Raw genomic sequence first — 70334 nt, 5'->3', positions numbered from 1 at the left:
GTGGCTTCTTCTGCAGGTCTCCTTGTGTCTCAGATCTCCCTCTGCCTGGCCCTCTGTTTGCTAGCTGGGGTGCTGCTCAATTCATGGATTGTTTAATAAAGCCAGTTAGATCTTTGAAATTAAAAAAAAAAAAACCTCCTTCTGTTCTTTTCTTGTAAGGACACCTGTCGTAGGATATAGGACCCACTGAATAACCCAGGATGCTCTCACCTCGAGATCCTTGATTAATTACACCTACAGACACTCCCCCACACACACCCCCACAAAAGGTCATATTCACAGGTTCTGATGATTAGGACTTGGACATATCTTTTCAGAGACCACGTTCATCCCACTATGGACACCCTCGGCCAACTGCCCTCCATGGAGAACCTCCCACCCTTTACACGCTAACAGCATGTACCAGAATGCCCGTGTCTGTCACCTCTTACCAACAGCCTTGGGGAAACCCTTTGCTACCCGAAGCCTCAGTTTCCCCTCAATCAACCAGGAATAATAACTCCTGGTTCTCAGAAGCTCAAAGAAGATTGGGGGCTTCGTGGCTACGCAGGGGCCCACTGTGGAGTCTGCAGGTAACCCTTCAGGGGCGACTTGGGGCTCCGTCCCTGAAGCACATCGGGCGGGCTGTGAGTGCAGCCAGAGAAGATAGCCCAGTAGGAAGTGGGGCATCTGGGGGAACTCCCCGGCAGGCAGCCACTGCTGGGAAGCAGGTGGGGGTCACAGGAGGTCTTGGCCTTGGGAAACAGGTGCAGAGGGCCTGGTCTCAGCTTAAGGGGGGGAGCAGGTGAGAGGCAGGTGCAGCCCTCTCTGGGTGGAGATTCCCCAAAGCAGGATACCCAGAGTGGGGAGGAAGCCAGGACAACCCGCCTGGTGGTCTAGAGATTCTTCGTGTGGCAGCCTTGCTCTAGGGCCCAATTCTGTGACTCGTAGCACCTCTGCTTGCAAGTAAAATGCAAACACTCCTTCCAATGCGTGCCAGGCCAGCCTCCAGGGCAACAAGGCATCAGTGGGGTTTGGAAACTGCTGTAGCACCTGGAAGGGGGTCACCCCAGGGGTGCCATCAGGGGGCTGAGTGCGTGCCCTGAGGTCACAAGCCTACCCCCCAGATCTGCCCAAAACCAAGGCTACTTGACCAGACTCACAGAATTCCCACAGAATTCCCAGAGGTGGAGAAACGTTACAGAGCCATATGAACTAGAGACAAGGAAAGACAACAGATGCACCTTGTTTGTCCTACCTATAGAGGAGATAGGTAGGACAGTTGCAAACTCCCCTTGCTTGTCCTCGGTGTTATAGACAAGATATTTACCAAGGTCCCTGGTCACTTTTCTATAAAAGACCAACCATAAAAGCCCCCAGTGGCAACCCACTGGGGAACCCCGGCTCTCTAGAGAGCTTTCTTTCCTTTCAGTTCTCACCTTCCCTTAATAAACTTTCATTGCACTTCATGTTTTTGTGTCCACAAGATTCATTCTTTGACTCTGAGAGACAAGAAGCCTGCAAATTTGTGACTGTTGGATCCCCTCTCTCCAGGGGACACAGAGCACATTAGTGGAGGATGATGAGGCCGGGGATCCACGCAGCTGAGGAGCAACTGGGGAGGTAGAGGCAGGAGCGGATGCAGCAGAAGTAGGAGAAGCTGAGTCGGCTCCAAGGCGGGGACAGGCCTCCCTCCTCGGAGCGTGGCAGCTGGCCAGTTCCTCTCAAGGCTGTCCCAGTTCTGTGTGGGAGCTGGTGGTGTGGCCGCCAGGCTCCTCCCTCCCTCCCCGACTTCCCTGGGGGCCCTGACAATAAACCTCCTTATCGGAGGTGTCCGTGTGTCTTTCTTCTTCACCAGTCCCCTACCATCAGAGTTTTGGAAAGCCAGCCCCGGAGTTCCTGCCTTCCAGTGATAGAGCAAGGGTGAAATGAGGTGACAGCTGAGAAAGGGGCTTCGCTCGAGGCAACCCCCACGTACAGACCACAACACCAGCCGATATGGCAAACACAAAATTGTTCTGTGGAATCAGTCCCACTACCCTCAGAGCTTCATACTGCTGGCATCATGTCCATTTCCTACAAGAGGAGACTGAGGTTTCCAGAAGTCCACTGACTTTCCCCCATCCGCCCAGTGAGAAAAGGCCAGAGTCAGCATTCAAGCTCAGTCTAATTCCAGATTCACAGCTTCGCCCCCCTCAACAGCCCCCAGGGAGCCACTGGCTTGTCCGTTCAGCACAGGGCTGGGGCGTCGGGAATCATCGTGTAAATGCCTGCTGCTGGTGGACTGCTCGCTTCAGCACGAGGGAAACCGACCCTTCTGGCCAGATTATAAGCAGGCCTGCTCTTGCTCTATTCCCTTCTGATCCCACTACTACGAACTATTCCGGACTCATTTTCTATAAGTTCTGGGCCATTCCCGAAGGTTCCGCAGGTGTGTGTTAGAGTGTCTATCTGGGCACCGAGACCCAGGGCCTGTCCCATGAGGCAAGGAGCTCTTCGCTTCGAGCGGAATTGCTCAGCTCGACACTATTGATGCTTGGGGCTAGATCATTCCCTGTTGGTAGGCTGGAGGGGGAAGGGGTGCTGTCCCATGCACTGTAGGATTTTTTAGCAACATCCTGGGTCTCTACTCCCTAGGGGTCAGTAGTGCCCACTCAGTTGTAACTACTCCCAAATCCCTCCAGACGTTGCCAAATATTCTTGGGGAAGCAAAACTGTCCCCATTTGGGACAAGCGGATGTAGAGAAGCCTGCAGTTTTCCCAGCCAGGACCCCACTAGCTTTGGTTTCTGTCCAAACTTGTGAACCTTCTACAAAGCACATACATGAGCCTTTCTCTCTTAGCCCTCCCAGCCATTTCCCCAGGCTGAGCTGAACTGAGCCTCTGAGCTCCATTTTCCAGGTATGTTTGCCTCCCACATGGAGGGGCAGACACCAGGCTTGGAGAAGACAAGGCATGGGGGGCTGTCAGCAGATGGCCCAGAAATGCATCCGGGGCCTTTGACGACCCAGATTTTTTCTGTGTCCTGATGAAACACCAAGAACCAGATCATGTTGGGGCTGAGGGGAGCTTTAGTGCCCTGGTTCTCAATCTGGGGTGAGTTTGTCGCCCCCCCCACCACCATGGGGGCCATTTGGTAATGCCTTTGAGACATTCTGGGCTGTCACAATTGGGGGATTGTGTACTACTGGCATCCGGTGGGTAGAGACCAGAAAGGCTGCTGAACACCCTGCAGATGCACAGGAGAGCACCAGCCACGAGGAATGTCAGCTGTGCCCTGGGCGGGGGTTGGGGGGGAATCCCTGCTTTCTGATGTTATGATGGGTGAACAGAGAGACGGCTTGACTGCAGGGTGGTGTCCTACCATGGTCTGGAGATAGAATAAAAACTCTCTGTGATGAAGATTTGTAAGTCCAGAGGGAGTGCTCTGGGAAAGCTGGCTGAACTGGACTGAGTCAGCCCCTCCGTGCCTGAAGACAGGCTACAGGTACATTTTGGCCCTGCTTGTGGCTGCTTGGAGCTCTGGACTAAGAAGCACAGGACTCAGTCGGCAAGAGCCCTAGGATCGATTAGTCATGTCTGCCATGGGTACAGAACTAAATGATCAGAAAATCAGCCTTTTTGCTGATCCTAGGAGAGATACCAGAATACAGATTGGGAAGGAAAAGATTCCGTTAGAGAGGATTTTTGTTAGAAACCATAAGTCCTCTGAATTGATTCATGGAAAACAGATAAACATCAAGATGTGTGTAGAGGGTCACAGACAACAGTGCAAACGGTACACAGGAGGGCTTTGGGTTCATTTTCCACCCTCTAGTCATGTTTTTGCAAACCAGTTTGGTATGTTACATTGTTGCAGGATGGAGAACACATCCCCCACCAGAATTACCCTTCTAGGGATTTCTGTCCTTGAGGAAGCCCTGAGCAAACTCTCTGGGCTCTTGCTCAGGTTGGTCTGTCTGGCTGCTCGGGAGCCACCTCCCTTGCTCCCCCCTCCACCTGTGGCATATTTGAAGCCACCCCTCCAATATATTCTGACTTCAGTCTCCACCTCCGTTGGGGTTGGCCAAGTGCTGTCACCCATGCTAGCTTCAGGTTGCTTGCCTGCAAAATGGGAGTGACAATATGCCCCTTTGCAGCTCCGTTGGATGTATTTCTTGAGATAAGGGGTGGGGAGGTGTTTCCTACATTTTGAAGAGCAGAACGGCTGCTTGGAATCGTCCATGAACCGGGCAGCAAATTCCCTGCTGTTTCATGTTCTTGTAACGAGCACGGAGGTGAGGGATTTGTTTTGTCTTTGTTCCCTCATCCCCCAAGGCCTTGAGGCTGATAACCCTCTGGAACTTTCAGCCTCAGCCCCCTGCTGCTGTCATTTTATCGGCTCTGTTATGTTTTTACCAGATAAAGATGGCCTTGGCTGGATTAACTTTTCCAGGCAATGCTGTTGCCAACAGTTGACCTGGGTTTTCAAAGCTTTCCGCCTTCCCTCCTCAGTCTGATCTGCACCCTCACCCCACCCCCACTCCTGGAGCATCTGTGGGTCTGACTCCCTGAGCTGGCAGGCCCTCCCATGGCAGCTCCCATGGCCCACAGGGGTACTTTTCATTGTGCCTTGATCCAGAGTGGGAACTTTAACCCAAACCACATTCCCGAGGGCATGCGAAGCCCCACTTGGGGATGGGTTGACTGATTCCAACGCTTTGGGGAAACTGAGGCACAGAGAAGTTTGTGAGGATTCACAAGTGAAACGGGGTTAGAGCCCGTTCCCTCTGCTCTCTCTCTGCCAAGGGGTTCCAGGGCCACATCGCTGTCCTTTGATGGGATGGGGCTGCAGTGAGGGAGTTGGGGGTAGCAGGGGCGGGAGGTGAAGGGTGAGCGATGGAGCTCATCCAGGAACAAGAGAATGGACGACTGCCCAGCAGGAGCAGCGCCGACGAGCCTGTCAGGGGCTCAGTGTGGGTCCCTCCAGGGAGCAGGTGTCTGAACAGAGGCCTCGGAGACCAGCCAGTATCTGGGTCCAGCCTGGGCTTCTGGGAGTGGTGCGGTATGCAAAGCTTACAGAGCTCAGCTCTGTTTCCAAACAATGAGGGACAGTTTAAACCTCTGGCTGCCTGAGTCTCAGGGTCCTCCTTACATAAGTGGAGGCACTGCCCCCATTGGGTTACTGGGAGTAGATTCAATCATGTGCGTATCTTCTTGGCACGTCATAGGCGCTTGGTGCATGTCACTGTCCTTGTGTCACAACCATAAGTTGCATTAAAAGAATAGCGTGTAGGATAAGGGAGATGAAGTCCCCCATCTTCTGCCTGTTTCCAACCTTGCCTGGAGCCAAGGTTCCCATGGAAGGCAGCCCCCTCCTGCATGCACAGACAGGGGACCATGGCTGGAGGATAGGACAGGGGTTATGAGAGCTCTCAAGTGGGTGTCTTGAAGCCTGGGTAAAGAGAAGGTAGCATTGACACTGGACGAGAGAGGATGTAGGCGCTGTGCTGAGGGGCACCATGAAATGTTTGAAGGCCAGCCAGCCCTGTACTCACCCAATACTTAGCAAGCATGTCTCCCCGCCAGCAGCATGTACGCTGTGGGGACACAATGTCAGTCCTATCTCCCAAGGAACTTGCAGACTCTGCAGACTTCTCAGAGTTTAGGAAGTAGTAGTCTTTGCCACTCCAATGCCCAATGGCCTCTTGTTTCACTTAAGATGCCACCCAGAGTCCTTACAATGCCCAGGAAGGCATAGAATGACTAGGCTTCTACCGACTTTCCTGCTTCGCCTCCTACTGCCCTTCGCTCTACTTCATTCCTCCAGCCTCACTACTCTTCTCTCTGTTCCTCCAAAAATGCTAAGCTTAGTCACACCTCAGGACCTTTGCACAACCATCTTATTCCTCCTGACAGAAGCACACTTCCAAAGTGGATTTTTCTTGTCATGCAGGTCTCTGCTCAGATGCAATGTCCTTTCTTTTCCTGCCACCGCTGTGACCAGCAGTGTCTAGGAAGGACTCTGGGTCTCAGAGTGAAGACAGTGTGCAGCTAAACCAGCAGCCAGCCAGAGGTCCACATGGGAGATGGTGGAGCCTGGCCAGTGAGGGAAGGAAGGGATAGTGATCTGGTTTGACAGAGCCACTGGGGAGAAATGGCAGAAAATTGAGAGATGAGACTAGAACAACAGGTTGGGAAGGCATGGAAAGGGACGGTCATGGCGGGGGGGAGAATGGTGCACTAGGAGTGGGGTCCCTGAAGAATCCCAGCAGGGCTGTGAGCCTGGGAGGCCAGCCCAGAGCTCCACCCAGAGAGTGGTTAGCACATCACCCCCATCGACGCAGTGGAGAACCGAGGCACGTCGGATGGGACTGTGGCAGTGTGTGGAGGGGTGCTTACATCCGGGAGCCGGACAGAAGTGGAAATCTGTGATCTGTGATGTCCTGCAGCAGTCTGTCTGTGGCAGTAAACACAGTAGCTTCAACCCCCTTTACCACGTCCCGGGCTCTGTAAACTACTTCCCATGGATGGCAAGGATCATGATGCCAGGTAACATAAGCCCCTTCTCCAGGATCGGTGCCATTCGTCCTCCATTCACAGAGGTCCACGGCTCAGTGAAGCATCTGCGGGACCGACTGCAAACATAGCCCCTGTTCCACACCACCCCCACCCCACTGTGTGCACACCCTCAGCACATAGATTTGCCGTGTCCTCACACCCGATCCCGATTCCAGGTTTGGCCAACAGATCGAGGCAGAAGAGATGGTGTGCAAGTTCTCAGCCCAGACTTTCCATGTTCCCACTGGGGTTCCCGGGGGAGGAGTGCAAGAGGCCAGCTCTGGGCGGCTCGCAGAACATGTGGCGAGTAGCATCCCCAGGCTCAGCTGCCTGCATCCTTGCCCTCCTCCCATCGTGCCCTCTCCCCCGTCTTCCTCCTTCCCTCCTCCTCCTTCTCCCCACCTCCTTTTCCTCCTTCCAGTGTTTCTCTCTTACCGCCAACAGGTTTATCCCCCTCTTTGTCCACAGAGCGGAGCAAAGCCACCAGGAGCTCCAGGCTCTTTATTCCAGAATGCATCAGACTGAGCAGGAATCAGTTTGGACTCCACATCCCAGGGGAAGGAGGCTGAGGGGCCCAGCTTGCATCGGGGGCTCCCCTGGGACCAGCCAAGTACACATTGAGTTTGGGGACATGCTGTGTCACGTAACAGCTGCCAGGGTACTGACAGAGACCCAGAGATGGGTATTGGGAAGTTTCTGGAACAGGGGGTTTCTCAGCAGACAGAAACCATAGACGTCAATGATGGCTATCTAATTATTTTAAAGTTAATGAGGCTGCAGCATTTAATTAAATAACAACTTTTCATATCTATGCATAAGTTTTCCACTTATATATATTCTTCCATTTCTTTTTATAACACCTAGATTTTCTCACAAAAGAAAAGAAAAATATGACCTACAAAAAACCTCCCCGTTCGTGTTTGTCTCACAGTCTAAATTTTCTCTTTTCTACGCACTAATCCGTGTAATTAATTGTTATGCCGGTAACAAGAAGGTTCTTTTTCTTTCTTGTGTCATTCAGAGGAAGACACCCCGTGATAATGCCCCGTGGAGTTTCCCCAGCCTCCATGAATATGCTGGAAGCTACGGGATGGTGCACACTGAGTGTCGAAGTTGCATAGAATGTCAATGATTTCTCTATAAGGCCATTAAAAGAAAAAGTCATGCATCCACCCATCCAATAACTATCTGTGGGGCGTCTACGACCCACCCAGCAGCATGGTTCCAACCCTGGAGGACTGGCACGGAGATGCCTGTCCTTGCAGACGGTGAGGGGAGGGGAGACAGACAGCAAAGGAAGAAATAGGGTAGCAGGTGCCAGGGAGGAAAGAAAAGCAGGAACAGAGGGTGAAAGTAGGGCATTAAGATTTGTTACTAGGTCAACAGGGGACACAGCGCTAAAGCTGGTATTTGGGCAGAAGTTCAAGGAAGGAGGACACAGATCCTAGGGTTCCACTCAGCCAAGGCCCAGGCTCATCCCCTAGGGTCTCGCTGTACAGCTAGTGTTTCTCCAGAATGTTCCATGGCTCCCCAAACTTCCTCAGGGGCCAGACAGTGAAGGTGCCGTGGCAGGGGCTGTCACCTCCAATTTTCACCCCCATCCCTTTGAATCAGAGAGCACCTCCGTTCTGTGTTTGTGATGTCAGAGGAGCGTACAAATTACCTTGTAAAAAATAAGTGTGTTACAAAAGTCAAGAAAGTTGAAGACCACCAACCTGGGCTTCAGAATGGGGACAGGGAGGGGAGTGGTCCCAGGGGAAGGATATTTTGCCAAGGTGTGAGTTAGACTAAGGTAGGGGTGTGACAGGTGTCCTGGGTTGGAAAAGATACATCCTGGCATCTCAGGATGTGATCTTATTTGGAAATGAGATCTTTATGGAGGTAATCATGTTGAAAAAACATGATCAGAGTGGGTCGAGTGTAACTGGTGTCCTTCCAAAATGGGGAAAATTGGAACACAGAGGCAGACAGGCACGGAGGGGAGCTGACATGAGCAGACATGGGGGAAGCATCACCGGACGACAGAGGCAGCGGCTGGCGTGTCGAAGCCGCAAGCCAAGGGACGCCCCCTCCCCCCAAGGACTTCCTGGGGCTGGGAAGCTGGGAAGAGGAACAAAGGAGATCTCTCCAGAGTCTCAAAGGGAGCCCGGCCCCACTGACATCTTGATTTCAGACCTCCAGCTTCCAGAACTGTGAGGAAACCCGTTTCTGTTGTATGATGGCCCAGTCTGTGGTTCTGTTACAGTGACCCCAGCACATGGACATACCAGGTGCTGTGTGCTCCAGGAGTCGGGGGGACTTCAGTCACGGGGCTGGATAGACAGGCACACTGGATCTGGATCCCGAGAGTGAGGACAGCGCTTCCCGATGGAGAAGGGCGATCTGTCAGGTGAGTGTCTACAGCTGACGGCCGTGCCAAGCACCTGCCAGAATGTGCCAGAATGTGGCACAGAAGCCCTTCGGCTTCAGGGTGTGGTCAGCACAGGAGATTGGTGGCATTGGGACCTGGCGATGTGGGAGCAGGAGGGAGCGGTGTGACTGTAGGCTTCTGGGATGGGTGGCTGATGGACAGGGGTGGGGATCCCTGGGATCGTGCACACAAGCAGAAGAGAGCAGTAGGGACTGGGGGTGGGGGAGGCCCCCTGGGCCACCCGGGGCCTGGGAATGTTTGGTAAGCTATCCAGAGGCTGTCGGACAAAAAGAACCCGCTTCCCCATGGCTGGCTTCCTCCCCTCCTTCAGCACTCCACGCCAACATCTTCTCCCTAGAGAAGCTTTCCCACAGCACCCCTCTTTGTCTGGGACGGTTACTCCCAGGTTACTCTCTGACTCCCCCCTTGTGCATTCACATGGCATTCGCATGTGCTCATTTCTGGTCTGGGTCCCTGTGCTGTTTGCTGCCAAATTTCAATTGCCCAGGACAGTGTCTGCACACAGCCAGGGCTCAGTCCAGATCTGCGGACTGGAAGGCTGAATGAGGGAGTCCGGGAGAAGGCCTGGTATTGCCAGCTGGCCTCCAAAGCAGACACCGAGGGCAAGTTTGGGGTACAAGAGGCTTGGTAGGGATCAGCACCTGGGAATGGAAGTGGGAGGAGACAGGACGAGCAGAGGGGAATGTGGACCAGCAATGCTGGCCGACGAGGCTTTGGCCAGTTCGCAAGCTCGAGAAGGAACACTGACCAATGGGCTTGGCCCCTCTTGGGTTGAAACAGCCGGGCTTTTCAATCCCACCTCACTCAGTCACAGGATACTGCCTGCCTGAGGAACAGTGGTCCCTGAAGGAGTCAACAGCTGGACGCCGTCTGCTGTCCACATTCCCCCGGGCTGAAGGCAGTGCATCTCCGCATCCACCAGACCCGGGCTGGACACACACATTCATAGGGTGAAGATGGTGCTGAAACCTGGAGGAAATGCTGAGCCCCAGACAGCCTGTGATCTGTGCCCAGAGACCTGCAGGCCAAACACTGCAGGGAAGAGGAGGGTGCAGCCTCTTCCAATCAAGGAGTGGGGGAGCCTTCCAGGAGGAGGCACAATTTGACTTGAAGGGCTCATTTGTGGGGAGGCTGGAGTGGAGGGGCTTCCAAGTGGGGGCTTGGAGTGGGGAGTGTGGGTGTTCGTGGGGCCGGAATGCTTGTAGAGATGTGGGTGAAGGCCCCACACGGGGTGGAGGGGTGCTGGCTGGGGGGCTGCGGGCTGGGAGGTGAGCATTTACCCCGCAGTGGAAGCTATTTTTGCTTCTCTTTTGGGAAGGGAACCAGCGTGCCGAGGGGCTGCGAGGGGAACAGGACCAGGTCGCGAGGCAGGTGTGTGGGTGGCGGGACAGGTGTGCAGGTGGTGGGCTCCACCCAGCAGAACGGGACATTATGCAACACTCCAGCACCCAAACCCCTTTGGAAGAAAAGAGAAGTTCAAGTACATGTCGGCACAGGGCATTGTTCTAAAAACTGCCAGGAAGGACAGAATAGAAACAGGATCACAAGTGGCCCAAAAAGTGACAGAAAAAAAATGCTTTCGATCACAATCCCCCAGAGGCCGATGGTTGTTTTCATCTTCTGAAAAAGTGCTGATGGCTGTCGCTGTCACCCTCCAGGGTAGCAGATAAGAGCTGCTGACACATTTTATCCCTTCTGAGAGAGAGAGAGAGAGAGAGAAAGTCGGGGAGGCTGGAGACCCAGCGGCCATGCCTCACACCTCCAAACGCTGCCAAACACTGCAGGGAAGAGGAAGGTGCCTGTGCCAAGCCTTGGGGCCTGCCTGTGCCAAGCTTTGGGGTCCTGCTAGCAGGGGCGCTCCAGCCCCCCTGGGCCGCTGTCCTCTTGGACCCCTGGCTACACCCAACTGGTCTCTCCTCCCTCACTCCTTATCCCAGGCCCACATCTGAAGCCCGAAAGTGTCCCAAGACTTGGGCACCCTGGACGGATGTCTCCATTCCTTCGCCAGGCTCCAGCAGCATGCAGTGGAGGAATCACGGGACTCTTTTCCTTTTGTTAAGTTTCTGGAGTGGGGGCTTAGTTATCTAGATCAGCAGACTGGCAGAGCGGAACTACAGATGCCTTACAGGCATTTCTCTGAAGTCCAGATGTAAGCAGGTGGTGCCACTGTCCCTCCCCTAGGGGGAACCGGATCGGTGGCAGCCTGTGGGAATTTTCTGAGCCTAACACAGGGCCAGGCACACAGACACTGTCAGTAAAAACTTGCAGGTGGATGAATGAATGAATGAATGAATGGTAGTGGAGGGCAGGCCAAGGGAGGGAATTCCATCTTCGCACCCAGAGCCCCGTTTTCTGCCCTTGTCCCACTCCAGGACCCCTCTGCTATTTACCCCGCCTATCCCCAAAGGCCACCAGCTACCTCTAGGGCCTTATTCCCACTCAGGAATGGGTGACCAGAACAGGTTGAGCAGAGGACCCTGAAGGTTTAAGTGTGTTTTAATGTTAAGATGAAGAAAGGGAAGGGGCACCTGTGAGCTGAGTGTCTGACTCTTGGTTTCAGTTCAGGTTGTTATCTCAGGGTCGTGAGATAGAGTCCTGCATTGGGCTGTGCACTCGGTGTGGTGTCTGCTGGAGATTCTCTCTCTCTCCCTCTCCACTTCTGCCCCACCCCTCTCAAATAAATAAGTGTTTAAAAAAAAAAAGATGAAGAAAGGAAAAATAACAAGTTTTTCTTTTTAGTCACATGACAATTGTACTTAAATAATTATTAGGGTAAGGATTTATTTACTGTCGGCACCATCATCACCACTGCCATCTCTACCATCACTGCCATCATCATCATCACCACCACCATCACTATCTCCACCGTCATCACCACCACCACCAACACCACCATCACCATCTCTACCATCATCACCATCTCCACCAATCATCAACACCACCATCAACACCACCATCACATCTCCACCATCATCACTGCTGCCATCATCATCACCATCACCATCTTTAACATTATCACCACCACCATCACCTTCTCCACCATCATCACTGCTACCATCATCATCACCATCACCACCTTTAACATTATCACCACCACCATCACCATCTCCACCATCATCACTGCCACCACCATCACCACCTCCACCACCTCCACCACCTCCACCACCATCGTCATCACTACCATCATCATCACCACCATCACCATCTCCACCACTACCAAGTTACAACCTATGTGAAGGTCAGGACTCTGGTGTTCTTGTGAACTATTCTATTCTTAATGCCAAGTAGGGATTAAAAGCTTGGATTATAGTCACTGAGTGGAAATGAGAGAATAAGGAAGGGAAGGATGAAGGAAGAGAGGGAGGGAAGGAGGAGGAAAAAAAGAAAAGGGGAGGGAGAAAGGGAGGCAGAAACAGAGAACAAGTGATGTCTCATAGGCTCAATGTGGATACAGACCTGGATATCAGTAACTTTTCAATGCAGAGAGAAGCACAGTGGTAAGAGCAAGCCCCAGGGCCACAGACCAGCTCAGGGAAGCCCAGTGCCAGGAATGATGAGCTGTTTGAGGAAGGAAGTCCAGAAAAGCCTGGAGGAGGTCATATCTATACTGAATGGTGAAGATGGATCAGCATTTCCAGATGGACAAGAAGCAGGTATGGCAAGCCCAGGGTCCAGAGTATAAGGACAGGAAGGGCTTGTGAGAAGGGAGGAGCCTTATACTCTGGGCCCTGGCAGGGTATAAAGACAGGCCCAGAGTATAAAGACAGAAGAGGCTGAGCTGGTGGGTGGTTAGAGGGCATGGAGAGTGGTAGGTGCTGACATTACAGCAACATTTCATAACCATTGCTATTTTTAAAAACTTGGATTTTCAGGGTGCCTGGGTGGCTCAGTGGATTAGGGCCTCTGCCTTCTGCTCGGGTCGTGGTCTCGGGGTCCTGGGATCGAGCCCCGCATCGGGCTCTCTGTGTAGCAGGGAGACTGCTTCTTCCCTCTATCTCTGCCCGCCTCTCTGCCTACTTGTGATCTCTCTCTGTCAAATAAATAAATAAAATATTTTTTTAAAAAAGCTTGGATTTTTCTTTCATAGGTAAAGGGGTTTTGATGAAAAAAGGGGCATTTGCTCATTCACTGTTTTATTCATTAATTTATCCAGTGGTTATTTATTGGGTGCCTTTTATGTACAAGGTCCAAGGGCTTATAGCAAGGAATAAAGCCACAGAACCTATTTAAATGATCTCATTGACTCTCACAATAAACCCAGCAGGTCCTGACTGTTTATGCACTTGGTAATTGTGGATAAAAATAGCTTCCAAGCCCTACAGCCAGTATTTCCATCATTTTTCTTCATGAGACACTCTGTGTGGGGAGCATATAGTCCATTTTCAGCTAATAAAGACTGTAGCCAGAATTCGAAGCTGAGCTGATCTGCCATCAAAACATGATCTTTCCCTTTCAAAGTGTCTCTGCAACAGACAGATGAGCTATAAAGCTGATGCTTTTGACATCTCAGTCATTAGATGGGTTAAGAGCACCAAAAATTTTTTTGTGTGTGATTTTTAAAGTTTTTTGAAGTTTTTATTTAAATTCCAGTTACTTAACATCCAGTGTAATATTAGTTTCAGGTGTACAAATAGTGATTCAACACTTCCATACAATATCCCATGCTCCTTACAACAAATGTCCTCCTTAGTCTCCATCACTTAACTCGCCCATCCTCCCCTCCCCCTCTCTCCTAATCATCAGTTTGTTCTCCAGAGCTGAGTCTGTTTCTTGCTTTGCCTCTCTCTCTCTCTTTCTCCTTTTTAGCTCTTTTGTTTTATTTCTTAAATTTCACATATGAGAGAAAACCTATGGTATTTTTGCATAACGTAATACTCTCTAGTTCCATCCATATCATTGCAGATGGTAAAAGTTCATTCTTTTCTATGATTGGGTAATAATCCATTGTCTATATACCATTATTCTATTGTATATACACCCCACTTTCTTTATCCAGTCATCAGTCAAGGGACACTTGGGTTGTGTCCATTATTTGGCTATTGTAGATGGATGCATGTATCCCTTTAAATTAATATTTGTGTATTCTTTGGGTAAATACTTAACAGTGTGATTGCTGGATCATAGGGTAGTTCTTTTTTTTTTTTTTTACTTACATTCAATTAGTCAACATATAGTACATCATTAGTTTCAGATGTAATGTTCATTGATTTATCAGTTGCATATAACACCCAGTGCTCATCACAGCATGTCCCCTCCTTAATGCCCATCACCCAGTTACCCGATCCCCGCACCTACCTCCCCCTCTGCGACCCTTAGTTTGTTTCCCAGAGTACAGAGTTTCTCATGGTTTGTCTCCCTCTCTGATATTTTTAACTTTTTGAGGAACCTCCATACTGTTCTCCTGAGTAGCTGCAGGAGTTTGCATTCCCACCAAAACTGCAAGAAGGTTCCCCTTTCTCCACATCCTCGCTGACACCTGTTGTTTTTTGTTTTGCTGATTTTAGCCATTCTGATAGGTGTGAGATGATATCTCATTGTAGTTCTGATTTGCATTTCCCTGATGACCAGTGATGTTGAACATCTTTTTATGTGTCTGTTAGCCATCTGGATGTCTTCTTTGGAAAAATGTCTATTCATGCTTCTGCCCACTTTTGATTGGATTATTCATTTTGTGGGTGATGAGTTTTAGAAGTTCTTTATATATATTGAATACTCTTTACCAAATACGTCTTTAGCAAGTATCTTCTCCCATTCAGTAGGTTACCTTTCGGATTTGTTAATGGTTTCCTTCAGTATGTAGAAGCCTTTTATTTTGATGTAGTCCCAATAGTTTATTTTTGCTTTTATTCCCCTTGCTTCAGGAGATGTACCTAGAAAAAAGTTGCTAGGGCTGATGTCAGAGAAACTACTGCCTGTGCTTTCTTCAAGGACTTTTACTGTTTTAGGTCTCAAATTTAGGTCTTTAATCCATTTTGAGTCTATTTTTGTGTATGGTAAAAGAGAAAGGTCCAATTTCATTCTTTTGCATGGAGCTGTCCAATTTTCCCAACACCACTTGTTGAAAAGACTGTCTTTTTCCCATTGCATATTCTTTCCTGCTTTGTGGAAGATTAATTGGCTATATAACTGTGGGTTCATTTCTGGGTTTTCCGTTGTTTTCTGTTGATCTATGTGTCTATTTTTGTGCCAGTACCAGACTTTTGATGACTACAGCTTTGTAGTATAACTTGAAGTCTGGAATTGTGATGCCTCCATCTTTGCTTGTCTTTTTCAAGATTTCTTTGGCTATTCAGGGTCTTTTGTGGTTCCACACAAATTTTAGGATTGCTTGTTCTAGTTCTGTGAAGGAATGCGGATAGCATTTTGATAAGGATTGCATTAAATGTGTAGATTGGTTTGGGTAGTATAGACATTTTAGCAATATTCGATCTTCCAATCCATGAACATGGAATGTCTTTCCATTTCTTTGTGTCATCTTCAATTTCTTTCATCATATATTTTATACTTTTCAGAGTACAGGTTGTTTGCTTCCTTGGTTGGGTGTATTCCCAGGTACGTTATGGTGGAATTGTAAGTAGGATTGATTCCTTAATTTCTCTTTCTGCTTCTTTGTTATCAGTGTATAGAAATGCAACAGATTTCTGTACATGGATTTTGTAATCCTGCAACTTTACTGAATTCGTTTATCCATTCTAATAATTTTCGGTGGAGTCCTTTGGGTTTTCTACATAGAGCATCATGTCACCAGTAAATAGTGAAATTTTTACTTCTTCCTTGCTGATTTGGACCCCTTTTATTTCTACTTGTTGTCTGATTGCTGTGGCTAGGACTTCCAGTGCTACGTTCAATAAAAGTAGTGAGAGTGGACATCCCTGTCTTGTTCCTTAGTTTTCCCCATTTAGGATGAGAGCACTGGGATATTTTTAACATTAACTTGGATGTACTTCCTGCAGACAATGCTTTTAGGCTCCCTTCTTTTTCCCATGCTTAATGCAATGGCAGCATTAGTTCTTGCCAGTATGTTCCTGTTTCCCTGGAGAACACCAGAGGGTCTGGGCCTGAGACACTGAGGCTCAGAACGCACTCGTGGGCTTTTATTCCCTCCCAGTCCAATGCTGCCTTTCAGCTGGAACTGTCATGGGAGATGAGGGGTATCACAAGCTGGGAGGCGCCCTGGAAAATTAGGGAGGCCCCAGGCACCTGGGAAGACAGTCCTTACCTCCTCCCAGCTGGTGGCATGCTGACATCTGAGAGCACCATATCCCATGGGCCCAGTCTGTCGGACATTTTTCTTAAGTCTGGGAAATCACTCATCCCCAGGAGAAAAGAAACAATGCTTCCAGTACTGGGATGGGGAAGGGCCATGTCAATCTGACTTGTTGAAAAAGAAGACAATCAACTCACACACACATGCTGGGCATCCAAACACACAGAGGCACTGGGGCGGTGGTCGTCACGTCTCTCCCTGACCCCACAAGGATGTGGCTCATGTTGGCCTTGCTTGTTGCTGTGTCCCAGAGTCTGGTATACAGTCAGTGTCAAATACACATTTGTGAATGGATGGAGGATTAAGCGAAGAAGGATTAACCAGAACACAGGAGATGCCCTCTTGGAGGAAAGGGACCCAGGAAAGCTGCCTCGTTGGCTTTGAGGAGGCAGATGCTGAGTTTTGAGACACGAGCCTCCCAAAGATGCACTGAAATCCTCCGCTGTGCTTCCTTCTATGACAGGTGCTGCCTGTGGCACTGGGTGTGTTCCAGACTGCCCCCGGCCCTGATCCCCCAGCACAGTGAGGGGCTGAGCCTCACCAGGACATTTGCACCAAGACCTGTGGAGCTACAGCTGGCCACGGGTCTTTCGTCATTGGGTCCTTGGCCCCGGGATCCAGACAGCCTGTGTTAGGCCCAAAGGGCAAGTTTACCGACATGTGGCCAGCACACCAGCTGCCAACCTCCTAATGCTGTTTCTTCCTCAACATTGTTCTATCGCATTACTTTAACCAGTGTGTGTGTGTGTGTGTGTGTGTGTGTGCAGATGTGTATGTGCACGTGCATGCTTGTGTGTGTGCATACAGGGGGCATGTGGGTACATGCATGTGTTATGTGTGTATATGTGTCTGTGCATGCATGTGGGTACATGTGTGTGTGTGTGCATTCAGGTGTGTGTGTGCGTGTGGGTGTATGTGTGTGTGCATGCTTGCTTATGTGTGGGTGTGTGTATGTGCATGCATGGGGTACATGTGTGCATGCGTGCATTCTTATGTGTGTGTGCACATGCTAGTGGGTGTGCATGCATGTGGGTGTATGTGTGTGTGGGTGCTTGTATGTGCGCATTTGTGCATGTGTGGGTGGGTGTGCATGCATGTGGGTGCACATGTGCATGCATGCATGCTTATATGTTGCATGTGTGTGTGCATGTAGGTGGTGTATGTGTGTGTACACAGGTGGGCATGTATGTATGTGTGTGTGTGCATGTGTAAATGTGTGTAAGTGTGCATGTATGCTTGTGAATATGGGCAATAACAGAGGCGCCATCTATAGTTTCACTCTCCCTGTCCTTCTTATGGACACTACTCCCTCCGGGTGGTGGCAAGAACTGTCAATTTATCCTCTGTCCTGCCTCAACCGGTCCCATCATCCAGGCAGGGAGGGACTGGGCCCTGGGATCACTGAGTGGGACCCAGGAACACTAAGGCAGTGAGTCTTGGTGGCAGAAGATAAGATGTAAAGTTTGGAAGCTGTTGGGCATGATGGTTCCAACAGGTGTGTCCACTTAGCTGAAAAGGGAACCCCGAGGTGACGAAGGAGCAGAGAACCCCAGGACAGAGAGAACGGCAAGGACAGAAACCCCTGGGCCAGAGTGACAATGGAAGAGCTTGGAATGGAAGTCTTTGTGGCGGAAGATGGGCTATGGGGTGGCATGTTGGTGGCCAGAGCGGTCCTCGAGGTCCTGATTCATTGTTTCTTCTCCCTGTCCCGACACCCAGCCTCACTCTTGTCCACCTGCTCAGCCCCTATGCCCAGAAGCCCCTGAGGCCTTGACTTAAATGATCATGGCCTCAAAGCTCTACCACCTGCCTATCTCCAACCACCAGCTGCCACTGCCTCAGAAGCCCGAAAGCTCTGCACTTCCCAAAGGCCCCCTTGATGCCTATGGTGGCCCAGAGAACACCCGGCCCCACCAGCATACCCCCTGTCTGGTCACTCACATGGACATCATCCTGTGCCCCAGCCCCTTGGTTAGCCACCATGCCCACACTGAACCTTTAGAGCCAGCTTCATGCTCGTACCCAATCCCTACCTTCCCCAGTCCTGACCTGCTTGCCCCTCACCCCACCCTGCCTGGAGTGCTGAACATTGTCCTTCCACCTCCGCCAACCGTAACTGACAGGTGACTCACAGCAGCCACGGGCCGGCTCTGTGTGCCTGCCCAGTGGCTCTGGCATCCGGTTCTCCCCACATGCCTGTGGCGTACGCCTCCCGCCCAGCCCGGCATGCCCAAGGCTGCCGGAGTGTGCCAGGTGGGACGCAGCTGTGACTGGGGGGTGGGGTGGGTGTGGCGCGGTGGTGTGGACATGTCTGTGGCAACGTTCCACCCTCTGTGGCTCATCTCCATTACTAGTGTCATCATGAAACAGTCACAATTGCATAGAATAATGACAACGCTGATAACAAAACAATAAGACCAGCTCCCATGGAGTGCCTCTGGGTGCCAGGCACCATGCGGGGGCTTTGCATGTGGACGTGGAGGGCACGAGCGTGCCCATCTTCCAGGCGAACAAGCTGAGGCACAGAGACATGATGAGATTTGAGGTGGCACTGGGAGCCTGGCCCTGCTTAGACGCATTTCCCTGCTCGGGCTGTGAGTCCTCTGAGAAGCCACCAGAATGGCGTGGCTGCTCATCTGGGGGAGGAGACGTCCTTTCTGACCCGGGGAAGAGACACAGAGGTGCTGGCGAGCCCGCGCCGGTCGGGAGCCGCTGGCCTTGGGAAGCTTGACTGCAGGACGTTGGTGGTTGGGTGGTGTTGGGGTGTGAATCCTGGCACCACACGGATCTCAAGCACAGCACACCAAATTTGTTTTAAGTTTATACCAGAAGGGAATTCTATGAAAGCCCTCAGGCACCTCTTCCCGTCCAGGGTCATGGGTCCTCCCCATGGGTTCCTCTAGCATTCCCTGCTGTTAGGGTGAGGAAACGAAGATCCTTCAGGTGAAGTATAACTTGAACAGGGTAGTCCGGCAGGAGGGGGTCGCTGGGGAGCCTGGACCCAGACTTGCTGACTTCGGATTGAATGCTCTGGTCCCCACCGTTCCGGGTCCCTGTTCTGTAAACTGTCTGCCACTCTGAGGATTTTCCTCCCTGCTTCAGATCCCTGGGAGGCTACTGTTTCTTTCATTGCCCCAGTTAAAGGCACTGGGTATCAGTCATTCACACCTTAGTACGAGTAAGTTTCAGTCAATATATTCTCTCTCCAAGAGTAATGTCCTTCATTTTGTCTCGGATGGCAGAGACAGTCTTCTGTAAAAGGTCTGTCTGGTATCAAACAACTCAGATTATAACCTTGGGGTTAAAGGGGATCTGCTTACCAACCCACATGTGGTTTTGTTGTTGTTGTTGAAGATTATTCACTTATTTATTTAAGAGAGAGAGAGAGGGAGAAAATGCAAGCAGGGGGAGCAGCAGAGGGAGAGAGAGAGAGGGACAAGCAGACTCCTCACTGAGCGGGGACCCTGACATGGGGCTCGATCCCAGGACCCAGAGATCATGACCTGAGCTGAAGGCAGACACTTCACTGACTGAGCCATCTAGGAGCCCCGACATGTGTTTTTCCCCATCCTGCTTTCTCTTGTTCAGGGAGGAGTGCTAGAAACATGGATGAACGAGGGAACCCCCTTCCCCATTTCTGAGCTGCCTCGTGCCTCTGGTCACCTGCAGCGTGAGCCCCGTGCGGCCGGGATCCAGAGCTGTATTTCTCCTCATTCCTGCACCAGTGCCTTGCAGCCAGTCCTCGGTGGAGATCTGGGGGATGGCATGGACCATTCCTGGAGAGCGGATGTACAGTCTTGACTGTTTTCTCACCACTTCCACACCCACAGGGCTCAGGTCCCCCAGTCCCATGGCTCGGGGTCTTAGGTTGACAGCCTTTCTGTTTCCCCAAATGTCTAAATACCAGAAATGGGTGTTTCTCATACCTAACTGCACTGTAGCACATAAAACATCTAGTAGTTTCCCCAAAAGAGACATCTTTCCCTGTCTTTACACTGGTAAATAGCTAAACTATTTACAGATCTCAGCCTTCCTTCAGATTCTGCCCTTGCTGTCTGATCTGTTATTTACGGCACATTTTCCCCGGAATGAGAAGAATAACCGGCCACTGGGCCTCCTGTGGCATTAAGCACCCAACGCTCCCTCTCCAGATGCCAAAGGATGGACGCGATGAGCGCCGTGTGACATGGGTAAGCGGAATCAGGTGTTCCCCGGTGCTCACTATTACTATTATTATTAATTATGCTGTTGCTATTAATTATTATTCATCTACCACCTTCACATTGATTATTGCGTTTCAGAGGATTGCCACCAACTCGAAGTGGGCAAAGGAGGGAGTTCTAAGACCCCACCGAACAGATAGAAACGGGGGCCCAGAGAGGTGAGGTGGGCTGAGTGAGGTGGCCCAGCCCCCATGTGATTGACCAGGACCAGAACCCAGGCCTCTCTGACCCCAGGACCTGTGCTCTACGTCGGCATCATGCCTCCTCGACAGTGAAGTGTTGCTTTTTTTTGGAGGCTTTGCCTTGATTCGATGTGCATCCCTGGCGGTGACAGGTAATGGTGAACCTGCCCCACCCCAGCATCTTGGGCTGTTCTGTCTACCCTCCTTCCCTTGTCCTAGGCTGGGGCAAGTCCGTGCCCTCTCTCCTCCGGCTGTCCCCAAGCCCGGAGTGATAAGAGTATGACAAGAATGCAGGTGGTGGGTATTAGGGAGGGCATGGATTGCATGGAGCACTGGGTGTGGTGAAATGAATACTGTTACGCTGTAAAGAAATAAAAAATTTAAAAAAAAAAGAATGCAGGAGAGGGGGACGGTCAGGTCAGGTGAGGTCACTCTGCTTTTCCCTCTTGCTCACCGTCCCGCCACCAAGGAAGCCTCTGGAACTTGGAAGGCTCCGCCTTACTCCTGGGCCTGGTTTCTAGGCAGGCGCAAAACGAATAAAGCATTTTGCAGAAGAGCCCGCAGAAGCTCGGTGGGAAGAAGTAGATAGGATCCAGCTACGTGCCTGGTACGCATAGGCGGAAATTCTCCCTCAGCTCGCTCTGGGGGACCTGGGGGAGGGAGCCCTCCCCGAGGCCAGCCTTCACCTGGGCACCTTCCATACGTTCCTGTGGCTTTGTTATGGCCACACTTTCTTCAGCTGCCACTGTGCCGGGGTTGCTGGAGCAAAGCCTCAGACCTCCTTTTAGAAAGACAGGCATCGCCGACTCCAGGAAGACTTCCTTGCTCTCCCGGCTGGCTAGGAAGTTTCTCTCCACTGGAAATTAGCAAGGGTTTGCTCAGGCCTCGGTCGCAGAGCTCCCTCGGGGGGCCATCCCCCTCATGGCCTGTGAGCTCCCAAGCGAGGATGTGGGTTCTTTGTCCCTGCACGGGACCTGACACCTTGTAGACACTCGATCGGTGTTTCAACCCAAGCTCGGGCAGTCAGCCACAGACAGGAGGCTGCTTTGGAAGAGGGCAAGAAAGGGGGTAAGAGGTGGAGCCAAATGACTGGCTCGGAAGTGCAGTCCGGGGGGGCGGGACGGGGGGGGGCAGTGAGGTCTCCTGGGAGTACGGGGGGGGGGGGGCGGGGGGTCAATGAGGTCTCCTGTGGCTGCCGGGTCACATGGAAGCAGAAGGGCCACTGGGGCAAATTCTGCAAACATTCAAGCGATGACTTTACACGCGGCTGCGGACGGCCCCTGCTTTTTCTCAATCTCTCCCAAACTCGCTCCACTAACGGTATCCCCAGTAATCTTTTTCTTTTATATTAAGATAGTCTGATGAGGTCGTCCTTCTACTTAATAACAATGTGATACTCAACACATGCATGATCTCTAACCTCAATTCTTAAATCTACATAATGGGCATTCTGACAGTCATAAACTAATAAGAAATGTGTGTGTGTGTGCATATGTGTGTGCAGTGGAACATTAAAACTAGGGACCTCTCTTTCTTTTTTCTTTTTTTTTCCTTGCAATTTGCAATTATCCTTCCATAAAGATTTTTCTGAAACATTCTGTTTCTATACCTTCTGTTGTTCTGCTGTTACATCAGACTCTAGTCCTGGCTAGAACGTTACTTCTTTTTTTAAAGATTTTATTTATTTACTTATTTATTTAGAGTACACGTCAGTGGGGGGAGGGGCAAAGGGAGAGGGAGAAAGAGAATCTCAAACGGACTCCCCAGTTGAGCATGGAGCCTGGGGCAGGGCTCAATCCCATGGCCCTGACATCATGACCTCAGTTGAAAAGAAGAGTGGGATGTCTAACCCACTGAGCCACCCCGGCACCCCTAGGACATCATTAAGCACAGACTTAAGGTCTGTTTAAATGCAACTGACTCAAGGATAACTGCTAAGAGATTGGCCTCAGGCAACCAGAGATCCAGTGTACCCCCTGCTCCCCCACTGGACAGGTGGGTAAACTGAGATCGAGAGCCAGGTATGGCTTCCCCAGTCACCTGTGCATGACAGGTCAGCAATGTCTGGAGCCTGGAGCACAGACCCAGGCCTGTGGGTTCCAGACCTCCTAGAGCTTGGGGGAGGCCAGGGTGCGGGAACCGCACCCAGCCTCCATCCGGGAATTGGGGCAGCAGCCAAGTAGGTGTGTGTGCGGGGCAGCTGGTGATCCACAGCTGTGCCAGGCCCCTCCTGCCCCAGGGAAGGAGGAATCTGGGCAGGATGGTTCTGTTCAGAGACCTTACAGAGATCAGGGCCGTGGAACTAGGGCCTGGAATGGAATGCATGATCCTGATTTCTGGGCAGAGTACCCTCGCGGTGCTCTGTGAGTTCACCTGGGTGCCAAACACTCAGGTCCTAGCTAGCTGGGCCTCTCTTGGTGGACCTACAGAGCTCCCACGATAGACCTCGCGAAGTGCTAGGTGCTGTGTGGGATGGTGGCAGAAAAGCAGGCCTGGGGTATTCTAGGCAGGGAGGAAGGGAACTCCCAGGCAGTTTACTCTCGGGATGAGGACCCAAGAGGGGCCTCCTGGCCAGGTTGGGTCAGTGGGTGGGGGAGGGAGGAGGGGACAGACACAGGTGTGGCAGGTCCTGAGCGGAAGCCCACCCAGGTTACAGATGAGGCTGTGGGAACAGGGAGTCTAGAGAAGCCTGCTTGAAAACCTGGGACTGTAGGACCAGGACACGAAGAGGGCTCACAGCCTGGGAGGAGCAAGAAATGTGTGTGTGCTTGTGTGTGCACGTGTGTGTGCATGTGTGTGCACATGTGTGTGCGTTGCCTGTGTGTCTTAGAGGAAAGAACCAAGGGCCAAGGTGACCATTCAAATAGACAGATGTTTTGTTCCCTCCTCTGTGCCTGGCCTCACGGCCTGGAACACCTTGCCTGGACAGGGACCGCAGGGGTCAGGGCTAGTTGTACAGATACTGTGGCCACTGATCTCATTTATGTTCTTCCAGACCTGTGGCTAGAACAAGGGATTAGGAACCAGAAGGTCTGAGTTTTTAGTCTTGGGTCTGCTACTAATCTGGCTAAGTGAACCTCAGTTTTCTCACATGGGGAATGGGTCTAACAGCACCCAACTTACAAAGGCCACGTGAAAAATACGTATCAGCAAATGTATTTTGTAATAATGCATTCTGGTAAGCCTTCGCTGAGCTTGGCTCTATCTCTGTGCCCGCCCGTGTTCCAGCAGACCTGTGATGCGGGAGTCACGGCCTGGCATGGTCACTGCTGGCTCCTAGGTCCCTCACAGGCCTGGCGTCTGGGACAGCCGGAGAGCAAGGGGGCATCTGGAAGCTCCCTGCTCCCCCCTCCTCCGGACACACGGCTGTTGCACAAAAACACTCTCGGGCCACGTTCCAGCCGCACGCCACTGCCTCTCATCTGTCTGCTCGCTGCAGTGTCCCCAGACCTGACAATCACCTTTACCCACCTAGCCCTCGATGGACGCCAGGCCCAAATCCGTGGGTGTCCCCAGCTAAGGGTGGTCAGGACAGCCCCGAGTCTAGGCTGTGGCCCCTTGATGGGTGCTGAGACTGGGCTGTGCTCTCCACCAGCACCCACCTCCGAAAGGCTCGCCGGCAGCTGATCAGGACCCGGCTGACATGGGCAGCTGGTCACTAAGATTCAGGGCCTGGCCTCCCTTGGGGGTTCCCCTCCACTGTGGCCTACTGGTCTGAACTGAGGCCTTCCCAGCGTAGTCCCATATTGTTCAGCAACCAACCCGTCTGGCCCCACCTGTGGTCCCTCCCCGGCCTCACCCGTGCGTCTCCCATGGGAGTCTGGCCTGGGGCAGAGTGGGTCTGTGGCAGGCCAGTGGGTGTGAGCCGCAGACTCACACGGGTGTCGCCCTGTCATTACCAAGCAGGGTTCTTCCCTCCCAAACCAGGGCACAGCCCCAGATTCTAGGTCAGCGTCTGCCCGGCTGCGTCGCAGCCTCCACCGTGATGAGACCACGGCCCTCGACTCCGCCCCTCCTGCCCCCATGGCCACATTCCCACACCCCTCCCCGCTCCCCTCAGTGAACAGAGCCCGACAGTGAGGCCTCCCGCCTTGGCCAGTCACTCAGGGGATCTGGCCCAAATGCAGGCCTCCCTGGCAGAGGGAAGGTGGAGCTCCCGGCCTCCTGCAGGGCCTCTTCCTAATCCTGGCAGCTCGGGATCCCCCACATCTCCATGGCCTGTGGGGTCTGCTCTGTGAGTGGATCAGGATGTGGCTGACCCAGGCCTGGGACAGAGCCAGGGCCCCCTCTTTTCCTGAAGGCTTCGCTGGGCCATCTTCTCTGTACGGCTTTGGGGATGCGAGTCATGTCTCTTCTAAAAGTCGCATCCCGAAGAAAGAGAAACACTGTCCACCCCTCCTGGTATTGTGGTCATGTGGGACCTATTAGGGAGTGTCACCAAGCGGGGAAGGAATATTTGCATGATTTTTCTGCTCATTAGAATTAGAGAATACCAGGTGTGGGGGTGCCTGGGCAGCTCAGTCGGCTGAGCGTCTGACTCTTGATTTCGGCTCAAGTCGCGATCTCAGGGTTGTGAGATCGAGCCCTGTGTTGGGCTCCGTGCTCAGTGTGGAGAGTATTTGAGATTCTTCTTCGCCCTCTGCCCCTGCTTGCATGATCTCGATCTTTGTCTCTCTCTTCCTCTCTCCCTCCCTCTCTCTCTCTCTCTCTCTCTTTCTCTCTCTTAAAATAAAAAAAAATAAAATAAAATCCTTAAAAAAAATAAGCAGGTGCATTGGGCTTTTCACTCTTCCCTCCTGGGATCAGAGGGGTTGAAGGATAAGAATTTCAGTTTATTTTAAATCTTTTAAAAGTTCATTCTTAGGGAATACCTGTTCCTTAAAGCCAAACTGGAAAACACGGAAGAGTCAGGAGGGGAAAACCAACCATCCTCTCATTACTCCAGTGCAACAAGCAGGCAGAAAGCAATTTGTCATTTTCTTGAATGATTGCAAACTTTGATGTGAGTGTTGGATTCTTGCTTATCCCCAACAGAAACTATTTCATTGTTTCTCTTCCCCCCGAAAGGACCCCATGCCAGCTGAAGTAATGGAACTGATTGTTGTAGAGGTCAGGAAAAATAGCAAAAGAAAGAAATGGGGGAGAATGGGAATGACCCCCAAGAACCCCAGCTATCAACCTCTTCCCATCAATGACAGCGGCGGTGTTTGGGTTGGCTGTTTAATAGTAATCTACCTGTGGAACAGTCCAGGTTCCAGACCCACAGTGATTGGGAAATGCACTCGTTGCAAAAGATGTAAATAGACTTCATTAGAAAAGCCACAGCCCAGCAGGCGTGGTCTAAATATCACGGGGCTGCCTCCGGGGATGAGGAGAAGCCCCCGAGGAAGTGGTGTGGCCATTGCTCCCAGAGTCCCCATCACCTGCCCACTCAGGCCGGCTCATTTTATTGGCCTTTGGTCTACTTTACCAAGAGGCTATGGAAGTATAAATAATAAAGCAAGAAAAACAGATCCATTTGGCTGGCTCAGTGGATTTCTCCTGAATGTACTGTGAGTATCCGGTCTTGTCGGTCGGTTGGTTGGTTTTCTTGTCTAACCCATGCAAAGCTGCGGGAGGGTAACCCGTAGTGCCAGGGTGGGTGTCTTGCAGGAAATTCTGGAGGCTCTCCAAATCAGGGAAACCCCTCTCTTGAAGAGTATGCTGGGCATTTTGGTGAGCCCTGATTCATTTTCACAGATGTTGCCCCCCTAGTGCTTTTCTAAAGGAAAATCCTTAGTGGGAGTGAAATGGGGGTTGCCCCAGGAGAAAAAGGAGGTCCTTCCCATTCAGGTCTGCCCCTGCCCTGGGGCTCAAGCTATGCTCAGCCTTGTCTATGAGCTGTTTGTTTGTCTTTATTTCTCACCAAGGACAGAAGCTATAGCTACCAACTCATGATTTGGGGGGAGAAAGGAAGGCGGAGAAGCCAGTCCCACATGCTGTTGTAGAATTGCCTTAATTGAGCTGGTTTCCACTCTGATCCATCACAATGTGCACTGTGACCTCAGAGAGCTCCCTTGTCTGCTGGGTCTTCCTTTCCCCCTTTATGGCATGAGTGGCCCCAAATTTGACAATGGCTCAGCCTTCCCAAACCATGCACTCCCTCATCCTGGAATGAGGTCACTGAAGGCAGGAGGAATGGGCCATATAAAGACCTGGAAAGTGCTCGAGGATTTGGAGAAGTCTGTGGGTCTGGCTGGGGACATTGCCTCTCAGGAGAGAGAGCTCCAGATGTGGGTTCCAGGAAAGGCTGTGGGCGGGCCCCTCGTGAAGGCTTCAAATATTTCTTAAAAGAATGAAGGCAGAAATCTCCAGGGCAAATGTAGGGATAAGACGATGGACTCATGCCCCACCCTCTTTGTTTCCCAGAAAGGAAGACGAAGTCTATTGCAATCCCCATTGGAATTTGTTCCCAGGTCTTCTGCTCTCATGTCCTGTAGGGGAGGGAGGATATGTCTTACCACCACTTTGTTCTAAACCTGTTTCAAAAAAATAACGTCTAATATGTCTAGCGCGATCTCCCCTTAAAACAATATCCATGCCTTAAAATAGGCGGACCCCAATGCATAGCTGGGATGCGTCCACAAGCCCAGGGCTTCGGTGCTAGTCTTTTGGGGGTGCCGAGGTACATCTTTAGGAAGAGGCCTCAGACCCTACAGTCCAAGGGTGGGCACTGGGTTTATGCAAGGGCTGTGCCCTCCGTGGAGAGCTCTGGAAAGGACTGGAGGGAAACTGAGTTCTCAGAGGGCCTGGGGCTTCTCAGGGCAGGGCACCGCTGTCCAGCCTGTGCAGGGAGAGACCCCTCACTGAGCAGGGGGCACTGTGTCTGGCAGTCACTCATTAAGGATCCAGCCACGAGGGAGGGGAGCTTGTCCAGGGCACCTAAGCTTTTTAGTCTTACTGACTTGAGGGCGGACACTGCATAAGCTTTTCCCTGCCCAGCAGGAGCGTCGAGCCCCAAACGCCATGCACGGAGTGATTCTGATTCCCGCGTGTGCCCCGTTTGCTGCTCTTGTTTCTCCAAACTACGAGGGAGAGTAAGGGCGAACGGACTCCTGGCATTCTTGTTGAAAGCGCTATCCTATCCCTCTCTCCCCACGCCTCCGTCTCTTCAATCTCCCATTACAAAGCCCATTGGGACTGCATGGGAGGTGAAAGCAGAGCTCCTCCCCGGGGACCCCCTCCGAGGGCAGACGCAGGGCACCTGGGCTGCTCGCTCAGAGGGCTCCTCGCCCGGCTTGGATCTGTCTTCAGGAGGACCCATGCTACTTCATCTGTTTGTAAGAGAAAGGAATTGATACCCCAAATGGAAAGGGAATGTGGGAGCAGGAGAGTCAGAAAGGAGTGGTAAGGCAGGTGGTAGCTTTACCGCCCCATGTGGCCCCCACCAGGCTCAGGTTCTATCTTGTTCTTTTTCTTCCTGACTGTGTTTATTTATCTTATTAAGGTCACAACCACACACACACACACAACCACACACACGTGTGCACGTGTGCCCTCCAAACTAAAAACCAACAAAGAATTGCTCAACGTGGGCAGCCTATCAATTTATTGGGAAATAACCAGTTGCTCAGCTATTTTAATGAGCAGAATAAAAGTTAGCCTCCTCAGGCATCTGGGGCTGGTACACATCTGACAAGTTTGAATTGAGTTTAGAGCCTGTGATGATGGGTGGAGAGGCCCAGAAATGGGGCCAGTGTGGGCTGCTTGGGGGAAGAAAGGCTAGACCATTGGAACTCCGTGGGGCAGATGAAGACACTGAGGCTGGGAAGGCTTAATAGACTTCTTCTGGGCCACCTCACAGACACACAAGCAGGAGAGAACCAATATCCAGACTTTTAATTCCATAATCAGTTCTTGTTCCAAAAACTTGGAGAAGTGGAAAACACTTACTGACGGGGCATCACTATAAAATGTGTGTGTGTGTGTGTGTGTGTGTGTGTGTGCCAGCCAAAAGCTTCTAGCAGCTTCCCTCCTCTGCTCCAAGTTCTGGCCCTGTGCCCAGACCCACACACCGCTCCCAGAAGGTTGTCCAAAGGCTTTGCGTCTCACCTAGCTGGTGGGGAACCCACTGCTGGGAATGTTCTCTCTGCTCCTCGACGGAGGTAGCTAACTTCTCCACTCCCGGGTGTTGGGAATTAGCTCCCGTGCAGGTAGCAATCTACTCTGAATACAAGAAGCTTCTACTTTTCTTTCTTTTTTTCCAAATTTTTATTTAAATTCCAGCTATTTATGATAGAGTGTTGTATTGGTTTCAGGAGTAAGATTTAGTGATTCATCGCTTCCATACAACACCCAGGGCTCATCCCAACAAGTGGCGTTTCTATTTTTAAACCAGGCCGACTCTGTAAACAGTCCAGCCCGGTAACCTGTGAGAGCGAATCCTTTCCATTTTTAATTTTCTTCCTTTACCTGAAACATCCTCAGAGGCTTCACAAACCTCGTCTTCTATAACCTATCTTCACACAGCCCCCAGAGCTCTTGTCCATCACCAGCTATGTTTAGTTTTTGCTAGAATCTATGTCATTAGGAGTGGAAGGTGCTGAGAGATCACCTGAGCTCAGAGAGGGGGCGTCCTTTTCCAGTGTGACACAGCAGAGAGGTGTGTGGGATCAGAGCCCAGAGTCCTCCCTGCCTGATAGTCCTGGGATTTTTTTTATGTGCACATGTATTTGTTAGGATGATTTTGGCCTCCAGTAGCTGACTGTGTAATTCACACTAGCACCGCCGGAAGTCTAGGGGCCGCGTGTGCTCTGGGTTCGCATAATCTGTGGCCCCAGATCCAGTTCCTCTGCAAAACCCTGCCTGTACCCACACCTTCCTGCCTGGGACATCCAGAGAAATAGAGAGGGAAGCACCCCAATATGCCAGCAAAGAGCCCCGAAATTCACCTTCCTTGGAACACTGAAGTCATGTGCCCCTCCCTGAATAGCTCTCAGGGCTGAACCTCACTATGACCTAGTTGGACTGGGCCCAGCTCTTGGACCACCCTCTGGGAGCTGGGGCGGGGGTCCTGGCCCTGAGCCACATGGGCTGTTTGAGAAGATCGAGGCCCCTAGAGAAATAAAGGTCCATTAGGAAGATGGAAGCAACAGGTAGGATCCACGAGAATTCTCAGACCCTGGGTCAGAGTCTCTGCAGACCCTGTCCGCTGTGCTGAGGGCTGTGTCCACAGGACCTGGCATAAAGGGTTTGAGGGCACAAAGAACTTGGGGATTTGGGGCAAGCCAGGCGTAGGTCCCATGCTGGTATTCGTTCATCCTCTCATTCAGTCAACTGGAAAGAGCCTCCTCCATGTCGGGCCCCAGGGATTTAGCTACGTGGACCCTGTTGGTGGTGGGCCCATTTCCCCCAAGCTGGCGGGGTTGTGAGGGTTAGTTGCTAAAAGCTCACAGCTTCCCTCCCCAATCCAGAAAACTGCCTTTGCTGGGTAGGAGCTAATTGACCCCAGAAGTTCTACCCCAGCCCTGGACTCTTGGGCGGCTGACCATAGCGCCTGAGCCCTGTCCAACAGGCCTGCGCCCTTGTCTCACAGGGTCAATGCTGCTCTGTGGCTGATGCTCCAGGGCCCTCTCCTGCAGATCAGGCCAACTCTCCACATTATGTGGAGCCACAGCCTTGCTCAGTTCCTTCCCTTTCTGTTCTGCTTCCCTCACTTCCTGAGGCGCTTGTCCCATACAGGCAATGCTAGAATCCTCACTGCGAGCTCTGTTTCTCAGGACCCCAATCTAAGACAATCACAAACAGCCTTTACTGTTGAGATTGCACTGTTTCCCATGGATTGCAGGTAAACAGACACGTAAATTATAGGAGAATACATAGGGATAGCAAAGGATCAAGCAAAGAAATCTGCTTTCGTTGGACACAGAAATTGTTGTAAAAATCATTGACCGTGCCATGTCCAACTAGAGAAATGAACAGGTTTTTTAGAATATCATAATTTTGGCAGCTCTCTAAACCCTTAGGGCTAGAAATGAAGGGAAAACAAAAAATGAAACTTTTGTCCCCTTCCCCCCCAAAAAACATCAGTCTTGTTGGGAGAGGCTGAGCTGAGAAGTGGCGAAAGGAACAACAATCCTAGAGCCAGGGATTTGGCTTTTCCTCTCTACAACACTGCCTGTCTTTCTTGGAAAATGTGTAGGGAAAGAGGTTTATTAGAGACCTGGGTTCTCTCTGTACAAAGGGCTTTATTTTTACAAATTAGTCAGGATTCTTTTGGTTGTAAGGAAATAATCCAACTCAAACCAGCCAACCCCAAAAGGCAAATGTATGGATTCTAATAACTTGGAGAAACAGAAATGTGTGAGCTTCAGGTAAAGTTTGATCCAGGAATTCCAAAGAGGTCATTAAGTTTGTCTCCCCGTTTCTCTCTTTCCATCTTTCTCTCTCTTCTGTCCTTCTGTATATGGGAGCCATAACCACATTTGGTTCTAGGACTATATCATTAAGCCATACACTCTAGAGTTAAGAGTCCTGTGCATTCTCAGGGAAAGACTCTGACTGATCTGATTCTGGTCACTCTCATTCCTTAACCAATCAGTGTGGCAGTGGATGGAGTATTCTGGTGGCCTAGCCCCAGTCACATGCCCATGCTATGGGGTATTCTTACTATGATCCAATGGAATGCAGGGAGCAGTTGGTCAAAGGAACAGAGATGCTGTTACCATAAGACAGGGGAGAGGAGTACAAAATCAAGAGCTATCTTCTACACTCAGCCCTCTCGTTGATGAAATGGGGACAGCCATTTCTAATTGTCGTGGTGATTGCAAAGCATAAATGCTAAGATGGATGCCAAAGCATCTAGAAATCACTATGCATATCACATGCTAGTCACTGTATTGCTGCTTTCATCTGGTCTTCCTTGTAGGTAATATGGGGCAGTGGGGTGGTTTTGTTCTTTTTTTCTGCTAACCTCAAGCCTACTACTCAACAGGACAATCTCTAAGGAAAATGAACCCTATGCTGGGCCTGGGCCTATTTTTGGCTGGCCTTCTCACTGTGGAAGGTCTCCTGAAGTCTGACTTCACTCCTAAGTATCGTGGACCTGCAAGCCAGATCCAGTCATGGAAAGGAAGGAGGGCAGCCCAGGAACTCACAAAGCGAAACACAGACTTCAGTTGCAACCTTTATAGGAAGCTGGCCTCCAATAGCCCCAACAAGAACATCTTCTTCTCCCCCTTGAGCATCTCCGCAGCCTTCTCCATGCTGTCTTTGGGTGCCCAGGACTCAACCCTGGATGAGATCAAGAGGGGCTTCAGCTTCAGGAATATGCCAGAGAGAGACCTCCATGAGGGCTTTCATTACCTCATTGACAGGATGAACCAGGGGAGCAAGGACCTCGATCTGAATCTTAAAAACACCTTGTTCATTGACCAGAAGCTGCAGCCACAGAAGCAGTTTCTGACAGAGGTCAAGAACCTGTACAATGCAGACACTGTCCCCACCAACTTCCAGAACTTGGGAGACACTCGGAAGCGGATCAATGACTATGTCAGTCAGAAAACCCAGGGGAAAATCAATAACCTGATCAAGAATATAGCCCCTGGCACTGTGATGCTTCTTACGAATTGTATTTTCTTTCGAGGTAAGGCTTGGGGCATATTGGTATGGAAAGAACAGGATTTCTAGTAGACTTGGATTAAAGATCTGGCTGGCCATAGGCTTGCTCTGTGACCTTGAATTCATATATAATTAATCTTTCAGAACCCTACCTGTCCCATGTAAAATGAATGCCTTTATATGTAACTCACAGGACAGTTGTTGGGACTCAAAGTAAAAATTCATGAGAAATGAATTTGGAGAAGTCTCCATTATTCTTCATATGTACATTTTCATTATTACTGATTATCCTAACACAGCACTGGTTGTAGAGGTTGGAGTGACATTCTTTTCACATTTCTTAAATGAGGAAATTGTAACATGGAGAGACTTAGAGTTACAAAGCCAGGACTAGAACTCACTTCTCTTGACCCACAGGCTGTGCACTTTATGTTTCTCCAAGTAGACACCCAGGATGGTGATGGTGTTGGTGATGGTGATGATGTTCACTTTGGTGGATGCATTGGTCTTGTCAAGTTCCATAGATACCCCAGGTCTGCGGGTGTGAGACTAAAAAAGGAGATGGAAAAATATTCCCAAATCCAAGCTTCATTCCTCCCCCTCCGCCCGACCACACACACCCACTCTCCTGCCCCATGCACACAGAAAGTTTGGCCAGCATGGGTGAGAATCAGAGGCCCAAAGCCCTCAGGTCCCACAAGATCACCGCTGGGCTGTCAGGGACATGGTCCTGAATATGGAAGTTCAGCTTTCCCCAAATCCAGTGAGACTGATGACATAGAGGAAAAGAGCAGAGGGAGAGAGGAGAACCTGGAATTTTCCAAAGTCGCTGCATCACCTAGATTGTAAAAGCAATGGCAACAGTGATGCTGTTGATGACTAGCATCCACTCAACACTCACTGTACAAGATCAGTAAGCTGTGCTGCCTTTCCCACTCAGCCACAAAGCCTATGAAGTACCCACCAAAATCTTCATTCTTCAGACAAGGACACTGAAGTCCAGAGAGGTTAAGACACTCAACTAAAGTCATCCTTCTAGAATAGTGAAACCAGAGTTGAGTTCAGGGACTTGGCCCTCGAGTCCCCCTACTGGGGTCTCTGAGGTTGGCAGGTGTGAAAAGATCCAGGTCAGAGTTTATGTCCAATGGCATCAAAGAGTTCTCAAGGTCAAAAAGGAAGAGTCTAAACAGCCTTGAGTGTTTGCTGCTCTTCAGCGGGTTCCCAAGGGCAGCCTGTTCCATTGGTTTTCTCATTCTTACATGAGAGCAGCTACTCCAGGACTGACTTTAGAATAGAGTGTTTTTCACTCACACCAGACCCAAATAACTCCCACTAAGTATCACCCAGGTCCCTCTGCTGGAACCTAGTCCACAGTCTCGCTCAGCCTCAGGAGCACCTGGGCTTCAGTTGGTCCACGGGTCCCCTCTCAGTTTAGCTATCCTGGTTGTGGCTTCTTTGGGAGCTGACAATCAGACCCATGACCATCTTACCAGGAGTTTCCAGGGCATGGCACAAAGAGCAAGGATTCCTGGAGATCTGCCCTCACATCCCAGAGTATCCAAATGCCCTCCTTGAATCCATGTGTATAGAGACCAGTGGTTAGCTGGGCCCAGTCAGCTCTTCCCTTTCAGGACACTCATGCCACTTTGTCCTTCTTCAATCCTAAGCCAGGTGGCAGCAGGAATTTGATCCCAAAGCAACGAAAGAGGAAGACTTCATTCTGGATGGAAACGAGCGAGTGAAAGTGCCCATGATGTTTCATGGGGGCATGTATGAGACAGGCTATGATAAACAGCTGTCCTGCACCATCCTGGAAATGCCCTACCAGGGCACCATCACTGCCACCTTCATCCTTCCTGATGAGGGCAAAATGAAGAACGTGGAGGCGGCTTTCAAGAGGGACACTCTTGACAGATGGAAGAAATTAGTCTCGCGAAGGTAGGAGGGTGCCCGGCATAGGCAGCTTCTTCCTTCTTCCTGCCTTCCCTTCCACTTTTTGCTTCTTCTGGCTCAGAATTATTGAACTCTGACCCCATCACCATGTCCTATTCTGGGCTCCGTGATGAACTTGCAGTTTGGTAGGAGGTAGACCAGAAAACAAGACACAGGCATATAGTGAAGCACTTGCTGTTAGAGGGAGACACATGTGTCACAAAAGTGGAGTGGACAGACCAGAACCACGGCGCTCAGTGGAGTGGAGGGAGCTCCAGGAACAGACAGCATCAGAGCTCAGTCTTCAAGGCTGAACCATGGTGCATGCGGATGGAAGAGAAGTGATGGAATCCCAGACAGAGAGGAGCCACAAGGACAAACACAGGCTGTCAGAGGCAGTTGTTTATTGTACACGGAATCATGTTTCAACTCTAATGTCACAACAAAACCAGCAAAGTGTGTCCCAAATAAGTTGTACTAATAATAGTTGAAGGACGAAAGTAAATCAATATTTTAAATATTTTAATAGTTGAAGGACGAAAATGAATCAATATTTTAAGTGAAACATTTAAGATGAGCCAACAAAATTCCTCTTAGGCACTTGCTTACCAGTCGATTGTCTTGAGAAGGGTTAGGGCTGGGGACTTGGCAGTGTCAACTTGGGTAGGAGCAGTGTCAGGGTGACCTCCTCTCTCCTCTGCACTCTCTCTCTTCCACCTCGCCCTCACCCCTGTTCTCCACCCAACAGGTCTTTGCCGAGAGCCTCCACCCTGGCTGACACACTGTCGGGAGTCGGGGAGGGTTATAGGGGAGGTAGATTGGACGCTAGGATGGGGCTGGGCCGCCGTGGGTGCTCTGCCGTACAAAACACACCCTCAGAGGAACAGCAGAACACATCTTGGATATCTCAATTGACCCAAAAGCTCCATAAAAGAGAAATTCCATTTCCGAATGCTTCAGATAAAGTCGTTGTGCTGGGGGAATGGGGAGAAGCAGCAGGTTAAATGGGAGGTCATCCCCTGATCCTCCCCACTACAAACCCAGTCTGGCGGTAGCTCGGCCCCGAGGGCTGCAGAGAGACTTGACACAGGCAACGTGAAGCCCCTCTTGCTAGCCCCAGAACTGTACCCCATAGGAAATTGGCAGGAATAACTTGGAGATGAGGATGCTGAGTCCCCCAATCCAACTGTAGGGTCTCAAGCCATCATAATTTGAATGCTAAAGGAAATGTGACCTTATGGAGCCCACATGACATGAAGCCAGGCCTTCTGGATATACTGGGGGTGGAGGGCGTAGATCCCACTCTTCCTTCACCTTCCATAACCCTCATTCCCCAAGATACTTCTTTGAACTCGGAAACTTAGGGCAAAGGCTGGAAACTGCCAGTCTCCTTGGCAGCTCGTTTCACTGAGAAGAAATGACCCAGCTTGCCTGATGTCTTTGCCTCCTTCAGAGCTTCTCAAATCTTCCCTGTGCCCCAGCATTGCTGATTCCCCAAAGCTGATCTGTATTTTTCTCCACTGCATGCACTGTCTGCTTATACACAGACTCCCAGTTTATGCATCGATGATTATGGGATGCTTCTCATCGTACAGACCTTCTTGTCTGTCTTCCCCGCTAGAGCACCCACCCAAGGGCACAGGTTTTGCCTCTCCTGTTCACACATGCATCTAAGTATCTGATTTGTACAGAGGAGGCACTTAATTTGTTGAAGGAACGAATGAGTGGAAAGGTAAGTCTGGGAGTCATTGGGCCGATGGCCGGTATTTCAAGCCATGACACTGTATGAGTTTCCTCTGGTGGGAGGAAAGACAGAAGAGAAGAGGACCGAGGCATGAGGCTTGGACCATCACAGACAGTACAGGTACACGAGGAGATGGTTCTGGAAAGGGTGAGCGAAGGAGTGGCCAGTGAAGAGAAGAAGGAAGACTTCGGCTGGAATGCTTCAAGGTGGAAAAAGGGGATCCTTTCCCTGAGAACTGTCTCTTGGGTCAAGTGAGCAGAGCTCAGCCGTGACCCTGGAAAGTAGAAGGTTGAGGGCAAAGACCCAAGTGGAGTGGGCTTTGGCCGTCATGGGAGGAAGTGGAGATCGCTGGCAGAGACAACTCCTTTCTTCTATGAAAGGAAGAAAAGGAATGGGCTGGAAGCTGGAGAGTTGACTCGGGGCCAGTGGAGATGTGTTTGCTCTTGTTTTGTAGGATATCAGTTATCAGAGAACATGGTCTGTTCCTAAAGGTGATCAGGCAGACACCATTTGTGATGGATGGTGCAGAACAGAAAGGAATGCAGGCAGGGGCGAGGTCCTGCGTAGGCAAGAAGAAACAGGGCTCAGGGCCAGAGGGACAGGAACGCAGGGCCCACAGGTGTCCCAAGACTGCCGATCCCAGCCCCCAGTCGGGGAGGCCCATTGGGTCTCACCCACAGAAGATACGAAGCCGTTAACTCAAGGACAGAAGGAGAAACGCCTGCTGGTCAGGGACTCCTGAGCGCCCATGTGCATTTGCTTCACACTCTCATGGCCCCTTCTGCTGGGCTTAGTGCCATCATCTCCCCAAGTGGCTTAGGGAGATGAGATCTTTTGCTCCAGGTCACAGAGCTCGTGAGAGTCAGAATGAGTTTGAGCTCAGTTTCCCTGGCTTCAGCTCCCAGGTCCTTGGTGTCTCCGGCATCCAGCCTGCTGGGTCAGGACAGGCTCAGGGCTTGGCCAAGGCCAGGACTGTCAGGGGGATGACATCTCCATATCTGCAGCCACAGGGGCCCCGAAACAGTGGGGGTTTGAGGGCGTTTCTGTGGGTGACGTCTTTGGGGTGGGGATGCTAGGAAGAAGGGACACAGTTCAGAGACCATAGGTGTTCTGAAGCCAGGGCTCCAGGGTCAGAGCCCCTCCTTGTTGTGGGGACAAAGAGAGGGTCTGAGACCTCCAGGGCTGGGAAGACCAATGCCCCATTCATCACCTCCCCTGCAGCCTGACCGGGAAACCAAGGAGACCCTGCCTCTCACCTGTCCCTCCCATCTCCCCAGGGTCGTAGACGTGTCCCTGCCCAGGTTCTCCATCACTGGTAACTATGATCTGAAGAGGACACTCTCCCACCTGGGTATCACCAAAATCTTTGAGGAGCATGGTGATCTCACCCGGATCGCCCCTCATCGGAGCCTGAAAGTGGGTGAGGTAAGCCTGCCTGGCCTGGATGCCCCCCCCCAACACACACACACACATGGAGCCTTCGCACAAGCCTGGGCCGGAGCCACTGTCCCAGCAGCTGAACCAGCCGGGTCTTGTACCGCTGGTCAGGCCGGGCACTGATCCAGCTCTGTCCCTGACCAACCTTGTCATCCTGGGACAATCATGTTGCTTCCCCAAGCCCCATGTTTCCAGTCTTTAAAGTTAGAAATATCAAGTTCCTAGTTCTATTTTAGAGGTCAGTTCTGGGCAACAAACCAGTGATCCAGGCCTGGCACATTTATCAGGCCGAAAGCCGGTCTAGGTCTGACCCAGGGCCTCTCCAAAAGGCTTCACGGGCTGGTTGGGAGTAAGCTGAAAACATGTGCCTGACCAAGAGACGAACAAGCCATGGCCCTGTGGTTCCAGCAAGGCAGAGCGCCTGCCTGCTAGGGGCAGAGAGGACCAGGGGCGGGGGGTGGTCCCCAGGCTGAGCAGATATAATACAGGACACTCCGTTAAATTCACATTTCAGATAAGGGACCAATTTCTTTAGTCCAAAATATTGCCTAGAAGAGACTTACACTGAAGATATTCATCATTTATCTGAAATTGAAATTTAACGGTCCATCCCCCATTTCATCTGGCAACCCTACTTTTAGAATAGAAGGGCGTTGCGGGTGGGGAGATTGCAAGGAGCAGAGACAGGTGTGGGGAGTATCTTCCAGCAGGGGGAGCAGCACGGCTGGAGGGAAGAAGCAAGAGGAAGAGACAGAATTGTCTTCCTTTTCACTTAGACCTTCCATAGATAGTCAGAGCCAACTCCCCCTTTCCTGGGGGCTTTACTCAGTTCCGTGGCTCATCTCTTTTCCGAAGTTTCTACATGCCCATGGCTGTGATTCCGTGTGTCGACGGCTGCTGTCTGCCCAGTAGTAAAACTGCTAGGATTTTGTAGAATGGAATGAAATGAGTCAGTATGAGCAGATAAGCAGGGTGGAGCTCCACGTCCCACATGTGGGTGCCCTGGGGTGCATCTGGGGTCTCAATCACCTCTGATGCCCGCTGCGCCCCCCCCCAAATTTGGTCCCTTCCTCGTCATCCCCCAGGAAGCTAAGAGGAGTGTGTGCAGGACAGGGGGCTTCCTGGTGGGGACATCACCCTGTCCCTTCTGTCTAGCTAGCTTTCTGCAGACCCTTTCTGCCATTATACCTCTCAGCACTTCCCTGTCATTCACGGAAGGACAGCGACCCCCACTCCATCCTCCCTGCTGCAGCCGATGCTCCCCCAGCCTCATGGCTCCCCTCACACTGCATCTGCTTGTCCTGCACCCTTCCGGCAATGCAGCAGAAGATCCAGGAGCCTGGGGCAGCCAGCACCAGCCAGGTTACCACTTTGGGCCACCCTAGCTGAGGCCTCTCCCTCTCGGGGTCTCTCAGTGTGCGTGGCCCAGAGTGGCTTGGCGACCCTGACCTCAATCCTGATTCCCGCAGGCGGTGCACGAGGCGGTGCTGAAGATGGACGAGAAGGGCACAGAGGGGGCGGCTGGCTCCGGAGCCCAGACGCTGCCCATGGAGACACCGGTCTCCGTCAAGCTGAACAGACCCTTTCTGGTGTGTATTAGGGATAGCGTCGTGTCCACCATCATCTTCTTGGGAAAGATTGTTAACCCTACTGGGCAATAAGGCGGTGTTTCAGCTCGCTGCAGGCCCCAGAGGCAGCCCGGGGCTGAAAATGTTTCATCTGCCTGAAATCGGGATCCCAGGACCTTCTAATCTCACCCCACACCTTCATGAACTCCCAAGACCACCATCTGAACAGGCAGTGCTCCTGGTTCTGGGGGCTCCTGTGTGCCCCAATCCCCACCCCTGTCCTCCCTCAACCCCCTCTCTGCGGGGTCCAGTTTCTCTGGGCTTAGATGCCCCACCCCCACCCACTTGGCTGGCTGTGATCTTCTCTCCCCAGAGAGGAGGAAAGGGGGCTTTATGATTTAATAAACACTCCCTCAGTTCTGCTGGCTGTTGGTGGATAATTCGGGGAAGCTATGAGACAAGGCAAGTACCTGGGCTTTAGAGTGAGAGAGACCTGGGTTCAAATCTTAATAACAAAGGGTCTTTGGGAAAGACACCAGCTCCTCCGAGCCTGTTTCCTGAAATGAGGACAGGGATACTCCCCTCTGGGGCTCTGCAGAAACTAGCGCTGCTAGTTCCGCGTGGTGAGCCCTTAGCCTTGGGTCTTTATTATGTGAGCTACAAAGTCATGTCCCCCACAGGGTCCCCTGGGAGTTCAGGGCTCAGCCAGGCATCCAGTCGGAGGGCAAAGCGGTGGTGGGGCTGGTCTGGCATTAGAGGGATGGAGCCCGGAGTAGCAGCAGCTAGGACTCATTGCCTGATTCCAGAGCCCCCCAGGACGAGTCTGGGGTTCGGACCTCTTAGCAAGCTCAGCTGAAGAGTGAATGGGCTCCCTGCCCCCGCCCTGGAAAGCCTGTCCCTGCAGGGTCCGCCCATGACCACTAGGGGGCACCTAGATAATGACGGCGGGAGCCCTCCTTTCCAGCGGTGGATTGCTTTGCTTCCCGCTGTGAATTCGTGCCTTCCAAGTGTTTGAGAGGAGGGGATCCTGACTGGCGTGGCACTACGAAGCCTGAGCCGGCATCAGCTGTCACCCTGGGGGTGCCTAGCAACTCACAGCTCACCACTGTGCCTTTTGTGCTCTGGTCACAGCTCCCTGGTGTGTGGCCAGAATGGACATCCACGTGACCGATCTACACGCAGGGCAATGAGGTGACTGTCCTAGGGCCTCATGGTTAGACACACGCTGCAAACACTCCTCTATTGGGTTCAGGCAGGGAAGGTTTTACATGGACTTGGAGGCCCAGCTGGTCCTTCCTGAGCTCCTCTCCCAGATACGAGAGGCCCCCCAGGCCCTTTTGGCATGTGTGTATTCAATAGGCACCCCCCTTCCATCCTGGGCAGCCCAGGGTCCTGGAGACCCAGCCCCCCACAGAGGCTGGCAGAGAAGGCTAGTTACAGTGCGGTAAGGACTCAGAAGGGGGAACACAAGAGTAAGCACCCCTCTTTGAGAGGGAGGGGGACAGAGAGGGTTGGGACACTGCACCAGCCTTGGGGAGCAGGGATGGGGGTGGGCAGACACCTGACACACACGGAAATGTTCAGTGGTCCGCTCAGGTGTGCAGCATTATCCACCGGGGACATGGGACAGTCCAGTCAGCCACTGAGTAGCTGGGGGACTTGGACATGTCATTTGACTCCTCTGAACCACATTTATTGAAAGGGGGTAGTCATACCTACGTCGTGGGGCTGAGGAACTCTGAGGGTTCCACGGTGTGGCATAGATGCCACGCCCGGCACGTAGCCGGCGTTCCATGGAGAGCTGCTGCTACGGTCTTCCGTCGTGCTCACTCACATCTCAGAGACGACCAGCTCTTTTCTAAAAAACAGTGATCCAGGCACTTGCCTGTGCTGTCCCCTCTACTGGGGTTTCTCTCATCCTGCTCATCCTTTAATGCCCCATCCATTAGGACATCTTTATGAGATCTCCCCTACCTTTCTGGCATCTTCCAAGCAGCCCTTTAATAAAGCGCTCACCTCCATGTCTCCTGGGTCTGAATTTCCCCTCCACCCCTACGTCAGCTGCGATCGATCCTGCATTAAACAATAATTTATGGGGCGGCAATCCGTGCACTGGTTGCTGATCCAAACAGACCTCGCTTCTGCCTTCATGACATTAATATCTTTAATATCTAGTGGGAGAAACAGCTGTGAGTCACATCGGCACATCCTGGCATTTCTGTTCACAAGCTCCAGGGAGCATGATGAGAGATAGCCATGGGGGTCTTTGAGGGTACAGAATGGGGGTCTGACCCATGCTGGGGGCTTCAATAAGGCTGAGAGAGCTCTGACTGCTGGGAGCTTATCTGTTCTTGAGCTGGCACTATGAATTAAACCTGCACGCAGGTATGTTTGTCCCAGCGTAGTTCGCAATCTAAAAAATGCTGGCTGGTCTTTCACCAGCTCTAGCACTTGACTGATCTTCCCTTTAACCGGCTTTATTCTAAAAACGACCACTGCACAATTTTAAATATTTTTTATGTGATTTCCTACCTTTACAGCCATATATTCATTCTGTACTTCAGAAATAAATTCTATCCTGGGGGAGGAAAAAAAAAAAAAGAGGGGAAGAACTCGGAGTAGTAGCAGAGAAAGACTACCAACATGTGCAAAGGTCCTGGGGTGGGAAGTTGGCAGGGACGAGAAACTAAAATGAGATTAATGTGAACAGCACAAAAAAAAGTTAAGGAGGAGGTGGGCAGGGAGGCTGGAGAGGTGAGCTGGGGTGTTGGGGGCCACGGGGAAAATGCTGGCCTTTAACCGAAGAACTATGGTGAGCTGTCACTGGTATTTCATTGGAGGATAACTCAGACACACTTGTGCATTGTAAGTGTCCCTCTGGCTGCAGATGGAGGGTCCCCCAGCCCCACTTCCCAGGCCGGGCCGCAGAGAGCATGCTCAGAGTGTGTTTGCTGAAAAGAAAAACTACCACAGAGGTCACCCTGGCTCCAGACGTGGCCAGCCCCCTCCTGGGGTTCTGCCGAGCTCAAGCTCTGCATCACCACCTCCCTGCACCTGCTCACATCACTTCCACCCTACCCTGCCCGGCCGCTCTCCCTGTTCCCCATTCTCTGCCACGCTCGCTGGCTTCTTTCGGAGTGGTACTCCTGCTTCCAGAATGATAGACTCCTGCCTCTTCTAAGAAGCCGTCACAGGCCCCCTGTTGTGGACTGACTGACCTCACGAAAGAATAAATGAGTACATGGGTTTTGCCTTTGAAGTAAGCAGCCCTTCCTATCCAGCTCCCACAGGACTCGTACTGCATAGGTTTTCCCAATGACCTGCCGGGTTAGTGGGACCCTTCCTCTCTACTGATGAGAAAACTGAGGCTCAGGAAAGACCACATAATTTGCCCAAATTCCCACGGCTGGAGATCCACAGATCTGAGACTAAATGCAAGTCCCCTGAGCATTTTAGCTTTCATTTGTCCATCCACCTGTCTAGCAAATATTGGCTGAGTGTCCACTCTGGGTCACGGTGGGGTTGAAACACGTCGGTGAGTAAACCAACAAAGCTCCTTGCTCTTTGCAGAAGTTCCCAGCCAGTAGACAGAGGTATCCAATACAGCACAGGGTTAACAAAGGCGTTAGGACATTAAATAATGCAGGTTAAGGGTGGCTGGAGGTGTTGGTGGCGGTCAGCTTGGCCTCGCTGAGAAGGTGACACTCACTGCTGAGACGGTAGATTTTGTGATTCTGCTCTCCACCGCCTCTGTTGCGTAATCAGCTTCGGGAGCCTTCTGGCCCCTAAGATGCCCACCACGAGTGTCCTTAATGATAGGAGGATTAGCCGCAGCCAACGTCAGAACCCCAAGGCAGGACCCCTTGGATATGATCCAGCTCGACCTTCCACATAATGCAGGAAGCCTCGGTGCAGCTCCCGAGCAGGCGGCTTTCCAAATGCATGCGGGATGTCAGGAAGCTGGTTTCCCGTCTGCCCAGGCTGAGGTCATTCATGCGAGCACACACTGGAGGCGACAAGCTGGTGCGCTGATGAGGATAATGACAGGAAGCCCTAGTTCCTGACCCTGCTTTGCCCAGATGCTGACTATGTGATTTCGGCAAACACCTTCTTCCAGGGCCTTTTGCCGCCCACCTGTGCAGTGATGGGATTGCCCTGGTTGATCTCCAAAAGCCCTTTTATCTTAGACCACACTTGAAAATGATAGTATCTGCTGCAAAGTTTCATCTACCTGTTCCTTTTCCATGCATTCATTTGGCCAACAAAGACTTATTAAGCATCTCCTGTGTGCCCGGCAAGGGGCCAGGTGAGAGTTTAGGGACCGATGGCCGGCTTCCTCCCGTTCAGGCCCAGGTGGGTCAGGGCAGTGCTCAGGCGTGACAGTAAGAGTGTGAGGCCAGGGCTCCCTTCTCGGTGGGAAACATGCTCTCTATGTCCATGCAATTCCCCAGATTTCTTTCATTCCCAAACCACTGTTGATATTGTGGCTTTTGTGCCCTTAGGTACTCAAGAGGGATCTTTGAATCAATTTATATTGAAAAAAATTTGTTCAAACAGAAAAGTTAATATCACAACCATCAATAGAAAACCAGAAAACAGGCCACGGGTAGGAAATAACTAAAAATACACATGACACAAACAACCTGGTGATTCAGCTCCACCCAGACCTGAGCCTGAAGCCTGTTCTGTTTGGTTAAAGAGGGAAGAAAGCAGGCAAGACAGTGGCCACCAAGACCTTTGTTGGCTCAAGGCTCAAACTCAGGGTGCCATGTGGTCTGGGGTGGTGGTCTTTCATTCCAGGGACTTTGCTGGGGGCCTCAAGTGGTGGGAGGCTGGCGGGAGGCCCAGTTCAAGTTCAAATCTGAACTCCTCCATGTGTTGGGTTTGTGACATGAGGCAAGCCTCTTCATTGTGCCCAATCCGGAGTTGTCCTCTCTGTGAATCGGGGACCATCCTGTACATCTCATAGACTACTCACAGGGGATTACATGACATGGTGCGTGTGAACCTGCTAAGCCCTTGCTGGGCACCGGAGCACATCAGTGTTGGCCGCTGTAAAGGCATCCAGAGTGGGGAGGAAGGCACCTGAGGGGGCTTCTCTGAAGGCTGAGCGCCCTCCCCGCGCAGGTAACCTTCGGTCTGCTCTTTCCCTCGGTGCGACGTGAACAAAGGAATCTCAGACTCCAAGACTGGGCTGGGGAAGGGTTCCTCCAGGATGAAGATCCGTTCTGGAGCAGGAAGCCCACGTGCCCCGTAATGTTGAAATAGTGGCCTCTTTGCCAAAACCAACAGAAAACAAAGGATCACCCAGACAAAATTCCTCAGGGCCGGAGGGTCTGTCTGGATCTACCCCCTTCCCTGTCTCCACCCTCAGCTTGGCTCAGATCCTAGAAGTCACGTGGCCCCTGTGGGCAGGCTAAGGAATGAGCAGTGTTGCAGCAAAACAATGCAGGGAGCCCTCCCCGCTAAGACAGGTGCTCACGTCCACACTGGGCATTGTTGGGTCCCTCTTGGGGAGCTTCTGGACAATAGCTTCTGGTTAAGACGACATCGCAAGTCCAGCCGGGACGTATCCAATGTGCTCCACAATTAGAGCAAGAATAAGTGAAATTGAAAAAATGTATATTAAATATATTAGTTAAATATTAAATATATTATATAATACATATATTATATATCAATTACATTATTCTTTATTAATCAATCATAGTAATATAGTATATTAACCATATAATTGTTTTATAGCATATTGTAATATTAATTAATTATATATAATATATAATTACATATTATATATTATAATTAATGTTATATATTGATTATATTCACTAGTATATAATATTGGTTAATTATATTAATGTATTTAATTAATATTAATAACAATCAATATTCTATATTAATTAATTATATTAGTATATTATATTAATATATAATTGTATTGATTATATAGTAAAATATTAATATGTAATAATAGTTATATGTATAAAAAGAGAAAAGTATAAAGATGTAGCCAGACTTAAAGAGTGGCATGAAGATCTGTATAAACCAGAAATGGGGCAGAAGCATAGAGATGCGTGAGGCAGGCAGAACTCGTAGCCAGGAAGAGAAGAGCCCAGGGGAGCCCAGGCGCGGCGGGAGAAGGTCTGTGGAGGAGGACGGAGACTTGGGCTGGGGTTCCATCTCCTCGGCTGGGACCTTGGATGGACCCAGAGGACCCACTCCCGGTCGCTGCGGTGGCGGGGTTGGTCTTGGGAATTGGGGAGAAACAGGTCTTTGCTTTCGCCATGGCCTGAGGCACTCAGAGCTGGGGAATCCTCTCGGGGAGCTGCTCTCTGGGGCCCCAGACAGCGGTGGCGCAAAGAAGAAACCCCCAACTCCCCCTCGTTCTTACGTCGGCTCGCCGTTCTCTGGAAAGTCTGGCTCAGTGGCTCTAGGCGGGGCCTGGGAATGTGCATTTTAATGAGAACACAGGTTCTCCTGACAATTAGCACGCTTGGGAAACTCCGCACTTCAGGAGGCCAACCTGTTGCACCGACCGGAGGCCTTTTTACAAAAAGGCCTGGGTGTGGGCCGGTTGATCTGAGCTCGGCCCTTGGGGTTCCCTGCCTGCCTCCCACTGCCCTCCCACCTCCTCCCCCATCTTCGTCTTCCCTTTATTGTTCCTCGGTCCCCATCTCTCCCGGAGGAGAGTCCCTGCCCCGGAGGAAACCACACAAGGTGCAGCCTGGGCGCTGGGGGAGACGGACACGTGACGAGGTAGATCGTTGTGGTTTGCTCCAGGTGTCTGCGAAGGGAGGGCCCGACCTTCCGTGGCATCTGGAAGACTCCGCGGCGTGGGAGCTGGCGTGGGCAGGGTGGAAAGCAGCTGCTGGTCAGGAGGGGAGGGATGGAGAGCCGTCTAGACAGACTGAGAATTAAGGTCTGAGGGTACAGCCTGCGGGAAGAAATGTCAGGGCTGAATCACTTTATTGTATCGTAGTTTACATAGAGTAAGTGACGCAAATATTTCTGGCCATTACTTCTTCCCGACTTTGTCTCTCCCACCCGCTCCTTGCCCAGGACTCCAGCTACCCACCTGTGAGACCACTTGCTTCCGGCTCGCAGATCCCTGGGCTTCTGTCATTTCTCCCGTCTGTTCTCTTACGTTTGGGCACAGCTCCTGTTGCTGTCTGGTCAAGCTTCCTGATCTTTCCTTCTACCACTTAAATTTTCCCTTACAATTGTTCTGGTCTGGATTCTACTGTGGTGACACTGGTTTTAGAAGCCACCTAATGTATTCACAGAACTTTTTTCTTAATCCTGTCCAGGAGCTTATCACCTCTTCCTGATAAAGTGTCCTATTTCAGATACAATGTTGTTAAGGTGTCTAGGGCAGTGCAGCCCTAACGTCAAGATGTGCCTCTTGTGGGGTCCCTCCTGAACGCCTGTTCCTGGAGGTCCCCTAGCTCAGTCCGATCAGAACCTCCCCAGCTACGTGAACTCTGGGAGTTCTGCCTACATCTTTTTTTTTTTTTAATTAAATTTTTTATTTATTTTCAGCGTAACAGTATTCATTGTTTTTTCACCACACCCAGTGCTCCATGCAATCTGTGCCCTCCCTAATACCCACCACCTGGTTCCCCCACCCTCCCACCCCGCCCCTTCAAAACCCTCAGGTTGTTTTTCAGAGTCCATAGTCTCTCATGGTTCACCTCCCCTTCCAATTTCCCTCAACTCCCTTCTCCTCTCCATCTACCCTTGTCCTCTATATTATTTGTTATGCTCCACCAATAAGTGAAACCATATGATACTTGACTTTCTCTGTTTGACTTATTTCACTCAGCATAATCTCTTCCAGTCCTGTCCGTGTTGCTACAAAAGTTGGGTATTCGTCCTTTCTGATGGAGGCATAATACTCCATAGTGTATATGGACCACATCTTCCTTATCCATTCATCCGTTGAAGGGCATCTTGGTTCTTTCCACAGTTTGGCGACCGTGGCCATTGCTGCTATAAACATTGGGGTACAGATGGCCCTTCTTTTCACTTTTCACATCTGTATCTTTGGGGTAAATACCCAGCAGTGCAATTGCAGGGTCATAGGGAAGATCTATTTTTAATTTCCTGAGGAATCTCCACACTGCCTACATCTTTATGGCAGTTTGGGGTTTTCCTGTTCCATCAGGACCATCCTTGTGGAATGTCTCATTATGCATGCAGAGCCGAGCACTTAGCTTTTATACCAAACCTAACCCTCACTTTCCTGCCTGAGCTTTCCCAAACTCTCATCCCTGTCCCCTGGGCTCAGTCGGCACGCCAGCCTTGGCTTGGGTTTCCCAGCCTGGAGCCAGAAAGTGTCTTTGGATTGAACAGCAGGAAAATCACAGGGTTCCCCTGATCTGTCTGCCTTCGCTGCCTACAGTCCAATGCCTGAATTATTTCACATATTTTTTTTCAGGGTCTATATTGTTTCATGTATTTTGTTCAGTTTTCTGTTTACAACCGTTCATAAGTCCAGTGGCCAAAAGCGTACGTCAACTCACGTGTTATTAGCATATACACACACCTGTGTAACTAGCGCCCGAATGAAGACCCAGAAAGGTCTTTCTTGCTCATTTCCCGTCAGTATCACCCCTCAGAAGTAAATTGCCCATTTAATTGATTTCAATTCACTCCTTCATCAAACACTTTAAGGGAGCCCTTTGTACTGGCCAAACAGAGGTGCACGGGGAGAACAGAGAGGGCAGTTCCCTGATTCATTTCATTTTCCGTCAAGCAAATAACTGTGAAATTATGACCTTGATAAGTATTTCACTAAGAGGTTAATGGTACTATAAAAACATTTAAAGGGGGGCAATTTTCCTGATCTGAGCGCTCAAAGAGAGCTTCCTTAAGGGTGTAACATGACAGAGGACCCAAGCAGTGGAAAGGAATTAATTTGGGGGGAAACTCTGGTGGGGGAGGGGAGTGGGGCACAACAAAGATCACCCAGGAGCATCTTAAAAATGGGCAAAACAGCTGGACACAGCAGTCCAGAACAAGGCTAGGAGGTCTGTAACGAAGTTAGAAGGGCTGGCGGAGCCCAGCCAGTGCTGGTTGGATGAGATGCCGGTACCCTCTCTGGGAAATGGGAGGCTACTGGAATAGTTGAAAGTACGTAAGTGATGTGCTGGTGTGGGGAATGAGGAAGAAGGAGGTACAAGAGTGAGTCCTGGGCTCAAATACCTAGGTGAGGGCTGTGCCGCGGATGGAGATGTTGAAAGAAGGTCTCAGCCGTGACTTTGAAGGGAAGACGGTGTTTGGGAAAGAGTCTGAGTTCAGTCTGGATGTTACTGAGCTTCGACTCATTTGTGACGTTGGGAGCAAATGTCAAGGATGTGGTTAGAAATATGGAGTTCGGAGGAAAGGCCTGGCCTGGGAATTAAAAATAATAAGTGATGGGTATCTCGATAATGAAGCCCAGGGCATGATAAGAGCTGCTGGAGGCGGAGGAGAGCACCAAGGAGAGGGCGCCAAGGCTCAGGGTGGAGGGGACACACCAGGACCGGGCACAGGAGGGGACGCACAGAGGTACTAAGGAGGAGGGGTGGAGGGAGACGGGGTGGGGGAGAGGGGAAAGGCAGGAGATCGTGGTGTCACAGAGCCACAGGGAGGGACTGCAGAAGCCCAGTGTGGTGTCCAGAGTCAGCTGCTTCTGGGGAGGCAGCTAAGAACCTGGCTACACTCACAGGCCGGGCCGCCTCTGTGGACCTGGAAGCCAGACCGGAGAGGGCCAGGGGTGAGCAAAAGTGAGACCGTGAGGACCGTGAATACACAGCTGGTAAAGATGTGAGCCAGGAGGCAGAGGGTGGAGACAGGGGGCCAAGGGGGCTTTCCATCGTGTTGTTGGGAGTGGTTGGTTTGTCCTAGCGGGCAAGCCTCGACCATGTTTAAAAGCCAACGGCAAAGATGAAGCTGGTAATACAGAAGAGACAGGTGTGAGAGTCCTGGGATGGGCGTTAAGAGATGCCCTCCAAAGTTCTGGGGGGCGTGCTGGGGAGAGGGGGATACGTTCCTCTTCTGATGGTCTTTCGTGGGAGGTGGGGGGCAAGGCGGTCGGATGTGTGTGTGCGCGCACAGATGAGCTGGTGGCAGGCTGAGGAGTCCGGCTTCGGGAAATGGAAGACTGAGCCGTTCCCTGCAGTGAATCGGAGAGTGAGGTCATCGGGGCTCTGTTGCCGGGCACATCGAGCCCGGTGACTGGGAAGTCACCGTGGGCCAGACCGCCTTGCTGAGCCGCCTTCCCTCCAGCACTTGGCAGAGAAGGAGCAGACAGGTGGGTTACTCTAGGTTTGGGGCTTTGCCAGAAGTGTGCGTCACCAGGCGCGTAGGGTTTTTGAATGGAATGAAGCCCTTTGGCACTCAAGCTAGACAAGGATGCAAATGAAGACAGGGCAGGGTGGGTGGGAGGAGGCCACGCAACCTTTCCAGGAACCCGAAACAGCTGCGTGCCTGAGGATGAAGCCGGGGAGGTAAGTCAGAGCCCAGCCGGAAGGGACCTCAAGTGACAGGTGCTCGGCCGTTCCTCCGGAGGTCAGTCAGGAGCCGCTGAGGGAGCTGAGGAGGTGAGTGACAGTGAGCTCTGCATCTAGAAGGTTCCTCCTGTCTGTGGTACGGATGAGTGACCCGGCCAGGAGCCCAGTGTGGGACAGAGCAGGGGAGAGAGGGTGAAAGGTGGGAGGAAGGCAGCGGCACCCCCGGTCGAGAGGGGCCCAGACGGGGGCAGGTGCAGAGAGGACAGAGTGTCCCTCTGACCAATAAGGGCAAAGCCCACTGGCAGGACTCAGCCCCTACTTCCAGCGCAGTCTTGTCACAGCACGGAGGCAGTGGGGGGCTTCCGTGGGAGAGAGAAAGGACAGTCATGAGAGGAAAGGAGCTGGGGATGGGAAGAGACCAAGTGCGGAAGGAGGTTGGATTTTAAGAGCCGAAGGAGTAAGTTTTCATCAGAGCTTTTCCTGAAGAGCATAAGGATCTGCCCCTTGAGGCCCACGGCCGTAGAGCCCTCCGAGGCCACCTCCCCAAGGCCCAGAGAGAAGCTGCGGCTCACCTAAGGTCACATGAAGGCCACGGCCACGAGGGGCCAGGATGCTCACTAATGTACTCAGTGGCTCCTGGTCCAGGCTGGTCTCCCTTGCTCAGCCCAGGACTTGAGGCACGGCGTCGGATGTCCTCTGGCAAGGCCATGTCTGCTGGTGGGGGTGTGGCTCCTCTGCGAGGTACAGCTGGTGTTAGCAGGTGCCCCAACAGCCCCACGCCCACCCCCGCCTGCCCCGAGAAGGATACAGGCCCCCGCCTCTCCACGGTATCCCATCGCGGGGCCCAGCGGTGACTCCCTTCCCCTCCAGAACGGCTGGTGTTCGCTTCCCCCAGCTCCGTCCCTTCCCGCAGTCAAGAAGACCAGGGGACAAGCCTGTCCCTTCCCTCTGCTTCCAAGGGAGGAGCGCAAAATCCTAACATCCATGAGGGAGAAGAAGCAGCTTTGACTTCACGCCACCTGCGGGCCTGGCACTGTGCTGGGTGTCACACAGACTGTGTCCCTTCTTCCTCAGGGTCACCCCCTTTCACAGGTGGAGTGGGGTGTGGGGGCCTGGGAGGACACAACGCAGAGGTGGTCACGCGAGGCTGCCGTTCTTTACCTGGATCCTGGTTGTGTAGGAGAGCAGGGATTTTGCTGAGGCTCTGATTCCCAGCTGGCTGTTGAGCTCGGGCCTCCTGCTAATGACAATCCCACCGAAGAAAATTTAAAGGTCTGATTGGCTTTACTGAACAATCTGTGACTTGGGCAGCAAACAGAGGGCACTCCGAGGAGCTGTACAACGTGGCGAGGTTTCACAGGAGGATTGGGCAACGCCGTTATTGGCCAACCAAAGAGACGTTTCCAAGCCAGGCGTTTTGCCCTAAAGGGAAAGGCAAGGGGTCTTCCCATGAAGATGACCTCATCTCCCTTGGGGGGACACAGGTCCCATGTGGCCGACTCACTGGCCTGATGGAAAGATTCCTGACCGACCGGTTAAGACCACATTTCTGGGGGAGGCAGAACCTGTGGTTGGATGAGGTTTTCAGCCTGGTTGGGAACTCGGCGTGAGTGGCAACAGGGTGGGCCCATGGTTTCCTCTTTCACACGACCCACGCTAACACAGCAGGCCCCCCGCCCACCAGAGCTGTCCTACAGACCCCGCATTCTCACACGGCGTCCCAAGCACCCGCAGCCTGTCACAGAGTTCATCAAACAGGAGGAACTCGGGGTTTTCGTCCCAAGTGCCTCCTTCCCTCAGTCCCTTCCACCCTGACTGAACACCCTTCCACACAGTCCAGGGCACGAAGCGTCTCCTGCCGCCCCTACACGGGGCCGTGTGCCCGAGGCGGGCGGAGCAGGGAAGGACACATGTGGCTCCCAGAACAGTCCTTGGACATTCCTTTTGGACAGAAGCACTCCTCAGCATTCCCTCTGTGGATCCTGTGGGCAGAATCAAGTCTGTACCTCCTGCCGGTGGCCCTGTCCCTGCAGCCCACCTCACGAGCCCCCGCCTATAAGACAAAAATCGCCCAATTAGATAAACGGCAATGGGGATGGTTTTGCAGTTTCGCCAAAGAATTACTCACTTGGCAAAAAGATTCTTTATATAGTTCCTTCTGATCTTCATCACATCTGGTATGATCAAGTATTCCTCAATTTACATAAATTGCATTTCGACCAACAGATTGTTGGGAGCGTGGCTAGGTCCTTAGGACTGTCCCTACAGGGACCAGTGACCTCATCATGCTCAATCCTCTGAATACCTAGATATGGTACAGACCATCCTCCCAGAGCCAAAAAAGAAAAAAACCGAAGTCCAGAGAAGCTAAAACTTGCCTATCAAGAGCCTCAGAGTAAGATGTAGCCCAGCCCTGCCCCGCTCCAGAACGACCGGCATTTCCACCTGCCTCCAGCTCGCCTAGTCCAAAAGGCTCCTGGTGCATCAGTCTAGCTGGATGGGGCGTGCGGGGGCCAGGTGGTCACGGCTAGAGCTAGCAGCCCCCCCCAGCAACGAGGCACCTGTCCTCAAGGCCCCTGAGGACTACAGTCCCAGGCCAGCGTGTTGAAGGACAGCGACACTGCCAGCAAATGCCTGTGGCTGGGAGTGGGCAGCCACGGCAAGGAAATGATCAGTTCAACACAAAAGGGACCAAGAATATCTCGAGGGATCTCTGAGGGATAAGAGGATACCTTTTGGTGGCTGCTAAGATTGGGACTTCGCAGCCTGATTCCACTGTCTTCCTTTCTGAACAGGAAGCCTACGAAACAGAAACAACAAAGAGCGTGGGAGCTGAGATTCGGGGTTTAAGACCTGACTTTGAATCCCAGACCGAACACAAAACTAGCTGGGTGGCCTGAGGTCAATGACACAACGTCTCTGAGGCCTGTTTGCTTGTTTGTAAGCTAAAGACAACGATACTACCTGCCTCTCGTTCATGAGAGCCAATGAGATTACAGAGTGAACGGCCCTGTTCACCGTCCCGCCTGTCCCCATTCTGTCTTGAATGGGAAGGGTGTTGCAAGGTCTCGGATTCGGCGCCCAGACGCTCCGCTCACCTTCCCTCCATGGTTCTTTCCTCTCTCTTGCAGACTTAACTCATCCCAAAATGGCATCGGCCGTTTACGGAGTTTTCCTCGTTGTCAGCATCTGCGCTGTAATCCACAGCGTGCCCCCACCCGGGACCCCCAGCAAGGGATCCCTCTGCCCGTCCTCCTCAAGGAGCACCGCCACCTCCCGGCTGTCCTCCAGCAACACCAACTTTGCCTTCCGCCTGTACCGGAGGCTGGTTTTGAAGACTCCGGGCCGGAACGTCTTCTTCTCCCCACTGAGTGTCTCCGCTTCGCTGGCCATGCTATCCCTTGGGGCCCGCTCAGCCACCAGGACCCAGATCCTCCAGAGCCTGGGGTTCAACCTCACGCACGTGCCAGAGCCCGCCATCCACCAGGCCTTCCAGCACCTGCTCCGGTCGCTCAGAGCCCCCAGCGCAGACCTGGACCTGAGGATGGGGAGTGTCCTCTTCCTCAAAAAGGAGCTGCAGCTGCAGGCAAATTTCTTGGACAACATCAAGAGGCTGTATGAGTCCAAAATCTTTTCTATAGATTTCTCAAGCACCTCCACTGCCCAGCAGAAGATCAACAGCTATGTGAAGAAGGAGACCAAAGGGAAGGTGGTAGACCTAATCCAAGGCCTTGAACCTCTGACGGTCATGGTCCTGGTGAACCACATTTTCTTTAAAGGTAAGGCTCTGAGGGCTTGATTTTTATTTTAATCTTGTTTCCCCCTCACTCTCCAGTTGAACAAGCAAGCTAAACAAACCCTAGCCAGCACAGTCAGGTAGTGGGAAGTCTGGATTCGGACCAGCCTTGTAACAAGCTGGCTGCATGACTGTGGCCACATCCTAGTCCCTCCCTCGGCCTCAGTTGATTGATGACGGGGTCTCGTTCAGCTCTGACCTTGGATAGTCTGGTTATGTGTCCCGAGGGGCTGACATTGGGCTCAGTGGGCAGCCCACGGGGAAAATCTTCTGGAAATGAGCTTGTAAGGACCTCATCTCTTGCTACCAGCAGCATCCTTGGTGCCTCCGGAAGGTTTCGAGGAGGGGCGCAGAGTTCTCTGACAACCCCGCTTCAGAGGGAAATCCACAGGCCAGAGCACTTTTAGAGGTGTGCAAGTGCAGACAGGCCTGGATGATTGCCATTCACAGCCCCCCTCAGCGCATCAGTCTAGAACTTTACAGTTTACAAACACGCTGCTGCAGCAGAATGGACACGGGCTTTGAAGTCAGACAGTCCTGGGTCTGAATTCTCCCTCTCCCCCTTACTTGCTTCGTGATTCTGGCCACATTGCTTTAAAAGATCTCTCCTGTATTGAGAGCCTGATGTGTGCGAGCCTCTGTGCTAACAGGATGGATGATGACAGAGCCAACTTTAGCAGAATCGTCGTGGACACTACTGTATCATCCCTCCCTCCTCCCCATCTGTCTCCTTCCCTTCCTTTCTCCCTCCTGCCATTCATCCCTCCCCCACTTCTCTTTCCCTCTATCTACCTCTTCACCTTCCCACCCATGTATCCATCCATTCTGTAAGGTGGGAGGGGAAGGAAAAGGAATTAATATGCCGTGAGCACCTTCTAATTATCCTGTGCTTTATATATGCTGTTCCATTTAATTTTAATCGTATTTTTTTTATTGAAATATAATTCACATACCACAAAATCTGCCAAGTTAAATTGCACAATTCAGTGGGTTTGGGTTTTGGTACATCCACAAGGTTGTGAAAATACCTCCACTATGTAATTCCAGACCATTCTCATCACCTCCAAAAGAGACTCTCTATCCATGAGACTCACTTCATTTCTGCTCTTCCTTCACCAGAAACAAGCAATCTACTTCCTGTCTCCGTAGATTTGCCTATTCTGGACACTTTCTATAAATAGAAGCATATAATACATGGAGGGTTTTGTGTGGTCGTAGTTTTCAATTCCTTCTACCAAAGAGTATGCTTGCAGGATTGTAGGGCAAGAGTGCTGGTTTGGAAAGAAACCACCAGACTGTCCTTCAAAGCGCCTCTACTATCTTCACCCCCACGAGCCGTGGGGGAGTCCCTGTTCCTTCACACCCTCTCCTGCATTTGGTGTTGTCAGTGTTCCAGATGCGGGCCGCGTGAACGGGTGCGTTGTGGTTGTTGCAATTTGCATTTCCCTGATGACATAGGATATGGAGCCTCTTTTCATGTTTATCTGCCATCTGCCTATCTTCTTTGGTGATCTATCTGTTGAGGTTTTTGGCCCACTTTTTAAAATCCAGTTACTTGTTTTCTTGTCTAAGTTTTAAGAGTACTTTGTACATTTTGGAGAACAGTCTTATCAGGTGCATATTTTCTCCTAGTAGGTCGCTTGGCTTTTTATTCTGTTGACATTGTCTTTCACAGAGCAGAAGTTTTAAATTTTAATGAAGTTCAGCTTATCACTGATTTATTTCAGGGATCATGCCTTTGGTGTTCTAAAAATTATTGCCATACCCAAAGTCGTCTAGTTTTTCTCCTATATTATCTTCTAGGTGTTTTACAGTTCTGTGTTTTACCTTTAGGTCTGTGATCCATTTTGAGTTAGTTTTAATGAAAGATAGAAAGTATGTGTCTAGATTCTTTTTTTTCTTTGCATATGAATGCCGTTGTCTCAACACCATTTGTCAAAAAGACTATTTTCACTCCACTCCTTTTTGTCTTTACTCTTTTGTCAAAGATCAGTTGACTATATTTACATGGGTCTATTTGTAAGCTCTCTCTGTGTTCCATTGATCTGTCCGTCTGTTCTTCACCAATACCAGACTGTCTTGAGCACCATAGCTTTAGAGTAAATCTTGATGTTGGTTATTGTAAGTCCTCCAACTTTGTTCTTCTCCTTCAATACTGTGTTGCCTATGCTGGGTCTTTTTTTTTTTATATATATAAACTTTAGTATTAGTTTGTTAGTATCTATAATACAACCTGCTAAGGTTTTGATTGAGATTGCATTGAATCTATAGATCAAATTGGGAAGAACTGACATTGTAACAATATTGCATCCTTCTGTTCATGAACAAGGAATATCTTTCAATTCATTTAGTTCTTTGATTTCATTCATCAGAGTTTTATAATTTTCTTCAATAGATCTTATACATATTTTGCTAAATGTATAAGTTGTTTTTGGATGTAAATATAAATGGTGTTGTGTTTTTAATGTCAAATTCCATTCGCTCATTGATAGCGTATGGAAAAGCATCGACTTTTGCATATTGACCTTGTATCTTGCAACCTTGCTTTAATCACTTACGAGTTCCAGGAGTTCTTTTGTTTGTCAACTCTTGGATTTTCTACATAGACGATCATGTCATCTGTGAACAAAGACAGTTCTATGTCTGCCTTCCCAATCTGTATACTTTTTGTTTCTTTTTTTTATCTTATTGCATTAGCTAGAACTTCCAGTAAAATACCAAAAAGGAGTGGCAAGAGGGGACATCCTTGTATTATACCTGAACTTAGTGGAAAAGCTTTGCATTTCTCACCATTAAGTCTGATGTCAGCTATAGGCTTTTTGTAGATATTTTAAAACAAATTGAGGAGGTTCTCTTTTACTTCTAGTTTACTGAGAATTTTTGCTATGAATGGGCGTTAGATTTTGTCAAATGCTTTTGCTTCATTCATTGATAATGATTACTTTTTCTTGCTTAGCTTCTTGATGATGGATTACATTAATTTATTTTCAAATGTTGAACCAGCTTTACAAACCTGGGATAAACCCCATTTGATTGTGGTGTATAATTATTTTTATACATTATCAAATTTGATTGCTAATATTTCTGGGAAGCATTTTTGCATCTATGTTCATGACAGATATTGGTCTGTAGTTTTCCTTTCTTGCAATGTCTTTGTCTGATTTGAGTATTAAAATAATGCTGGCTTCATAGAACAAATTTCTGTCCTCTGAAAGACATTGTAAGAATTGGTATAATTTCTTCCTTAAATGTTTGGTAGACTTCACCAGTGAATCCATCTGGACCTGGTGTTTCCTGTTTTGGAAAGTTATTAATTATTGTCAATTTCTTTAAGAGATGTAGGCCTATTCATATTGTCTATTTCTTCTTATGTATTAACAAATTGGAATATCTCATCTAGGTTATCAAATTGGTGGGCATAGAGTTGTTCGTAGTATTCCTTTCTTTTCCTTTTAATGTCCACAAGATCTATGGCATTGTTTCTTCTCTTATTTTTGATATTAGTAGATTGTTTGGTCTATACTTTCTTTTTATGTCTCACATTTTTTTTTTGTAAGAGCTAGATTTTTAAAATTATGTAGTGCAACAACTCTGAGAATCAGATTCTCTCCCTTTCAAGGACTGATTGTTTTTTCTTGTTGCAATAGTTGTTGTTTGTTTAGTGATTTTTCTGAAATAACTAAAGTCTATACTTTGTGATGTGTGACCACCAAAGGGTCTTCTTGTTTAGTTAAGTGGTTAGCTATGATTGGGCAGAGATTCATATGTGTCTAAAACAAATAAATCTCTTAGTCTTTGCTGAGGGCTTTTGTGTACATAGCAGAGTGTGCCATCGACACTCACCCAGCCAGTTTATAAATCTGACTCAGTCTTCACTTTCTGTTTATGCAAATCCTCAAAGTCAGCCATAAGTAGGAACTTATAGTCTTCTCACATTTTTTCTCAAATATACATACAGCTAAATACATGCATGCAGCCTCAAAATGCCCAGGATATAGTGGAACTATCCAAATGTCCTAAGGGCATCTTATTCTTCAGCTTCTCCTTTCAGAACTTTTGATCACTCTGTGGTTCGTCCCATCTGTTATCCTCACCTGGACAACAATGAAACTAAAACACTTGCCTGTAATTGTTTCTAACAAAAATTTCCAACCCCCTGAGAAGAAGGCTTTAGCACTGAGTGAGCACCAGTCAACCTTAGAAATGGGGATCTTCCAGATAACTACAGAGGTCAAGCGATAAAAATGAGTCTTTGAAAGTTATTCTCTCAATGATTTTGGGAATATAGGCTGCTATTTTTCAAGGCTACTGCTCAGCTGGAGAGCAGAGGGTGGAACTGGCACAGGTTAAAATAACCATGAAGTTGACTGTTCTTGAGATTCAGCCATTTTTCTTGAATTAACTCTCCCCGGGTAGCTATAAGCCTTTGGTTAACTTCCAGAGTTCCAAAAAAAGTTGATTCTGAATATCTTTGCCAGTTTTTCTTATTGTCCTAATGGAAGGGGAAATACACAGAGGTCCTTACTCAGTCATGTTTGCAGATGCCACCCCTGCTCTCAACCCATCCTGTTAACCTTTTTGATTAATCTGTTGTTTATCCCAACTCTTACCTACTGCCTCCAGAAGCTGCAAAATTTATCATCACCTGTGACTGTTTTTGACTAATTTCCTCCAAGGAATAATCTTTTTGCCTTGGTTGGACTCCAAATCAGATCAAACACAGGCAATTTTGCAAGTGATGCCTTCCAGGGAAGCACAAGATGGGTCAAATAACAGTTCTCTGGGAATGAGTCTTTGAATGGGTTCCAGCCCTATTTTTTCCCCTTCAGTAGCTGCCAGCCTGCTGGATTTCACCGCAAATGCAGGCTATTATATTTCAAGGCTATTATTGAAGAGCTAGTACAAGAGGAATGGAACTAGGGCAAGTTAAAACACTACAAAGCTCAATTTCTTACCAAGATTTAGCTGCTTCCATTTAATAAACTGTCTCATAATCTGCTTAAAGAGTTTGTTTAATTTCCAGAATTCTAAAGAAGTTTATTCTGACCATTGTGGACAATTTTTTCATGGCTTTTATGGAGGAGAGAGTTTTCAGAGATCCTTACTTCATTATTTTCATTGTCCTCCACTTACTATCTGTACTTAGACGTAAAGACCTCTCTTCTCTCTCCATGCTAGCCAAATGGGAAAAGCCCTTTAACCCTGGCTCTACGAGGAAGAGCTCCCCATTCCTGGTGGGCAAGAAGACCACTGTGAAGGTCCCAATGATGCACCAGGTGGAAGAGTTTGCCTTTGGAGTAGATCCAAAACTGAATTGCTCAGTGCTGCGGATGGACTACGGCAGACACACCGCAGCCTTTTTTGTCCTCCCTGGCCAGGGCAAGATGAGCCAGCTGGAACAGGCCTTGTCAGCCAGAACACTGAGGAATTGGAGCCACTTACTCCAGAAAAGGTGGGAATCTGTGTCAGTCTCCTGGGGCCTGAGGCAGCTGGTGGGGTACCTCCAAGGACAGGGAAAGACCATGATAGCAGCTATTGAATGCCAACTGAACCCCAGCTGCCTGCTGGATAGGGAACTTGGGGCTGTGGTCTCACTTGAGCTTCACAGTCACCTGACAGATGAAGAGTGCTATCATCTCCATCCATAGATAAGGAAGTAGAGGCTCTAGGAGGGGAGGTGAATTGCTCAAGGCCATGTAGCTATTATGTCCCCACAACACTATTATGTCCTTGTAGTGATTCCATCCCAGGAGAACTCACTCTACCAGCCAATCTGATCTTAAATTCAATGGAATGATTCCATAAAAACAAACCAGCAAAAAAAAAAGCACCAACGTTCCCCTAGAAAATGAGGATAATACTGCTACTCAACCCAGAAGTTGTTGAAAAGATAAAACAAGTTACTATTTATAAAGTGCTTAGAACAGTGCCAGAAAGATCATATGTGATCGATAATGTTAGCTAATAGATTATTATTAGTTCTGTATCTATTATGGAGACCATGAAAAGACTATTAACCATAAGATAAAAAGGAAAGTCAAAGCCTTATGTACAATCTCTTAGCAACATTTTCTTGGCCTTGTTGGCACCATTCCCAGGTGCCCAAGATCCAGGGGGAGACAAGACAGGGCCAGGGTTAACTGTAACTCAAGAAGACAAAGTTCAGTGCCCCAGGGGAAGCCCAGGCAGTGTGCTGAGGAGCTTCTGAGCAAAGAGAGATAGCTTTTAGCTGGGATCCATGGCGGGCTTCAAGGAGGTGGTGACGTGAGTCAGGAGCATAGGTAGGACGTGAAGGTACAGATAGGCTTGGGAAGGACACTCCCAGTAAAGGAAACAGTGCTGGCAAAGAGGCATAGCTGGGAACCAAGGAACACTGTAGGATGCTTCAGAGGTTTGTCCTCTGACTGCCACCACAGCTGGACAGAAGAGGCAGCATGGAGGCTGGGGCAGGGGGCAGTGTGTGAAGAGCGACAGATGGACCAGGGAGGAGATGGCCAGGCCAGCACAGGGGACTGTAACCAGGAAGAGAGAGCTGTCCATTGTGCTAGATGCCCATCGATGAGGACGTAAGTGTCCACCCACTTGGGCAAAGCAATAAAACAATCTTAACGTCTTTAAAATGGAAAGAAGCTCATGAAAGTGCCTGGGACGGTGCCTGACACACAGCAAATGCTCAGAAATTGTGGGCTTTTCATTCTTGGTTCAGGGAAACCATTCCAGAGGAAGGAAAAAAATTATACTGCACTCCAGGGCTGTGCTGTCCAACTACTAGCCCTATGCAGTTATTTAAATTTAAATGAATAAAAATTGGTAAAACTACAGGTTTTTCCCCATCACTGGCACTAGCCACATTTAAAGGGCTCGATAACCCTATGTAGCCAGTTGCCAACATCCTGGTCAGCACAGACAGAATCTTTCCAACCTTGCAGAAAGTTCTACTGGACTCTGCTGCTCTCAGTGTTTGGCAGGGTTTGTCTCAGGAAGGGCTAGGGGAGACGGCAGACACAATGTCCATCACTGCCTGGTGCCCCCCACTGGTCATTTCCACAGGACGCCTTGCTGGGCCCCCGTCTATGGTCTGTCCTTTACTTTATTACGCACCCCCCCACCCTTCTTACTTCTCTATGAAGACAGACCTGCTCATCCAGGGGACTTACCTCCAGAGCAACCTGGGTTGAATGTCTGGGATGTGTTGACTACTTTAACAGCAACCAGCAAAAGCTAGAAGAAGAACAAAGTCTCCCAAAGTGTCTCCAAGAAGCAGAGCTAGAGACCAAAGGGCTTGTGACCTCACATTATCCTTTTCCCCATCTCCACAGGTGGATAGAGGTGTTCATTCCAAAATTCTCCATTTCTGCCTCCTATGACCTAGAAACCATCCTCCCAAAGATGGGCATCCGGGATGCCTTTGATAAAAATGCTGATTTTTCCGGAATTACAAAGAGAGACTTCCTGCAGCTTTCCAAAGTGAGTTGATCCATGAGAACATTTGCCTGAGCTGGAAAGGACTAAGGTGACTGGCTAATCGAGCCCTCACATCTCATTGATAAGGAAACATTGACCCTGAGAGGCAAAGTGACCTCTCTATGGAAGGAGTAGGGCTGAAATTCAAGGTTTCCAGGCCTGTGGCTTTATGGCCATCATCCTTCTGATACATAGGCAACTTTCATCCCTCTTCCAATTAATGTTCCTAAGATCCAGCTACCGTTCCTTGAAAATTAGGCCTGTCCTAGGAAGGCAACACTTCCACCTCGAGACCTGCTACAGATGAGCGAATGCCCACCTGGCATTCGGCCTCACCTCCCTGAATCCTGGGGCCTCACACTGAAGTCACATCGGCTGCCCGGGGGCCATTTGTACCCTGTAGAAGTGCTGTGTTTGACTTGTAATGTTAAAAAGAAAAAGACAGAGCCTATTTCTACCATGTAGGCTACTGTACCTCAAAGGAGAGATTTCTGATTGTCTTGAAAGAAATCACTGAGTCCGATTCCCACATGGCAACAGTGAACCCAAACCTCTATGTAGAATCCATCAGCCAGAACTGAGCCGTGAGCACCCCTCTTAGGCAGAGGGAACCCTCCAGGGGCCCTGTGTGCCTGCCCCCCTGCTCTTCCAAAAGGTCTGGTTCTTGTCTGCTTAGGGGTTTCTGATCCCTGACCAAAAAATGTATCTTGATGATAGACTAGAATGGTCAGAAGTGGTCCTGGGTCACTGAAGGAGGCTTTGTCATTGGTGTCCGGGGAAAGAATACAGAGGTCCCAATGGCATATGCTGAGTGTAACCGTCATTTTCCCATCATGTATTTATGTGCACATACGAACAGCAGTGACTGTAATTGCCTGGAGTTCTCAGGCCCCCTGAATCTTGGGAGGGCGTGAGTCCCTGGTAAAGTCTCTTTCTAGAAGACCCAGAAGAGACCCACTATGTAATGACACCACCCTATGTCTCCCCCGCAACCATGTAGCAATACTGTGGCACCTATACTTTGCCTAATCTCCTTTAATTCACCCATGACCTTGTGGGAAATATGCCAGGACAATGACCCTTTCAGAGATTTGGAAAGTGACATCAGCATCCCCTAAGTAACTTCTGTGCCAATAAAGTGACAGAACTGGGACACAACCCTAAGCTTTCCGGTGTGCATTTGCAACCACTGGACTCGTAGGGACCCAGTTCATCATCTCAGCGGCAGGTGCACACCCCATGCCCGGCATCGGGAGCACCAAGCCGGAGGTCCCTGGAGGGGGCATCACCACCCCCGAGGCAGAACCCTGAGGCTCAGTGAAGTAGCGCTGCCTCTGTGGGGGCCGCTGACGTCTGTTTTTCCCTTGGCAGGCCGCCCACAAGGCTGTGCTGGACGTCAGCGAGGAGGGCACAGAAGCCGCAGCGGCCACGGCCACCAAGCTCATAGTCCGCTCGAAGGACAGCCCCTCTCACACCGTCGTCCGCTTCAATCGGCCCTTCCTGATGCTGCTGATCAACAGAGCCACAGAGGCCGTTCTCTTCCTTGGGAAAGTTGAAAACCCCACGAAATTCTAGGTGGAAACCTCCTGTTGACGCAGTCCACATTGAAAACTCCCAGGAAATAAACCGTGTTGCGATGATCTCAGTATGACTTGAAGATGTGTCTCCTTCTGCTCTGAGGGTCTGCCTGACCCCAGCAGAGCTGCATCTGCTCCTGGGACGCCCCTCTGAGGGCTCACTCAGTGAAAGTCAGCAGAGATCTGGGTCACAACCCCGAGTCACAAAGCCCGTTCATCTCCCCGTCGCTTCTCTTCTCTACAAATCCTCCCGAGTAATGAGCCTCATGGACGTTTCTGGTGGGCGTATTGCTGTTCCTCGAAGCCCCCAGGAACAGTAATCTGCAGGGCAGTCACTATATGGCAGAGTTATAGGAAAGAAGTCGATAAACCTGAAATGAGGATTTGGCCAAGAATGATGTTCCCACATGCCTTCAAGGCCCAAATCTGATTGTGGTTATGGGTAACTCCCAGGGGCCAGGTTGTCATGTTATGACATCTCAGGAGCTGAGTGAATTCATTCCTCCATTCCTTTCCTTTCCTTTCTCTTCTGAAGATTTTATTAATTTATTCGATTATTAGACAGAGAGAGAGAGAAAACAGGGGGTCAGTGGAGGGAAAGAGAGAAGCAGGGTCCCCACTGAGCAGAGAACCTAACACGGGGCTCCATCCCAGGACCCTGGGACCATGACCTGAGCCGGAGGCAGGTGCTTAGCCGACTGAGCCACCCAGGCACTCCTCATTCATCCATTTCAACAAAAACTCACTGAGCACCTCCTTTGTGCCTAGAGTGAATGAGTCAGACAGACAAGGTCCCTGCCCCACCCTGGGCCTAAACGGGGATGATGGACCCCCATGACAACCACACAAACTTATAAGTAAATCAATGACGAAAGTTGTGAAGACATACAGGGTGCTTGGGGGGTGGGGGGGGCGCAGAAGAGGGGCCCTGAGAGCGCAAAGCCTGAGTTAGCAACGAGCAGTCAGGCGGGGACAGAAATAGGTCCTTGGGGCTGGCGTGGTATAACCAAGGCCAGAGAAGTCCAAGGAGATCGGCATCGTTGGTGGGTTTGGTGGGGGCTCCACGAAACCGGGTGAGTGTCTCAGACTGGAAGACGGAAGGGCTAGCAACTGTGTTGTGACAACCTCTCTGGGGCAGGGGGTGCCATGGCTCTCCAGCCAGGCTTCATCAGAGCTGGCTGCCTTCCTGGCTCTGATGCTGTCACGCACACACACACAGCCCTCTGGGTGCCCAGCTTCCTCCCTGCTGACTCCTGGGGACCACAGCCCGGCTCCCTGACTCTGAATCCTCAAAGCCCCCATGTGGTGCAGCAGAAAACAGTGGGACCGGGCAAAGACAACCCCACCATCCCTCCCTGCTCTCTGCCACACAGGCTGTCCTGGCTCCTTCTATTTCCCCTTTCATCACCAAGGGCCTCTCCCGCAGCCTCTGCTGGAGGCCCCCAGGCCATCGGGGAGGGCACTGGTGCCCTACATCACCTTCACATGTCAGGGCCTTTGCACTGGCTTTCCTGAACCCTTCTACCCAGGAATAAAGCAAACAGAAGGGGGTTACGCTGGATAGCTGGAGAGGAGCTTCATGGGACCCCCGATCCTCCCCACCCACGCTCCCACCTTCTTTTACAAACAGGAGAACAGAGAGCAGAAGCAACTAGCCCAGGCCACAGGGGCTCTCTGGGCAGAATCAGAACCGGGACCGGAGCCCAGGTACTGGGGTCGCCAATGCTGACTTTCACCATGCTTGCCGTATGCACCGTGCTCTGCCCGTGGGCATGCCAAGAAAGCACTGTGCAGAGCCAGCCCTGGGTAGGACCTGGCTCCAAGCACGCACAGCGTGGGTGCTGTACCATGGCACAGGTGTGAGGGACTGGGAAAAGGCACTTCTGCTGTGTGGGACTACTAGCTCTGTGGCCATCGGGACCCCCCAACAGTCAGGAGTGGCTGAGGGCCCTCAGCCTCCTCCCCCCTCCCCAGCCTTGCCCCCAGGGGGCCCACGGCAGTGAAAGTCAGGCTCCCAGGCTTTGCAGAGCCCGTTCAGACTTGCATTAGCAAGAAGACGCCAGAACGGTGCTGAAACAGATTTTCCCAACTTGGTGAGCTCGCAGCTCTCTGTTTTTTTCCAGATCCCTAACCCTGGTCTTTGTTTCGAGACACGTGTAGGAATTGTTTTAATCAGAGATGGTCAGATGGAGACACAGAGACAATCACTTTTAAAAGAATGGTGTGACTTCCGATTCCCAAGAAGAGAAGGCATGTCCGCTGTGCGGGGCCTCGTGGGGCTGCACCAGGAGGCAGGAGCAAAAGGAAAGCGTGAACGAGAGCCTTTCTTATGGTGGGGGAGGGGGGTGGGTTAGGTGGGGACAACACCCCCTTGAGCCGGGGGCGGGATGCAGATGTTGAGGTCGCTGTTGGGAGATCGGTGATAGGATTTTTTTTTTGCACACTGGGCGAAACACAGCCATCCTGTAGACGCCAAAATCTTCAGGCCTTCGTCTGACCTATGATTTAAAGACACCATGGGACGCCTGGGTGGCTCAGTTGGTTGGGCGGCTGCCTTCGGCTCGGGTCATGATCCCAGGGTCTTGGGATCGAGTCCCACATCGGGCTCCTTGCTCGGCGGGGAGCCTGCTTCTCCCTCTGCCTCTGCCTGCCTCTCTGTCTGCCTGTGCTCGCTCACTCTGACAAATGAATAGATAAAATCTTTAAAAAAATAAAAATAAAAAAAAATAAAGACACCAAATCAGGAGCTTCAGAATACTCAGGAATGCTGTTTACAGAATTGCAGCAAGGTTTCCCTCAGGGCAGAAGTGGCCGTGTTCTCAGGCAGATAGAGAACTTCTACCTCCAGATTCGAAGAACTTCTTCTTCAGAGCCAGGTGACAAAACCCCCTAAAAGCATCTAATGAAACATACAAATCCTGAGTCTAGGGACCATTCACACAGGGACAGAGGCACCCATACAAGGTTCCTAGCCAACCCACACATCTAACACACTGGTCATTTCATTGCTGGAAAATCGCCTTTTAAAGAATCTTCTGTTAGGCTTGTTGGTGTTGACTCCTAATCTCGTATTCTAGATCAACTTGTGTTGTCTCTAGTTAGCCAGAGCTCGTGGTGGCCCCCTCTGCAGTATGGGTTTCTGAGTAGAGTTTTTCAAATACTAAGTACCACCCCCCACCCCAACCCTGACCCCACGTGAATTCCTGATCCGTCAGCTTCTTAACTCACTGTCCCTTAGAATGTCAAAGGAAGTAATCACCACTTCCTTCACGTCTGTGCTGGAGAATTTGAAAGTGCTTCAGAGTCAGAATGGTGGCAGACCACCCAGACCCCACCTACACCACCCACCCCACCCCCCGCCAGGCATCTCAGTTTTCCAAGTAGGCATCTCTTCACCTGCCCAGTCACCTGCCGGTGAACCCATGCGCGGCTGTTCAGGTGAACCGAGCTGAGTCTGGGGCTACAGGGACTACCTGCTTCGTGGTGTTTACAATCCAGAGAAGAAGAGAGGAAGGTACTGCCAGTGTAACCCTTCGACAGGGCCCTTCACCAAATGTCAGCACCAGCAAATGAAGCTCTTGACGTGGTCAAAAGTACTCACTTGGTCTCCAGCACTGAGAAAGTCCCCTGAGTGTAGGGAAGTCACCCCAACTGGTGTCATTGCTCCCGGGGGGAATGGTGGCCACTCCCATGCCAAGGCAGGCAGAAGTTGTTCCGCGGGGAGGAGGATGTGGCATTGGGGACCCCACTCGCAGGACAGTCACAGGGCTCGAAGACAGAGGGTACAAGGGACAGAGCTCAGGGAAGAGGATTTCACAAAGCTTCCCAGTCCAGAAGCCCAGCTCCCCCATGGCGTAACCACGTGACCTTCAAGGTCTCAGGGAGACTCTTTGTGCTGCCCTCTCTTCCTCGGAAAAACCTCACAGCTCCTGCGTCATGGGTTGTCCTGGGAGTAAACACAGAAAGGTGCTTAGGACAATGCCCTGTGCATTGTTCGTGCCCAGGAAATGCTGACCGTAATGTCATTGTGTTTCTTGTTATTCAGATTAGAAACCTTTCCAAAAAGAGGTGTTCCTTTCTAGCCCATTTCCCCGCTCTTAGCTGAGAAGAAAATGCAGGCATTCGGGGCAGAATGTTCCCTGCCACCCACCGTGCCCCCTGAAGCATCTCTCACATGGTGTGGCCAACATCCTCTGTCCCACGCATCTCAGAACCGTCTGCGAATGGAGGCCCCCATTTTGTTCCCTGGGGTGTATCTGATCTCTGGTACCAACATGCTCCCTGCCCATCAGCCCTCCGATACCACACAAAACATGTTCAGAGGCCCAGCTTTACAATGACACACCACGGAGCGCCTGGGTGGCTCAGTGGGTTAAGCCTCTGCCTTCAGCTCAGGTCATGATCTCAGGGTCCTGGGATCGAGCCCCACATTGGGCTTTCTGCTCAGAGAGGAGTCTCCTTTCCCTGCTCTCTCTCTGCCTGCCTCTCTGCCCATTTGTGATCTCTCTCTCTCTCTGTGTGTCAAATAAATAAATAAAATCTTAATAAAATAAAATAAAATAAAATGACACACCACAGTGCCTGTTTATTCTTAACTGTCAAAAATAAATTCTCCCTGCACCAGGGCACTTAAAATAGGATGCCGACATTGTGACTCTTGATAACTAATATAATTACCATACAACATAACACACTTATAAAGTCAAGAGACAGCATTTAAAGAAGTTTTAACAGATCTTACCTATAAAAGTTTGTCCACTGCCCATCTATTTTAGAGTCTATTACCAAAGAGAGATCTCTGGTCAGGGATCTCTGGGTTAGGAGCACAGCTGTGGTGTCATGGATGTGGGTGTGAGTCCCAGCTCTGCTCCCTGCTAGCTGTGTGACTGTGGCTATGTTACTGAACCTCTCTGAGTCTGGATCCACACCTCTAAAATGGAGTCAGCAATAATAGTACCATCCCAGCAGGATTGTCATGAGAAGGTTAAGTGAGACCCTGCCGATCAGGGGTGCCACACAGAGCCCAAAACATGGTGGCATTACTGGTCCACATGACACCAGGCCCAACATCTTTCCAACAAAGCTTGCTGCCACTGCTCATCTTTTTTTTTTTTAACAGCTTTATCAAGCGAATAATTTGCATGCCATAAAATCCACCCATTGTCAGTGTATAATTACATGGTTTTTAGTAAATTCAGCCTCACTCCAACCCAGTTTTAGAACACTTCCAATACCAAAACCTATCCTCAAACCCATTTTCAGTCTGTCCCAGCACCTTCTTTCAGCCCTAAGCAACTGCTGATCTGCCTTCTCTCTAAATTTTACCTTTTCTGGACCTTTCCTAGAGATAGACTCCAACAGTGCGGTCTTGTGAGTGGCTCCTCTCTCTCACTAGAATGCCGTCAGAGTCCATCCGTGCTTTAAAGGTTTCAGTGTTCTGCACTCCAACCCACAAAGAAAGAGGATTCTGGTTTCTCCATGTCCTTGCCAACACTTAGTATTTTCTGTCTTGTTTATTACAACCTTTCTAACGGGTGTGTAATGTTATGTCACTGTGGATTTAATTTGCATTTCCATGCGTTTATTGGCCATTCATATATGTCCTCTTTAATGAAATGCCAGTTAGAGTCTTTTGCTCATTTTTAAATTGATTTTTTTGTCTTATTATTATTATTGATCTGCTGTGAAGTCTTTGGCGGCTAAATTCAGTATCTGGGGATACACAAAGGCCGTTTCTATTGACTTCTTTTCTCCTGAGTAGGGGTCACACCTTCTGGTTTCTTTGCATGTCTTGTGATTTTTTCTTGAGTGCTGGACATTTTAGAAAACACGTTATAGTAACACTGGATTCTGAATCTTCCCTCCTGGGCGTTTTTGGTTTTGTGTGTTTATGTAGTAATTTGCCTAGACTAAATCTATAAAACATGCTTCCCCTGCAACTTCTGGCCACTGGTGTTTCTTGTTTTTACTATTTTATGTCTAAGCCTGCCTCCTAGAGGTCACCCTTGTGATTATATTTCTTATTGTTCAACCCCATATTGATCAGAAACTGTGTTCAAACACTTTGAGCCAATAAAGCTTCCACTTGCCGCTAATGGATCTGTATGTGGGCTGATGAGCCCGTTCAAACCTCAGGTAGTTCTCAAGTACCACCCAGATTTGTCTCCCCACTCTTCTCTCTTGCTTCTCCATGCACCAGAGAGATGTGTGTCGTTTGTACCCACTCCAGCCTCTGTTGTACACATGCAGAGCCTCCCCTCTGCCTAGGATATGCAGAGGACTCATCAGACACCTAAGCCTACCACACCTCTTGGGCCTCCCTGTTTAACCTCCTGGTACTTTGCTGGCCTATTTATTGCTCCAAACCCAACCACAAACCATCGAAGCCACTGTCCCCTCCCCCAAAAACCCCACCCCCCTGCACACGCACACACTGCTTACCACTGAGATCATCACTTTAACAGGCAAGACTCCAAATCAGGGGAGTTGGCTCTGCTCTGGTTTGACCACCCACCAGCAGAACTGGGTTGGGAGGAAGCAGCCCCAGACAAAAATGTCACAGGCTCACTCTGCACCTTCTCAAAGTTTAGTACTTTTCATGAATGAATGCTTCTATGTTTGTCGTAGGCCTTTGGTAGATTACTAGATTATTAGAGCACAGAAATGGTTGTTTTTGACAATTGTGTCTAGCTTTTTAGTTGCTGCTAAGGAGAGATTTGTCCATGGTTTCTCTCCATCATGCCAGAAGTCAATTCCTTCTAGATTTGGAATAACCCTATACATATATAGCCTTGACCCTCCCAGCACATCCCAGACAACTCCATCCCATCCCACGATCTATAATTCCCTCTTCAGATTTCAGACATTCAGGAAGATGTGTAGATTCCTGCCTATCTTTTTAAGACCTAGATAAAAAGTATCCACCCTCTCCTGATGGTCCTAGGTCATTCACTGGGTCCTTCTCTTCCCTAGCACAGCTCCTTCCTGGGAATGTGTACTCTCCCTGACCAATCACATGGGCCCCACCATCTTTTTATACATGTGTTTCTCTCTCTAAACCAAGAGCTCCTTGGGGTCAGAATTTCTCTTCAAGGTGGAGGCAGGCCTTGAACATTTTCTTAGCTCAGTACCTAGGCCAAAGCATGGCTCTTGGGAGGGGTTAAGTGGATGGGTGCCAAAACCCTGCCTGAACAAATTCATGACCAGTAACACAAATGGTGCCATAATCATTACTTTGCTCATTGTCTCATTGAGGACTGATGTGCAAAGAAAAATAACATAAATGATTCAGTTGTTGTTTGCTTTGGACAGTATTTGAACATGATCTGTTGGTCGTTAATATTAACTCAGGTTTATCCATATCGCTACCCCTGCAGCAGTATAAATAAGGCACAGGCAGATACAAAGAGCTCTCAGCAACAGCAGCTCCTCTGGAAGGTAAGTCACCTTTCTCTCAGAGACAGAGTTGGTTCCACCTGAGTGTGTGTTTCATTGCTCCTTTTTGCCATGTTTCAGATAGTGGTTGCCTTCGGGAAGATGATGAAAAATCCAGTGTGATAAGTGTGTGTGTATTTTCTAGAACCTCCTCCATTCACTCTTTTCCCCACCCCACGACCCCCTCCCCCTCACGGCCCCTTTCAACCACAGTGCCCTCCACCCCTTACTGCCCCTTCCCCCACGCAGATCAAGTGGGTGGAAGGGGCCAGGAAGGAGGGGAGCTACTGGGGGAACGATAGGGGTGAGGCAGGAGCCATTGCTGGGGGGCTGGAGGAGACAATAAGGGCATGGGCAGGCTGCTCAGGGCCAAGAGTCTGGTTGAAAGGAATCAGGGCCTGTGGAGGTTCTCTGTCACCTGAAGAAATTGTACCGATCCCCTCGAAGCTCATGGGGAGCTAGGAAGAGGAAATGACAAATTATACTTTGGGGAACTCACCTTGACTGCAAAGTAGCTGGAGGGGTCAATGGGGGGCAAGACTGAGAACTGAGAGATGCTATTTTAGTCGGCTTGGTCGACCATAACAAAATACCACAGACTGGGGGGCTTAGCCAACAGACATTTATTTTCTTACAGCTCTGTAAGCTGGAAGACTGAGGCTGGGTGCC

At 50.4% G+C, this 70334-nt stretch overlaps 2 protein-coding genes across 4 annotated transcripts; both read left to right on the top strand.

The window, feature by feature from the left end:
* Positions 1–25983: 25983 nt before the first annotated feature.
* SERPINA12 (serpin family A member 12) lies at positions 25984–39321 on the top strand. The gene is made up of 5 exons (XM_080808975.1): positions 25984–26174; positions 31595–32245; positions 33888–34158; positions 37174–37321; positions 38803–39321. The coding sequence occupies exons 2-5, from the start codon at positions 31612–31614 to the stop codon at positions 38992–38994; spliced, it is 1245 nt and encodes a 414-aa protein (XP_080665101.1). The 5' UTR covers positions 25984–26174; positions 31595–31611; the 3' UTR covers positions 38995–39321.
* A 10044-nt stretch (positions 39322–49365) lies between these two features.
* On the top strand, positions 49366–62298 carry SERPINA9 (serpin family A member 9). Of its 3 annotated transcripts, XM_080808863.1 has the most exons (5): positions 49366–49484; positions 52526–53173; positions 58369–58642; positions 60510–60657; positions 62026–62298. In XM_080808863.1, the coding sequence occupies exons 2-5, from the start codon at positions 52543–52545 to the stop codon at positions 62227–62229; spliced, it is 1257 nt and encodes a 418-aa protein (XP_080664989.1). In that variant the 5' UTR covers positions 49366–49484; positions 52526–52542; the 3' UTR covers positions 62230–62298. The 3 variants fall into 3 exon arrangements, with proteins under 3 accessions (XP_080664989.1, XP_080664988.1, XP_080664990.1); XM_080808862.1 differs by lacking the exon at positions 49366–49484 and having other exon boundaries at positions 52190–53173; XM_080808864.1 differs by lacking the exon at positions 49366–49484 and having other exon boundaries at positions 52384–53173; positions 60510–60703.
* Positions 62299–70334: the final 8036 nt, after the last annotated feature.

This window comes from Martes martes (genome assembly GCF_963455335.1).
Source record: "Martes martes genome assembly, chromosome: 7".
NCBI lineage: Eukaryota > Metazoa > Chordata > Mammalia > Carnivora > Mustelidae > Martes > Martes martes.
The sequence above is the reverse complement of the archived record's forward strand: the minus strand, read 5'-3'. Positions and strand labels throughout refer to the sequence as shown.

Bases quoted from the DNA above. Each gene is read 5' to 3' on its own strand.
- SERPINA12 (XM_080808975.1), top strand. From the start codon at position 31,612: ATGAACCCTATGCTGGGCCTGGGCCTATTTTTGGCTGGCCTTCTCACT. The intron at 34,159-37,173 runs GTAGGAGGGTGC...CCATCTCCCCAG, and splicing joins AAGAAATTAGTCTCGCGAAG to GGTCGTAGACGTGTCCCTGC. The intron at 37,322-38,802 runs GTAAGCCTGCCT...TGATTCCCGCAG, and splicing joins GGAGCCTGAAAGTGGGTGAG to GCGGTGCACGAGGCGGTGCT.
- SERPINA9 (XM_080808862.1), top strand. From the start codon at position 52,441: ATGGGAAGGGTGTTGCAAGGTCTCGGATTCGGCGCCCAGACGCTCCGC. The intron at 53,174-58,368 runs GTAAGGCTCTGA...TCTCCATGCTAG, and splicing joins GAACCACATTTTCTTTAAAG to CCAAATGGGAAAAGCCCTTT. The intron at 58,643-60,509 runs GTGGGAATCTGT...CCATCTCCACAG, and splicing joins AGCCACTTACTCCAGAAAAG to GTGGATAGAGGTGTTCATTC.